This window comes from Podarcis melisellensis, assembly GCF_964234715.1.
Source record: "Podarcis melisellensis genome assembly, chromosome: 9".
Classification (NCBI taxonomy): Eukaryota; Metazoa; Chordata; class Lepidosauria; order Squamata; family Lacertidae; genus Podarcis; species Podarcis melisellensis.
In genome coordinates this window covers 52,654,437-52,726,198 of record NC_138541.1, presented here as the reverse complement: position 1 = coordinate 52,726,198, position 71,762 = coordinate 52,654,437, and the positions used below count along the sequence as shown (strand labels likewise).

Sequence of the window (71,762 nt, the reverse complement as noted above, 5' to 3'; positions counted from 1 at the left end):
AAAGAAATTGATAAAACAGTTTTCTTCTGCAGCAGAGTCTTCAAATAGTTTCTTTGGAGTATTTATATATTCCCTTGCTGGAAAAAAGACAGATGGGTTGAATTTTAAAGCCACTACGATTGTGTTGGAGGCTCAAACAGTGGCTGTTCTAGGGTTCCTGAAGTCTCAGTGCCACTCAATACCTTGATGTTCTGCCAGCCTTTCTGGGTATAGTACAGCACCTATCTCTGGGAAGGCCAGAGACCTCTTGAAGGCAAAGAGAAGGGCTACTCCACACTGTTTGAGGCAGGGGAATGCAAGAAAGCGCAATATCTTTGAATGTGAAGGTTCTTATCCTTATCTAAAGATGCCTTTACATAAATCAGAGCCATGTCCCGTAATGTATATCAAGTCATAATAAGCCCATAAACAGAGAAAATGTGCAGCTAACGGAAAACAAATGTCTGTTTTTGGCAAAGCCTCTAGCTAACGTCATTGAGAGAGAGAAATAAAGAAGTTGCTGTAATGAGAGAGACAGCTCAGTGGAACAAACTGCCTGTTGTGTTCTGCCTCGGTCTTAACCATTTGAGTACGCCTCTGATGTAACAGCCTGTTCTGCAAAAACACCTTTTCTTAATGTCTCGCCAAAAAGCCCAGGGGGAAAGCCCGCAACTGAAACAACTGTAGCTCTTTTTCATGAAGGTGTATTGTAAGTTCAGAGTTTTTAATAACAAACATACCTAACAGATTGGAAGTTCTCAATAAACTTTATTTTAATTAGGTTCTGAGATTTTGGAGCTGGGACAGACATCATGGTGGTATCCTGATGTTGCTGGACTACAACTCCCATCATTCCTAACCATTGGCCATGCTGGCTGGGACTGATGAGAGCTGGAATCCAACAGCATCTGGAGGGCTCCATGTTTGCTGCCCCTGTGTTGGAGGATAGAGCTATGTCTGCCATTCAATCTGCCTTAAACTATCATTAGCTATCGTATTTTTCGCTCCATAAGAGGCACTTTTTTCTTCCTAAAAAGTGAGGGGAAATGTCTGTGTGTCTTATGGAGTGAATGCATGGTCCCTGGAGCCGAATTGCCCAGGGGCAAAAAGCAGGTCATGCTTTTTTAAAAAAGAAGAAGAAGAAGAAGAGGGAAGTGGGTGTGGAAACAAAGCCGCTAATCAGCAAGCGATTGGGGAGGGAGATAAGGGATGCTAGCAATAAAGGAGGCTGCCTGGGAGAGGGGAGGTAAAGACAGCAAACTTGCAAAGGGGGGGAAACAGGAAGACTAAATCAATGAGGAGAGAAATTAGAAGAAAAGGAGGAGCAAAAAACTGCTCCAGCTAAGGAAAAGACACTAAGGCAAACAAGAGGGAAGGGAGTGTTGAAAGGAAGCAGCTGATTGGTGGGATCGGGAGAGAGATAAGGGACGCTAGCGGAGGCTGCCTGGGAGGGGGGAGGTAAAAGCCCATGGATCCTCAGGATTTTTACATTGGGTCACCCCAAATTCACCATCAGATCACACAGAATGTCCATGGCTACAGGACTGCACCAAAAAAATCACGCATCCACTGTTTCCTGGGGCTGCAATGGTGCAAAATTGTGACTACAAAGCACAGATCTCCATGGATCCTCAGGTCACCCCAAATTCACCATCAGATCACATAGCATGTCCATGGCTACAGCCTGCACCCAAAAATTCATACATCCACTCTTTCATTCAGAATATTTTTTCTTGTTTTCCTCCTCTAAAAACTAGGTGCGTCTTATGGTCAGGTGCGTTTTATGGAGCGAAAAATACGGTACCTTCTAGCCATGAGGTGTGTTCTGTTGCCAGTGTGGAAATAAGATTACACTTGCAGTTGAATCAGCTTCTATACCTGGAATAGGGAGGTGCTTCTTGTCCTTTCCATCAGGTAACAAAATAATGTATTTTTTGTGTGTCCATGTATAAGACGACCCTCAATTTGAAGCTTGAAAAAATAGGGGGGGGATATGGTCTTATACACTGAAAAATATGGTATATTGCCCTGGACTCTCTTGTGACAAAGAGCAGGATACCAGGAAAAAAAAAATAGATGCATGAATGTGTTCCACTTTGGCTGGTCCTGTCCAATATGTGGATAAAATACTATATTTATAAATTGCATTAAATACTCTACCCTGGAAGAGTTGCTGAAAAGGTGTTAAAATGTCACTTTGCAATACCAGTAAAAATTTAAAATCCATATTGAGTCATGGGGCGCCCCATCATTATGGACAGATGTTACCCTTTAAAAACTGCACTGGGCGGGCGATTTTAGAAAAACCCTTGCATTGCATGAGACTGCTGCAGTGTTCATCCATATCTGTATCTCAGATGCACTCTCCTTGAATGCCATGACAATTCTAATAAGTTTCAAATGGTTTGGCCCTTACTGGGTCTTGCAGCTGAAAAGCTTTGGCAAGAAATAAATGGAAAGACAGAGTATTTTAATTTTCTTCCTCACGTTTCCCTCCCCTCCTTCCCCCGTTAATTCAATTGGCAAAGATGACTTGGCTTTTGCAAGAGGCATGGTATAAATGAAACCTAAATCCACTATTTATGTTCTGGCAAGCAGCAGGAATTCCTTCCACTCTCTTCAAATTATGCTGCAATATAGCAGTATTTCATAATAAGAGATTGAAGGGAGGTATTTTCTTCTTCTTCTTAAAGACAGATATAAAGGGCATGACTCTATGTTTTATTGTTGTTCATCCCTAACCACTAATAGATTTAAATACCACCCCGTTCTCAAATTCTGACAACTTTTTTTTTTTAATGTCATGTTAGGAATGAAATAATTGTCAATAAGGTTATGTCTAGAGATTTTTTCAAGCAAAAGCCAGCACTTTACCCAAGCAGTTTGTCCTCTGAAACTAAAGAGAAATTGCACTAAAAATCACTACAGTACTGTTTTTCGTTTCTGAGAAAACACACTTTGTACCATATTTTGAAAGTGTAGTTTGTGAATGGGACAAAAGCAGCTTCTGTACTGCCCAGAATGCATTTACAACCGTTGCCTACTCAGCATTTATTCTGGGGAAACTGAACTTTGTGTGAGTGTGATTTCAGTTTATTTCATTTGTATCATCACTTCTTCAACCTCTCGTCTCTCCCCCCCCCCCCATTTCTTGGTTTTACTACAATTGTGCTTCTGGTGTGAATATGCTGTGTAAGCTAACAACCACTCAGTTTTGCTCAGCCTATCAAAGCTCACTTGACTTCCCCCAAAACCTCTCCAACATTTTGCTAAGGGAGGGCCCCTCAAATTCACAATATATTTAACTTTAGGTGAAACGCACTGGCAACCTATGGATCTGTAAAACCCACACAGAGCCTGCAATATCGTCAGGAAGAAGAAGGGTTCCCCCCAGGCAGGTGGTTGCGAGCGACATGAAAGGCCAGCCAGCAAATGTTATTTATTTTTTATTGCAATTTTATGCTTGTGAGATTTTCAAATGGCACAATATTTTGTCTTCCCTTGGCTGCTATATATGAGTTTGTTGGAGGGAAGCATTTGCTATTTTGCCTCAGGCAGAAAAATGTTTTCGACTGCCTGTCTCCCTTACACACATACATTTTCTAGTACTTTTATGTTCTAACAGCATAAATGGTTTGGATGTTCCCTCCCAAGAAAACACCCTTAATAACTTTGTTTTGTTTTAGGCCAAAATTTCAGTGGCAGTATACATGTAAGGCCATCTGAAAGCTCTGCTAAGCAGTGACCTCTATTTTTGCGTGTGGCTGCATGTAAAACATTCACATTTATGCCTAAGACATCCTCATTGAAGCCCTGAGCAAAACAGAACCAGGCAGTTGCATACAAATGTATACAGGCAGCTGTAAATAACTCCGACCACCTGGCCTTTTGACAACCAGGTGCCTAATCCAGTGAGTACCATGCTTCTTCCATCATGCTTGGGACATAACTTCTGAAAAGCAAACCTTCCCCCACTAATGGGCCAGCATGATGCAGTTTGTTCAGGTCCAGCTGGAAAACTGTTTCCCATTCAACATACAATGCATAAAGGATTCCCCCCCAGGTATTCATGAAACTAGAAATACAAAAGGGAGTCTGCATTCTGAAACATTGTCTGATCAATTAAGATTCATCAGACAAAGCCATTCAGATGCAAAGTGACTACTTGCATATCTAGTCATTAAGATGTTAATGATGTGCATTCATGGAAACTGGATTCAGTTTTAATTCCACTCTTGACAGGCTGGAGGTCTTTACCTACTTCTCAGCTCAAGAAGCCTTTCTTTTGGTTTAACGGAAAAGTAGAGAACAATCGTGATCTCTCACTTTTATTGCCCGCTGTGGAATGTAACACAGTTATTTATACATATATACGTTCTTACTCTTGCCCAGAATAGCACAATATGAGATGAAAAAGTCCTTTTCTAATTTCATACTTGGTTATGGAAACTGGATAGTCTCAAATCCCCAGTTATGTCAGTGAAAATGGACTGAGTTCAGGATGCAAATATATTAGTTTTTCTGTAATGGCTACAACTGTTTTGGCATATGTCAGTGGTAGGGAACTAGTGCTCCCTTGCCTAATATCATGTGGCCTTCTGGTGTTGTAGGTTTACTCTTGATCACTTCTGAGACGCGGGTGGCGCTGTGGTCTAAACCACTGAGCCTCTTGGACTTGCTGATTGGAAGGTCGGCACTTCAGATCCACCTGACGGGGTGAGCTCCCATTGCTCTGTCCCAGCTCCTGCCAACCTAGCAGTTCGAAAGCATGCCAGTGCAAGTAGATAAATAGGTATTGCTGAGGCGGGAAGGTAAACTGCATTTCTGTGCACTCTGGCACTCATCATGGTTCTCCGTGCACCAGTAGTGGTTTAGTCATGCTGGTCACATGACGCAGAAAGCCGTCTGTGGACAAACAGTGGCTCTCTCAGTCTGAAAGCGAGATAAGCGCCGCACCCCCATAGTCACCTTTGACTGGACTTAACCGTCCAGGGGTCCTTTATCTTACCTTTACCTTTAACCTCAGGGGTGCCCAAACTTTTTAAAAAGAGGGCCAGATTTGATGAAGTGAACATGCATGAGGGCTGACCAAAAAGTTGTTGACCTTTTTTTTAGGATTGAAGTTGTTGTGTTTTTTGGGATTTGACCCCAGGAAATAAACAGGGGCCAGATTAAACCGACCAGTGGGCCAAATTAGGCCCCCCAAAATAGACTTTAGACATGCCTGTTTTATAAGAAGTTGTCATGACTTCTGAACCCAGCCCTTCGTACTACCCTGAGGAAGATACAAGTGTCAAAGAAATACAGGGTGCTCTTCTGTGCAGGGGTTGGCCATGGAAGCTCAGCATAGCTTCCTCTGAGCCCTTCCAGCCTGAGGACATAGCTCTCCTACCTTCCTCTGACTTGGAGGTTGAGGCCCCAGTCAATGACATTCTCATCCCTTCCACAGTAAGGGTCAGAACCTGCAGAATCAAGCAAGGGTCCTTCAGTCAGCAAAGCCAGCTCTTCAGGGAGGTAGGCCCAGTGGTGGCTAGTGGTTCTAGGACTTGGTAGGGTGGATAGATAGGTCATAGAAGCATGGCCAAGGAAGTGGCTGAACAATCACTTCCATGAGCCCCATCCAGTATGGCCAATGACTGATAATTATGGGAATTGTACTTTATCGACATCTGGCCACAGGTTATCCAATTCTGCTTTGAAGTCATAGGTTTTAGTGGTGGAATTGTGTATACCATTCTTGACCACTGAAGCCTGTAGGTTTTCCAAGAGCTTACATTATGACTTTGTCATGACCTCACCTCCTCTCTTTCTGCTCTAACAGTTTGTAGGGCCAAAGGTCCACCTAGTCCAACATTCATTTCTCACAGTAGCCAACCAGATGCAAGGGGAAGCCCAGGAACTGAGTGCAACAGCACTCTTCCCACTTTTGATACCCAGAAACTGGTATTCAGAATCACACTATCTCCAACTCTGGACGCAACACATAGCTCTCTTATGGCTAGTAGCCACAGACAGCCTTATCCACCATGAATTTGTCTAATCCCCTTGTTTGCTTAAGTAACTCCACAAAATGCCATTCACACTGATGGACCCCCTCTAAATACAAATGTATACACACTTGCACACACACACACACAACCCAATCAGCATGATTATAAATGCCTCTACTTGGAAATATTTCATGGAAACCAGTAAGATGTTCTGGCATCACAGAGCATCTGTCATCATTGAACATCTGGGCCAGTTACTCTTTTTCAGTTTAGTCACCCATGGGGCTGCTGTGAGCATAAAATGGAAAATGGGCATTATAGCATTATAGCAATGCAAAATAAATGCCTGCCTGCCTTGGAGTGAACACAAAAGGCATGTATGGTAAGAGAGCAGAAACATCTAACAAACTTGATGGCGGGCCTAAAGCATCTTGCTACCTGAGGCAGAACAGTAAATGGCATCCCCTTCTCCCCAAATCAAGGCGATGGTTCCCAAGACCAGTTAATTAAGAACAGGAAGTCCCACAAGTGTCTCTCCCCTTCTCTGGCAGTGAAAAGACAACGGTGACGATGATAAATGAAGCAATCAGCAATTTACTGCTCTTTCACGACACCCCAAATCTGCAGCCTAAAGCAATCGCCCCAGTGTGCCTAATGGTAGGGCCAGAACTGGGAGGGGGGGAGAGGTAGGCCAGTTGGTATGGGGCATACAATTTTGAGGGGGGCCTACTCCAAGTCGCCCTGGTAGAGGCAAAGGGGAACTCTTTGGTAAAGATTATCAAAATGGGAGCTACATTTCCCATCTGGCCTGGGGCTTTGCATGGCCTTGGCAGCCAGCATCTTCCCATGACGCCTTGCACATGCTGAGAACTTTAAAGTATCTCAGGGGCAAATAGGTACTGTTACCTCAGCAACACAGGTCTAGAAAGGAGCTCAGCATTACAGTGGCACCTCAGGTTACATACGCTTCAGGTTACAGACTCCACTAACCCAGAAATAGTACCTCGGGTTAAGAACTTTGCTTCAGGATGAGAACAGAAATTGTGCTCTGGCAGCGCGGCAGCAGCAGGAGGCCCCATTAGTTAAAGTGGTGCTTCAGGTTAAGAACAGTTTCAGGTTAAGAACGGACCTCCGGAACGAATTAAGTACTTAACCTGAGGTACCACTGTATTTCTAACCCCAGCACAAAGGTCTGATAGTCGCTCTTGTGGACAGAACGCTCGTTTCCTAAGCAATGCTTTCTCAGACACAGCACTAGATTGTAGATTCTAGGTTCCTGGCTAAAGTCCAAGCAAGGTCAGAGAGTCCAGTACTAGCACACTGGCTTGGCTCCCAAACATTTAAACATTTTTTTTCTTCCAGCAAGAGGGAACAGCGGAGGCAAAACAAACTTGAGTTTGTTGTTGCAACGTCAATGTGCAATTACGACCCTAAAGAGGGTTGATGAGTGGTGTTTCCATGCTAGTGGCTCATTGTTTAGCCTGGTCATTTTGCAGCCTAATAAATGCTCATTAGTCTGCTCTACATTGGAACAAGTCTGGTTTTGATTAGGCTTGCAGTGAGCTGTCAGAAATGCAGACTATGCCAAATGAGCTCTTGTGGGTTAACTTGGGAGAGCCTATAAACTGTCTGCTGCTTGCTTCAATTAAGATCAGAAGGAAACATGACTCTCAGAGCTGCCAATGTTTATATACTTGATATGTTTGAGACCAATCAATCATACCGAAGGAGTGGGGGAGGGATAGATTTGGGGTCACATTCTTTTTTCTTTGCACAAGACTTGTGCAACATGGATGTGGGTGTCCAATGAAATCTATGCACAATCACAGTCCCAACTAAGGACTAAGATGCAAGGGTACTACACAAACATGGCCATCTCTATTGCACCTCCAGATTAACGATGAGTGGAAGCTACTGAGATACCTTCAGGTTCACCCAAAGCAAGTAAATGGGATGAGAACACTTACATTTGTAGAAACATACTCCTCCATTTGTAGAATCTTTGATTTAAGAATTGAAATAAATAATAATAATAATTGCAGTTGTTTCCATGGTCATCTTCCAATTCAGCAAATGAAGTGGAAAAGCAATAAATGACGTTAATACACACACACACACACACACACACACACACACACACACACAAATCAAAATCAGCTTGGCTGATCTCGCATTTCTTAATTGTAGAACAAAATCAATGAGCACAAAGAATTAGCTGTTGCTTATCTATGGCTGGCATTTTATTAATTATTCTCACAGGCTGAAGAGTTTTCAGTGTGCATTTTAATTAGAGGGGACAGATGCCAGCGGCTGTTTCTCTAAGGCAACTTTTGCCATTCACTGAACTCTTCATTTATTTGATCAAATTACAGGGCATGGGTTGCTGTTGTCTTTAAAGAAGAGGGTGAGAATGACGTATTCATTCTGCTTCTGAAAAGCCTATTTGGCAGCAGCTGAGGGAGGAAGCTTGCCTGTGAAAACGTCCTGTCCTCAGTTCATTCCTATGTCCCCAACGGGTTTAAATGCACTGTGTGTTCTAGTTGTGCCAAGAGGGCAGGCTAAGAATTAAGAATAAAGGCTGATGCTAGCCACTGTTTGATTAGATGCAAGGACTATTAACAGACTAGTAATTGACACATTGCAAATATTTTGAGGAAGCTTCATAGCTGAAGACTATTATATCCTTTATCCCTTCTGCTCTGTATGTCATTAACAGGGATGCATCTGTGCCCCATTCCCTGTCCCCATTACTTCTTATAGAATCATAGAATTGGAAGGGACCATGATTGGTAGGGTGATCTAGTCCAACCCTCTGCAATGCAGGAATCTCTTGCCCAAGGTGGGGCTTGAACCCATGACCCTGATATTAACAACAAGGTCGCGAGTTCTATCCCCATATAGGACAGCTGCATTCCTGCTGCACTGCAGGGGGCTGGACTGGATGAGCCTCAGGGTCCCTTCCAACTCTATGCTCTACTGACTGAACCATCCCTTGATGAGCACCATCTGGCCATAGTGCATATTTCCAAAAGAGTGGGGTGGGGCAGGGGGCTTACCTCTAAGAATACAGCCTAGGACCCCCTAACTACGGGACTGCCTCTCCTGGTATGCCCCGCAGAGGACCTTAAGGTCCATAAATAGCAAGGTCCCAGGCCCTAAGGAAGTCAGATTAGCCTCAACCAGAGCCTTTTCAACACTGGCTCCAGCCTGGTGGAACGCTCTGCCTCATGAGACCAGGGCCCTGCAGGATCTGATTTCTTTCCGCAGGGCCTGTAAGACAGAGTTGTTCTGCCTGGCCTTTGGCTTGGAATCAGCCTGATTCCCCTCCCCCTCTTTCCTTTTTCCTTTTTCCTTCTGTGATGGAACTCCTATTTGGGGACTTCCTTGGCTTTTTTTCTGGCCCATGTAGGACCAGTCTGGACAGTTGGCCTTGGTGAAGATTTGACGTTTTCATCCCCAATAAGTTTTTGATTTAAGTTTCTACTGAAATGAGGCTGCATTTTAATGTTGTGTTTTAATCTTGTTTTTAAGTTGTGTTTTAATCAATTGTTTTTATACCTGGTGTTAGCCGCCCTGAGCCCGGTCTTGGCTGGGGAGGGTGGGGTATAAATAAAATTTATTATTATTATTAATTATATTTCAACAGGAGATACAAGCAGTTGGATCCTGCCGAATAAGCAGAAGGTGCTTCTTCTCATGCAGGAATGAGGGGAAAGTATTATTATTATTATTATTATTATTATTATTATTATTATTATTATTATTATTCCCTATCTTTCCCCCCTGACAGAACTCAAGGCTGCTTCCAGGTAAAAATAAGAATTGCTACTGAATCTTATAGCATACCTGCTCACCGTAGATAATATGACTCAAAGCAGATCTGAAGATAATAGATTTGGCACCCTGGCACGAAAATTAATGGAACACTTGATTGCGACTTATCTGTAATTGTGACGCTCCTTAACAATGAAAAACAGCAATGTTTCCCATAACTTTGCATTTTTCGCAATTTATGAAATGACCTGCCTTTTAAAGGGCAGAGAGAGCATTCAACATGACGGTTCCAAAGCTGTGCCACTTTTTCAAATGTTCCACTTGTGGGAATAACCAGCCTCATGTAACCAATGTGCTTAAGTTTAATTAATGCATGAAGGGGTTAAAACCATAGAGTAAGCAGTCCTGCCAGCCTTAGTTAGGTCACTCCTGCTCACCTTGGGAGAAAGGTAATGGAAATCTATTGTTCACCTTCAGTGTACCTGAGAAGCTCAACATATAAAGAGGTCTGAGCTGGTTGCTCAAAGCTCAGACCCCATGGCTCTAACAAGCCTTTCTTATACTCCTGAACCAATAATCCCCAAACTTCCACCACTGTAACAAAGCCAAGTTTTACTGTTGCGTTTTCTGACTGATGTATGGAAAAGCACATAAATCTGAGATTTGGAGAGTTTGTAAATCCATTTTTAACTTACCAAACGTGGTCTTTTCCTACGCTGGGAGAAGAGGGGAGTTTTGTAACTCACAAGGTCATATTTTTAAATCTGTGCTGGGATTCTCACCAAAGAGCACTTGTCCCAAACCTGGACCTTGGCATCCAGGAATTCTCCCTTTATACCTATTTTTCCTTACCACCAACACTACTTCCATTTGAAAACACTGCAAAGCCTTACCTATTAGTGGCCAATCCTGAGCTAATTTTCCTTTATTTCACTGAGGTTAGAACAGTATCTGTGTGTGGCATGGGACTGCAGCCACTTAAACCTCTAACATTTATGACTTTTATCTAAAAACGTTTTACTAGCCTCTGACATTTTGGGAGCTGAACATGGATATATATTTGTTGGAAAGTTCATTTTAGTGATGTGTTGAAGGAGAGTGCCATCTAGTGGGGAATATTATTTCTTCCCCCCTTCCCCCCCAATTAATTTTTATTAGCTTTCCTAATTTTAAACAAATTAACAACAAATTAATACAGATGTAACACAAATTTAAAAATTGACTTTCTGCCCCTCTTCAAAATGCTTCTATTCCCTCCCTCCTTCACTGCTTACAGTAAAATACCTTTTCTTAATTTCTAATACTTCCCCATCAATTCCTATTTCCGTCAGCTGTGCATGTTCAATTCCTGTTTAAACATCCATTTGACTATTTCCGCAATTAATCAAACAGAATTAATTTTCTTTTATCAATCTGTATAACTCACAATTTCAAATCATATTTCCTCCAATACAACTTAATCTTCAACAAAGGATGCATTCTCAAAAGTCAAGTTCATCTCTAACTGTTCATAATTTATTTCAATATTGTCCCACTACATATTTGAAAACTTTTATTGTTTGATTATAAAACATTGTACAGGCACCTTATCCACAAGATAGTTCATAAAACATGGTACAATGTAAACATACAGCATCAGCACTGTATTCAAACAATGTATGGTAAGATATTTGCTACAAAATATTGCTACAAAATATTGGTTTTCCAGTGGGCTTCATATATGAACACAAATTAAGAAAATTAAGAAAAAAATTCTGCAGTTAAACAGCAATTCAAAATATATGACATATAAAAAGATCACAAAAAATGCAAATAGACAAACAAGATTATTTCTGACTTTACAGCAATGTGGTTCTGAAAGATATTTAAAAGTCTTCTAAAATATGACTGATGTGATGGCATCTTCAGATCAGTAGGTCCTATTATCTATTATTAAGTGTATGTATAATTTTCCCAACAGCTGGGAAACTACACTGCCAGACTGAGAACAGGTGACTTGCCCATGGTCACCCAAAGATCTTCATGGCTGTCCCAGGTTTTTAAAAATACAGGCATGATCACTGGGTTGACACTTAGCCATTTTACTACAGTGGTACCTTGGTTCTCAATTGCCTTGGTTCTCAAACTCTGAAAACCCAGAAGTGTTCCGGTTTTTGAACATTTTTTGGAAGCTGAACATCTGATGCGGCTGTTGGCTATTTTTTCCAGGGCACCTGCACCAATTAGAAGCTGTGCCTTGGTTTTTGAACATTTCAGAAGTCAAATGGACTTCCGGAACTGATTAAGTTTGGCGCTTTTGTTTTTGCTATTTATTTTGTGTTTTAGTTTTTGAGGTTTTTTCGATTAATTTGTGTTTGTTACTGTGTGGAACCCAGTTCAGCTAGAATACTGTCTTATTTATTTTATAGTACAGTACATTGATTATTGCTTTCATTTTATGGATCAATGGTCTCGTTAGATAGTAAAATTCATGTTAAATTGCTGTTTTCGGGGTTGCTTTTAAAAGTCTGGAACGGATTAATTCGTTTTGCATTACTTTCTATGGGAAAGTGTGCCTTGGTTTTGAAACACTTTGGTTTTGGAACGCACTTCCAGAAGGATTAAGTTTGAGAACCAAGGTACCACTGTACATGGTTATACATGACCCCATCATTCATTTCAAACCTAGATCTCTGACAAGGCCACTCCATACATTAGTACCACAGAGATCTGGGAGCCACTTTCCTATGGCTTCTTTCCATGCTTCTTTGGTAGCATCCTAATAAGGAGCTGTGCTCAGGGAGAGCAATATTCACATGCAAATGTTGCCTGTTTCAAACGGCTGGTGAAGTTTGCATGGGAAGGAAGCAAATTCACGACACATTGCCTACCAAAAAGTACAATGGAGTGAATAAGGGGACTTAACGTCATACTCCTTATTGTGGGAATGGTCACAAAACAGAGCATATTCAGATCAGCACTGAACATTCATTTTATGCATTGGTATGGAGAATCTCTACATAATTGGGGGGGGGGGTAACGGCCACCTGGAAGGTACCAGGAATGCAAAATCTGAATGGATCCTCATTTAATCCAGGAGAGGTGAAAAGTTGCTTCAGATACACACCCACACCCACACCAGTTTTGAAAGCTCTAGTGTACTGCATCTATTTAATCTTTCATTTTTTATATACCTTTCCATGACATATCACACACAAAATCATTGGTATGCATGAGGAGCAAATTTACGTCACTTGCATTCTCCATAAGCTTGTGCAGAGCATACATCTGCTCTGAGTGTAGCTCAATGTAACAGCATTATCACCGATCACAAATAGCACTGTATTGGAAAATCACATAGCATTAGCAATGATTATCATATTCATTTCCACTGCCTAATGATTATTTTAGTAAACATTATGAACCTGTGTCAGGTACAATGCCTTACCTGGAACAGAATTTTGATTGGATGTCTCGGTATAATGTTTGGAATACCATCCTTCATGTATAAGCTATTGAAATGTTTGTTAGATTTCCTTTAAACTAATCACCTGGATACGTGATGAAAGATGGTATATTTTCTTTACAGAGCTCAGATATAAACATAATAAAAATTCACACTGCTATGCATTGGTCTCAGTATGTAGATGAGCTTCACTTCATACCAGGGTCAAGTTCAGATAGAATGGGAAACAATGTTTCTTGCTACATGAAAAAACTGACAAATCTTGGGTCTGCATGCTTCCCCCTTCCTCCCCCTTTTATATGCTACAGGAGAAGGCAGGAAGTTTTCACTTCCAGTGTTAAACAAACCACAGTTCCCTGACACATTCAAATTCGGAAACTGTGGCTTGCTTAGCCATGATTAGTGAGAACAGGACACTATGAAATCACCATTTGAGATCCTGGCTTGTTCTTAAACCATACACTTCCCATCATCCCTGACCACTGGTCCTGTTAGCTAGGGATGATGGGAGTTGTAGTCAAAACAGCTGGAGGGCTGAGTTTGGGGATGCCTGCTTAAACTAAACCACAGTTTTCCACATTCAGGTGTAGAACAATGGTGAGCTTACAGCTAGGAGTGGGAGATTTTGATTCCCTCCTTATGGTAATGAAAGAGGTCTGAACCAATCCAGTATACTTTTTAAAGTGGGTTTTTTTGGGAGGGTTAGCCCCCCAGCTGTTCTAATTTAAGTGTCAAAAATATGTGAATAAGCAAACAAGTGCTTTGAAACACATCTCAGGCATAGGCAAACTAAGCCCTCCAGATGTTTGGGGACTACAACTCCCATCATCCCCAGCTAACAGGACCAGTGGCCAGGGATGATGGGAATTGTAGTCTCAAAACATCTGGAGGGCCGAGTTTGCCTATGCCTGACATATATCATACAACATGATTGCAACTCTCTATTAAAATTATCTTGGTGTAAAATGTCAATGTTTACATTGCCATAATCAAGGGCGAGTGTTTCTTATGCTTAAACTGGTTCAATTTCTTCAATGAGCTTTATTGGACGAAGAGCTTCAAAGGTCTGCCCAGGTCATGTAAACCAGTGGTGGAACAGCAATTTCAGTTAGTCTAAATGACTATCCCTTATTTGAAGGAGGCAATGGGGAATTTGCAACATTGCTGTAAGCTTTGCAGTATTCAGCAAAATTACAAAGTACATTAAATTGGGAAGAAGGTAAAGTTGACTACACTCCCTATGGAAACCAGAGGACTAATAAATGCGACTAGATTTTTCTTCCAGAGGGCAAAATAATTTCAGTCAAGAAAACCATGCAAAACTCATTCTGTTTTGTAGTAACAAAAGGAAATTCCACAATTTTGCTCAAGCACCATGTCTGGAATCAGAAATAAGAGACTGGCCTCATTAGAATAATGCTCTGATCCATGCAGACCTTAGCTACATGTAAAAGGACAAGGACTCAAACAGTAATTGTGTTCCACTTGGGGTACAGAAGAGAAACACCCAATCTCTTGGAAGAAAAACACTTATCAGCACCAAATGTTACAACTGGACAACAGACCAGCTGGAATATAATCTTCAAAATACAAATGTTATTTTTCTGTAATTTCAAAAGCAAACACTTTAATCACATTTTATGCTTTTATGACTGTGCTTTGTCCCAACAGCTTTTATTGGCATGACCCAGCAGGTCTACATCCCACTGATTTTTCTGGGACTTTAATGACCTTAACTTCACATCAGCTGAGCCCTAAATAAGCACCAAGTAAATCTCAAGTGGTAGCCTCAATGTATCATAGTGCTGAATACTTAACAGTCTTGTTAAGTGTATCATTGTGAGATAAAGATGATCTTGGCACTGCACTCCTTGTGACAGTAACTATTTTCCTGAAAGCGTTGCTAGAAGAGTGGTGCAAACAAGTTTTAAAAATCAAACAATTTTTTTAAAATGCCTATGCAAGTTTTAATCAGATTTGTTGCATTCATACCCTTGAAGAAAAACAAAACAAAACCACAAAACAAAACCACCCATACTAATAATCACCAATCCCCATTCACTCCCCTTTTGGAGTGATTCAAAGCTGCTGTTCACATTATTTTAAGTGAGGTTTGAGGTACTCTCGGAACTGGAAGCGGCACCACAGAAGCAGATTGATCCAGATGTACAGAATCAAAAAAGCATATCCTAAATTCCTATTGGAGAAAAATACATATTTCAGTATGTAACTTTTTTGGGGGTAAATGTCTGCAATCGAAGGGCTTCAAGATAGGACTGTATCGGCAATCCAGACATTCTTTGTGTAAGTTGTGTCCAATAACATCCTCTCTTTGAGGGTGGCAGCTCAGCCAACAGGGCAAGCATGTCCACCCCAGAAATCCTGATGCGCACACAAAAAGCCCTGCAGACCTAGAGTGATTAGCAGCAGTGTAGGGGCGCAAACAGAGGGACACGGGTGGCGCTGTGGGTTAAACCACAGAGCCTAGGACTTGCCGATCAGAAGGTCGGCTGTTTGAATCCCCACGACAGGGTGAGCTCCTGTTGCTCAGTCCCTGCTCCTGCCAACCTAGCAGTTCAAAAGCATGTCAAAGTGCAAGTAGATAAATAGGTACCACTCCGGCAGGAAGGTAAACGGCTTTCCGTGCGCTGCTCTGTTTCGCCAGAAGCAGCTTAGTCAAGCAGGCCACATGACCTGGAAGCTGTACGCCAACTCCCTCGGCCAATAAAGCGAGATGAGCGCCACAACCCCAGAGTCGGTCACGACTGGACCTAATGGTCAGGGGTCCCTTTACCTTTAGGGGCTCAAACAGATTGTGTTGGAAGAGCCTTGTATCTGCTGGATTAAAAGCTCCCTTGCTTCCCCAACACATCTATGGAGTGTGATTGGACCCCAAGCATACATATTTCCCTCTCCCTCCACCCCATTGGTGTCAATCTGGCAGAAAACAGTAAAGAAAAACTATTTCAGGGTGGAGAAAGTTACCCAACCTTAGCAGGCCTATGAATGTGGAGTTGGCTCTTCTCTACATCTAGGTACACATGTGTGTGCAAGAACACAAGCACTTTGGGTTAATCTGCGGTCAATCAAAGGGCTAGCAGCAGTAGTAATGGCAATGGAAGTGGCTTTTATCCTAGAGGTTGAGCCAATTATATTAATTATTATAGTAAGTGTTGTTCAGTTCTGTGTTTAGATCTGTGCTGGATTGCAGCTTTGAGAGATCATTAGTCTCCAGAAAGGCAGCTCTAAAAGATACCACCAAAGATTTTGTATAATTACAACAAATATGAAGAAGGCGTCATGGTTTGGGACAATTTGGATGAAATAATTCTATAAACAAAGACCAGAAGTCTCTACAACATAAAAAAAAATGAAATTCCCATAAATGAAGACCAATGTGTTCTGTTTTTTTTTATATATGTATATATGTAAAAGAACACCCTGCAGATTGTTACATTATCTCTTTACTTGATTGCTCAAGCATTTCAAAGCCATGATCGTCTAAGTTCTGCACAGGCCCACTTACTTGGGCTTCCGCTCCTTAATGGGGAAGAGCTGCGGCTTCGGGATCGCTAAAAGACACACAAAACAGGGAAAATTAACATAGTCTGATTCCTCCCAACTCATTCTAAAAAGGCATTATGTTGTAGAAGCTAAATACAGCTAATACCACTGGGGAACTTAGACTCTTTTCTTACACTGCAGTGAGGCTGCTTCCCACATTTGAAGGGTAATCTGGGACCTGTTTGGTCACATTGAAGGAGGAGAAAATCTCTTTACATACTGCAGTTCTTTCCCAGATCAACATTACTCCAGTTTGCAGGAGGAGCGGTGTCAACATGGGAAGGAGGAACAGCATATGATCTTCCCAAACAACCTAGGATCTCTCTACCCTTGTGCCACTAGAAAAGGCCCTGTCCTGACTGTCACATGGCCAACATTGCATGGAGGCCATTTTTGAATTGGGCAAGACTCAAAAATGGCCTCCACTTACTTAAAATCTTGTGCAATTCTCCTTCACTTTATGATACGTGTAACAGCCAATATTCCCTTTATATGGTACAAGCTTGCAGGCCAAAAACTAGAATGGTGATCGTGGGTCTCACGGGGGAAACCTGAACTGTAAGTAAACATGCTAGTTTTTCCTGTTTTCCTTGCCTCCTCACAAAAGGAGACAAAAGGGGTGGGGAAGAGAGGCTTAGCTGTGTTCACTTTCCTGCCAAGCCTGCCATGGAAAAAGTGGAGGGAGGAACACAGATTAAATAAATAACAACTCATATATATGTGCGAGAAATGGACCAGGTTAACATTACTTAAAATGAGAGGTATTCCAATTTACAAATTAAGGAGAACAACAAATCGGCTTAAACCATGTTTAACTGGTTTGCTTTTGGGTTCCATGCTAATGTGGCTTTATTACTTAAGAAGATGGGATATCTACAAGCTCCACAAACCTGTATATATATAACTCATTTGCTCCTCCCTTTACTGAAGCAGGAAAACAACCCAGGAAGATAAGCATAACTTCCTGTTATGTATAGATTAGGAACTATGGATAATGGCTTCCAAACAAACCAGGATATGAAGCCATGATTTAAAGAAGATGGTATGTGGATTCTGCATTGTTTGGAAGTCAATAACTGGCTTGAGAGCCAGTGTGGTGTAGTGGTTAAGAGCAGTAGTCTCGTAATCTGGGGAACTGGGTTCGATTCCCCACTCCTCCACATGCAGCTGCTGGGTGACCTTGGGCCAGTCACACTTCTCTGAAGTCTCTCAGCCCCACTCACCTCACAGAGTGTTTGTTGTGGGGGAGGAAGGGAAAGGAGAATGTTAGCCGCTTTGAGACTCCTTCGGGCAGTGATAAAGCGGGATATCAAATCCAAACTCCTCCACTCCTCCTCCTCCATAGATCCCAGTTCACGCATAAGAAAAAAATGATGGCTAATTGCAGCTTCCCAGTTAATTCCCCCGCTTGTGGGCTTGTGGGAACAGAGGGGTAAAGCGGTTGTGGGCATGTGCACAGAGATAATACATATTCTGGTTTATTAATCCAGGTTATAACTGGTTAAACCAGACCATAGATTAACATTTCTGAAGAATATCCATTTTTTATTCCCTCACATCGTGCCTTCATCGCCACAGACAAGAACATTCAGCCTGTTAATAGCGGTGCTTGAGTCACAAGGATTTAGCAGTGTGCTATTTATACACATACTGTTAAAATTAAATTCAGAGAGTGCTGAGAAGCTTTTGAAGGAGCAGAGGGCTCCCTATTTCATATGTGCGTATAGTATGCACAACATCAATGGTAAATTACAGAATGGCAAATCCATTAGCCTAAACAGCCGTGAGGTCTAAACACATGCAGTGAGCACACCCAGTGTTTTTATTCATGGATTAATTCACGAATGCTGATCTTTTACTTATTTTATTACTTTTCTTACCCACCCTTGACCATATAGTCCCGGAACAAGTTACAACACTATTACAACACAATATTAAAATCAGTTAAAACAATTTGCAACTAGAAGAATAGGGTGGGTCCTAAAAATATCTCTCTCATGGGCCAAAAACCACAGCATCTTCAGCATATGACAAAAGCTATACAATGATGGTTTCAGATACCCTTCTGTGGGGAGGGAATTCCACAGCATAGGGGCTGCCACAGAGAATGCCCTCACCCAGCCCACCACCACCTGAACCTTTGGGGTTAGAACTACCCCTCTTCCAAACTAACACCTGAGAGGATCTGTAGGAAAGGGGGCAGCCTTTCAGATATTTTAGTCTTAATGAGAGCAGCTTGAATTGGGCCTGGAAACAAACAGGTAACTATTGCAGCTCTGTACAGGTGGCGCTGTGGGTTAAAGCCTCAGCGCCTAGGACTTGCCGATCGAAAGGTCGGCGGTTCAAATCCCTGCGGCGGGGTGCGCTCCCGCTGCTCGGTCCCAGCGCCTGCCAACCTAGCAGTTCGAAAGCACCTCCGGGTGCAAGTAGATAAATAGGGACCGCTTACCAGCGGGAAGGTAAACGGCGTTTCCGTGTGCAGTTCAGGCTCGCCAGAGCAGCGATGTCACGCTGGCCATGTGACCCGGAAGTGTCTTCGGACAGCGCTGGCCCCTGGCCTCTTAAGTGAGATGGGCGCACAACCCCAGAGTCTGTCAAGACTGGCCCGTACGGGCAGGGGTACCTTTACCTTTACCTTTTAAAACATCCAGTCTGGAGGTTACCAGAGCATGGAGTACAGTGACCAATTAATCTGTATCCCAAAGGGCCATAGCTGGTGAACCAGCCATAGTTGGAAATAAGCACTCCTAACCACTGAGGACACCTGTGCAATGTTGAATCCAGTAGGAATCCCAAGCTATGTTATCTGCTTCTTCCAGAAGAGTGAAACGCTGCTTGGAACAAGAAATCTCCCCATCCCTTGGACCCAAGAACTCAGAACTTTCTTATCAGGATTCAGTTTCATTGGCCCACATCCAGCCCATGCAAGCCTCCAAGGACCAGTCTAGCAACTGAACCACATTTCCTGATTTCAGGTGGAATGGAGAGATAGAGATGGGCATCACTCACATATGAGGAAACCTCACTCGCGATGACAACCCCCATCTGTTTCAAACAGATGTTAAATGATGTGGAGATCAAGATGGAACTCCACAGGACTACTCCCATGGCAAAAAATGGGGCCCCATTTATGGAAACAGCCCCAAAAAGAAGGAGTGGGACCACTGTAATACAGTACCTCCCACATACCACACCTCCCAGAGGTGCTGCAGAAGGATACTGGGCCAATGATATCAAAAGCCACAGAAAGATAAAGGAGAACATGAAGGGCTGTACTCCCCTCTCTCTTTCCAGACACATGTCATCAGCCAGAATAAACAAGGCAGATTTGGTACTATGACCGTGCCTGAAATTGGATTGAAATTGGTCTAGTTTCTTCCAAATATACTCGAAACTGAGTCACCACTGAGTCCAAAAAGATATTCTTATGCATTCACAGACAGATGCTGAGGGATAGGCTTGTGCCCATCCTGTAAACACATCTGTCTATACTTCCCTCCTTCACAAGTAAATCCCCAATCTTTTACCCTGTTGATCCTGCCCTCATCATTCAATGCTCCAATTACAAAGGGGCATAAGCGCCCCCCCATCCCCTTTCCTTTCTGCAATACCTCTCATTTACCACTGGCTTTGTTTTTATCTTATTACGTTGATCAGGCTATTCTACTTTACCAAATGTCGGGAGTGGCCTGCACTAGGAGAGAGGGGCCTCAAGCTACAGCTGCGGCTGCGGCTTCGGCTGCGGCTTCTGCTTCTACCCCTTTGAGACCACTGAAACAAAATATAGAATATGAGAAAAGGTATATTGAACAAGCAGCAGTCACTATGGTTACATTATGTGAGAGGAAGGCTGCTCTCTAAAAGATTCGCATGACTCTAATGTGCTTCTCAGTTAAGGCCTCATGTGGAGGCAGAGGGCCTTCTCGGTAGTGGCACCCACCCTGTGGAATGTCCTCCCCTCAGATGTCAAGGAAATAAACAACTATCTGACTTTTAGAAGACATCTGAAGGCAACCCTGTTTAGGGAAGTTTTTAATGTTTGATGCTTTATTGTATTTTTAATATTTTGTTGGGAGCTGCCCAGAGAGGCTGGGGAAACCCAGCCAGATGGGTGTGGTATAAATAAATTATTATTATTATTATATTCTTGGGAGTTGTCCCATACACAAGCCCCTTTGCAATCTCAGCTCCTTCTGGAAACGCCACTGGAACTACAAGTTGTGCAAAGCAGTATAACAGCCTACATTGGTGGAAGGGACTACCGTACTTCTTGATAACTGCTCCAAGCATATTCTCAGCTCAGTCATGAAAGGGACTGACTAATAAGAAACATATCAATGTCAGTGTCCTAATCTAAACCACTGTTGGTGTAATCCACAACATGCTGGGTTGTTGGGTGCTGGGAGTTCAATTAACAGCTGGAGGGCGATAGGTTGCCCATATGTTACTGGGTAAGGTTCACGGTTCTTGTATTAACTTACAAGTTGCAGGATATCTTAGAGACTACCTTATATCCCAGCCCAATCACTCAGATCTTTGAGGGAAACTCTGCTGATGGTCCCCCACAGCTTGGATGCATGGCTTGTAACTACTAGAAACAATGTGTTTGGTGTAGAGGCTCCAAGCCTGTGGAACTCTATCCCAACTGACATCAATCAGGCCCTCTCCTTGCTTTCTGTAGATGTTTCTTATGTACACAACTAGAAATGCAAATGAAGGGCCGTGGGTGGTGTGGTGGGTTAAACCACAGAGCCTAGGACTTGCCGATCAGAAGGTTGGCAGTTCGAATCCCCGCGACGGGGTGAACTCCCGTTGCTCGGTCCCTGCTCCTGCCAACCTAGCAGTTCGAAAGCATGTCAAAGTGCAAGTAGATAAACAGGTACTGCTCCGGTGGGAAGGTAATCGGCGTTTCTGTGTGCTGCTCTGGTTCGCCAGAAGTGGCTTAGTCATGCTGGCCACATGACCTGGAAGCTGTACGGCGGCTCCCTTGGCCAATAAAGCGAGATGAGCACTGCAACCCCAGAGTCGGTCATGACTGGACCTAATGGTCAGGGGTCCCTTTACCCTTACCTTTTAGAAATGCAAATATAGTCATACCTTGGATCCCGAATGCCTTGGTACTCGGACATTTTGGCTCCCGAACACCACAAACCCGGAAGTGAGTGTTCCAGTTTGCAAACATTCTTTGGAACCCGAACGTCCAACGGAGCTTCCGATAGGCTGAAGGAGCTTCCTGCAGCCAATCAGAAGCCGTGCTTTGGTTTCCGAATGCTTTGAAAGTCAAATGGACTTCTGGAACGGATTCTGTTCGACTTCCAAGGTACGACTGTAACTAGGTGGTATATAAATGCCTCAAATGCCTTAAATAAATAAAGACATCTCCAACAAAAATCAGCCAAACTTGGTGGGACAGATCAGCAAACAGAAACAGATCTCTGCTCATGGATTTGCCTTCTGTCCACCACACAGAAGGGTGTTGCATAGGGGTAAGAATACTACTCATGGGAAGGAGCTGGTGCTCCAGAATACCAGCCAGTTTGTGAATTGCTTCATTCAGACATTTCTGGGATGGAATCTATGACCTGGACCCAAACTTTGCTTCTGTAAATGAAGCAAAGCTCATGTTCACAGAGGAGTTGGCAGTAATCACCACCCCATTACTGGGAAGCAACTTAGCATCCAAGTCTATCAATTTAAATCTTAACAAGAGTAATGAAGAATGCTTACCACAGCGCCTCTTCTTGTGACTGCCTCTCCTTTCACCAGGACAGTATCTTCTTCCATAAGAGCAGGCCATACATGATAGGCCACCAAGGGAGCTGTAAATTCAGAGTCGTAGCTGCGACGGTATCTGGTGGGGTGCAAAGAGGTTTAGCTTACAACAGAGTTAGCAGTCCACATGCTCTTCTTGCAGTTACTTTATTCCATCTTCTTTCAAGTAATTCAGAACAAGGGCACATGGAGCTATCCCAATTAACTCTTTAAAAAATCATGTGAATACACAATAAAACTAAAACAATAACACCCCCTCCCACAAACACATTTAAAAGGCCACAGAATGTTAAATCAGCCAAAGGCCTGGTTATAAAGAAACGGTTTTTTGCCTGGTACCTAAGAATATGTAATTTTATTATTACTATTTATTGAATTTATATACTGCCCTATACCCGGAGGTCTCAGGGCAGTTCACAGAAAAGAGCTGACATTCCACAAACAGGGAGCCACTGCAGAAAACGCCTGTCCCATTCTCATGTTGCCACCCTCCAGACCTCTTGCAGAGGAGACACATGAAAAAGGGCCTCAGATGATGATCACAGGGTCTGGGTCAGTTTGTATGGAGAGAGGTGGTCCTTGGGGCACTGTGGTCCTGAGCGGCAATGTACGTACACAATGTGGCACAGGCCACTTCTGATCATATGTGTACAAAGTGACTAACAATAGAATGCACCTTGCCAAGTTTCTAATTACTTATTATAACTACAGCCGTACCTTGGAAGTCAAACAGAATCCATTCTGGAAGCCCGTTTGACTTCCAAAGCGTTTGGAAACCAAAGAACGGCTTCTGATTGGCTGCAGGAAGCTCCTGCAGCCAATTGGAAGCTCCGTTGGACATTTGACTTCCAAAAATAGTTCATAAACAGGAACACTCACTTCTGGGTTTGCAACGTTCAGGAGCCAAAATGTTCAGGAACTAAGCTGTTTGACTTCCAAGGTATGACTGTATTAAATAACATTCACAATAACCAGGGAAATGGCCTTCTTAGTAGTGGTGCCCTCCCTGTGGACCGCCTTCCCTTCAGATCTCAAGGAGATAAAGAGCTGCACAACTTTTAGAAGACACCTGAAGACAGGCCTGTCGTGGGAAGTTTTTAATGTCTGATGTTTTACTATGTTTTTATATATGCTGTAAGCCGCCCAGAGTAGTTAGAGAAACCCAACTGGATGGGTAGAGTATAAATAATAAAATATATTATTATTATTATTACTATTATTATTATTATTATTATTAAAATTAGCTCTAATTCAGCATGTGCAAACAGAACTGACATACGATTGGAGGCAGTAATGCTTTTGAATATGCTTTTGGAAACCACAAGAGGGGAAAGGTTGTTCCTATGCTCAAATCATGTTTGGGGGTTTTCCATAGGCAATCTTGCTGGCCACTGTGAGAACAGGATGTGCAAGTAGATCCAGCAGGCTCTTCTTCTATCCTTATGCGCTGCCATGACTTTGGCCCACTTTATTTCCCCCACTGGAAACACAAGACCGCATACTTTCATTCCACTCACTTGTACTCGCTGAAAAGTTCTCCATCCGTACCAAAAGAAATGTCAAGTGGAGGATCCAAAGTCTGCATTGAAAAGGCGACGCGACACAACTCGCGTATTAAGCCGCTAATCATGATAAAATCGGTTTCCGGTGGGAAGGAAATCTTAGGGTTGATATTCATTGCACGAATGACCTCCTGAAAGGAAAGGGACAGAAACGGTTCATTTTCTAGATAATGCACAAAACTGAACTTATGGAATTTTTTGTAAGCGAGAGAGAATACAATTAATATATCCAAAGTGTCAATTGCCCTACTCATGCAAGTTGTCATATGTACATGGTGTTTACTGGTGGTTTCTTGGGAGTAGGGTGGCAGGAAGGTATCATCTACACATTTCTCAAGTTTCATTAACCTAAGCAGAGCGTTGGGAGGATACAATGTTTTGAATGAATGAATGAATGAATCTTTATTTGCACCAGCCATTGGCCATAGCAATAAAACAACAATACGATATACAAAGTCAATTATATAAAATACATTTTAGGGTTTTGAATCAATAGTCAAATAGTGGATCTTATACTGATTGCCCCAGCTAAAAACCTTGCACCCTTTGCTGACATCTGCTCATCTTGATCTGCCAGGAGAAAGGACACTGTGGCAGTGGCTGGGTGACCCAGAATGGAAAATAAAAGAGGTGATAACCTCATTCCTCAAGTCTTTGTAAAGAGTGCAAGCCAGAAGGACATGCGCCACCGATTCGGTACTGCCATCTCCACAGGGACATAAGCGTTTTTTGTGTGGAATCTGTTGGAATAGTCCCTCAAGTACAGCCGAGGCCAATACATTCAATCTTGCGAGAGTAAAAGTGTGTCTATATTTTAGAATTGCTAGGTTATGCAGATAGGGTGCCAGAGAGTCGAAATGGGAAGGTGGCTAATAGTCATACCATGGGGAAAGGGATAGAATGTTCTCACAGACTTACGCAGACGCTGGCTTGAACATCATACAGATCTTCCTGGCGAACAATGTAGTCCATGACCATGTCCTCAAGCGATTCAGGCCCTGAGTAACTTAGGGACAGGGTCTTCCGAACACGCATTTTGAACTGTCTGAAGGCCATCTTTGCGGCACGGAAAGACTCCTGCAAATGATAAAACAGTTACATCTAAAAGCCCAAGAAAACAGAGGCCATTTGCCGTATTGGCCCGAATATAAGCTGCACCCGCAAATAAGCCGCACCTTTAAAATTGAAGGGGGTTCAAAGAGGGAAAAAAGACAAAACCTGGGCTGCTTCCTGGGGGCGGGGGGGGAGCAGCGCTGCTTTGCTGGTGGCGTAAGGTTGCGAATATAAGCCACATTTTACCTTTTCACGGTTGGAATTTGAAAAAAAAAGTGAGGCTTATATTCGGGCCAATACGGTAAATTTTCTGAATCCTAACTTCACAGGTAGAGTAAGTGCTCTTCAATGCGATAATTCTTATGTAGTAACCCTGCTCCAGCTCCAGCTCCAGATTGAATCTGGACATCCAATAATAGCCTTTGAGACCTTGCAACACAAAAAGTTATACCACCATATCTTTCTGTGATGATGACTTATCATCACCTCTGCTCCAGGGGTCTTTAAAAAAATTAAATCTATAGCAAAACTAAAAAAGTATTCTACCACTTCGAAGAAAGAAAGAAAGAAAGAAAGAAAGAAAGAAAGAAAGAAAGAAAGAAAGAAAGAAAGAAAGAAAGACTGAACATGGTCAGGTAAGGAGATGAAATATATAAAAAAGATGAAAGAAACTAGTACAAAAGAGGCAATTCAGCAATATTCCAAGGCAAGGCATAAACAGCAGATCAAAAACACCTATAATCAAAACCAGCACTAGACAGAATCATATTTGGATAGAATTTGCCATCCATGTGACTGTTGGGTTCTTAAATAAATAACAAAAAAAACCAGACAGTCACAAAGTGAGTTGGGTCTGCTTCCCCTCTGAGAACCCAGAGTTGGTTGATCAATCTCTCTGATATGGCTATAAAGAAAGCTCTTTAAAACCAGTTTGTAAGAGTATATGAGGAAGCATTCTACTAGCCTTGAGCCACAATTCCACTCTGTTTTATCTTCAAATGTGATCCCATTCAGTCCTAAGCTCCTCTACACCAGTACAAGTTTTTAAAATGAGACTGCTTGCCATATCAGAGGTTTACAATAACTTTCCATTTCAGCAGTGAGACCAGGCGCCAGAAACTCCAGCAATGAAAGAAAAGCTAATGAACTGACAGTGCAACCCTGTATATGTCTGCTTAGACCGCAGCGAGTTAAACAGAGCTCACTCCCAGGTAAGTGTGTTTAGGACTGCCAACTGATTGTTGTCGACTCCATGTAAGAATAAGGTTTGTCTACCGCTAGGTTATGTGAGTGAGTGATTCTGAAAAGAAATATTGTTACACTTCCTACCACAACTGCAGTATAGATTATTCTCTGAACCATCTCCAGATCGTCGACATAACTTCTCAGGAGGCTTTGAGCATCCAAACGTTCCTGAGCATAAATGTCACTGAAGCGTTCCACAAGGCGAGCATGTCGGGAGGCGCTTGTAAGTCTCGCTCGTCCGGGTGAGGAACTTCTCTTGGGAAGAGGACTAGGTGATCTGCTTCGGATAGATCTCGGGGAAGGAGATCGGCTTAGTGCAAGTCTGTAACAAAATTGAAAAATCGTATCAATGGAAGATCTTTATCCTTACAAATGTATGTTCTAGACCAGCGGTTCTCAACCTGTGGGTCCCCAGATGTTGTTGGACTACAACTCCCACCATCCCTGAGCTCTGGCCTTGCTAGCTAGGGGTGATGGGAGTTGTAGTTCAACAACATTTGGGGACTCACAGGTTGAGATAGGCTTATTCTAGACCAAGGGTAAGGTACCTGTGGGCCTCTCCCATCAGCCCCAGAAAGCATGGCCTATGGTCAGGGATAATGGAAGCTGTAGCCCAGCAATAACTAGAGGGCCATAGGTTCTCCATCTCTGGTTTAGACTATTCTCTCAAGAAGCAGAATTTAAAGAAGGAGAACATTCAAAACCAGTTTATTCATTAAAGATGATTGTTGTTATGCCTGGAGAGAGACCTGTATTTTTCTTTGCTTACATTACTCTATAACGCATTGTGTAAACTGATGCCATCATCATGAAGTAATCCACTGCTCTGAGCTACAATTTCTTTCAGTTTCATCAACAGAGTTGAGATATCGAAAGTTCCCCTTAGATAATCTGAAGTGTAGCATCTCTGGAGCCAAACAATAATAGAACGATAGACAACAAAGCAGTTCTTTTCACAGAATGGAACTTGTCCCCTTCCTTCTCTCCCCAAATCTGGGGAGAATTGGGCCCATGTCCTCCCCAAATCTGCTCTGGAGGGCTGGGGAAAACCCCCAAAACAGATTTAGAAGGCGCACAGGAGGTGCATGAGGAGAGGGAGGGAAGTTCATCTCCTTGTGCAAATGGTACTACTCTGTTGGCTTGCACCCACAGGTTTTAGTGGCTACTTAAATCAGATGAAAACCCTTACCTGTTTTGGAGAAGAGATTTTTGAGCACCAAGGATGGCAATCTCATCCTTCAGTGTTTGAAGCTGCTGCTCATAATCACTCATCCGGTCCAGATTTTTCAAAGCACACTCTTCTTTTACCCGAGAAGCCTTTAGCCTTTAGCACACACACAAAAAATAATTCGGATCAAAAGAGGTGTTTCTACAGCAATCAATATCCGGCTTTTAAACTATACTAAGTAATCTATTTGAAAGAGCTTATAAAACCAGGAAGAATTTCAGAGTGATCACTATGCAGCAAGGGGAATGCAAAATGATGTCCGTCGTATGTACATTTTAGATATAAACCAACCATTTTTGCCCACCAAAAGCAATGAGAAATTTCTCAAATCTCTTTTCAAGTTGTAATGCCACAAAAATAGGTTTAGGTATGTAATTATGCAGTAGAGTTGCTTAGGGTATATATGTTACAAGCCAAGAACCTCCTCATCTTGCCTCCTTCTGCTTCTCAATCTCTCTTTGGGGTTTGATACCAGAGACCATGGCATCCTTCTGGACCAGCTCTGGGTGATGGGTATTTAGGGCACTGTTTTACAACTGTTCCATTCTTACCTAGAAAGTCATACTCAGATAGTAGCACTGGAAGACTGTGTTTCAGCTCCATGATCTTTGTGCTGTGGTGTCTCACAAGGAACGACCTTGCCCCCAATGCTGTTTAACACCTATGTGAAGCCACTGTGTGCACTACTTCTAAGACAAAGTGTCATCAACATGCTGATGACACACAGCTCTACTTCTCCATAACATCTGACTCATGGGAGGCTGTACACAAGTGGGACTGTTGTCTGGGTGCAGTGGGGGGGACTGGGTGATCACCAATAATCTGAGCTTGTGTGATATTATTTTATGATATTGTATTTTTAACTCTTTATGGCAATATATTTATGAAGGGCAGGCTTTTAAAAAAATTAAGTAAATAAATAATTCTTTAGCAAGAGACAGCTTTCAAACACACACACACAAACATCAAAACACAAAGTTATACATTTTGTGTACTCAAAGTAGTCAGTGTATGGCAAAAACATGTGCTGCATATGTACAAATGTAATACATTTATATCACATGATCTATCTTCATTCAATTATTCTACACTTGATGTCTTCCTTGTAAAGGGGCAAACCAACTCTGAAGACTGATATTAGAGAACAAGCAGCATTTTCAACAAGTTATAATTATAGAAAAACAGGCACACCTAAGTCAGGAAGAACCTAGTGACATAGCTTAGATAAGCTAATTTAAGATCATCAATGAAAGTAACTTGAACAGACTTTCATTTGGATTTGAGGAGTAACAAGACCCGAACCATTCAGTACACAAGGCATGGCTAATTGATTTTCTACGCACATTGGCACCACAACCAAAGAGTCATTCATCTGACCTCAATCAGCCTCTGATTTCATAGATGGGCACATTCATGCTTCAGGAAGAACAGAAACAAAAAGCATCATAGACTTGAGTTTCTCTACACACTCAGATTACTGCAAATATAAAAAATGTGCCTAAACTGCAATTTGCCAGGCAACCAAACCAAAGGAAACTATGTATAAATGCTTGATGTGCTTAAAGACCGTGGGGGCACATCTACACCACCCATGAAATAGTTTAAGAAGAATTCAGAGAAATGCAGATTTGCACTGAGAAGTTATGGCCGATATTCAATGGGAAAAACTATGGCAGCTCAACAAATTGAAAGTTGCAGTGTCAAGATATATTGTTAACCACACGTGGCTAACTGGTGGCCCTCCAAATTTTGTACTATAAGTCCCATAAACCCTGGCAACTGGCCAAGCAGGCTAGGGCTGATAGAAGCTGGGGTTCAATGATTTCCAGAGGGCAACAAGTAAGCCCCATTACCGTAAACTAACTAAAAATAGCCAGCCACACATGATTATATTTTTTCCACATTATAACCAAAGCTCTTTTCAGAGATTGATACTGGGAGGAAGATTCATTAGTAACTGCCTAGAGCAGGGTTTCCCATACTTGGGTCTTCTGTTGTTTTTGGACTACAATTCCCATCACCCTTGACCACTGGTCCTGCTAGCTAGGGATGATGGGAGTTGTAGTCAAAAGCAGCTGGAGACCCCAGTTTGGGAAACCCTGGCCGAGAGCAACAGAAACTGGGGCAGAGGGAATCAACATTACACAATGGCTGTGTTTGTACATCCCGCTAAACCATGATTGAGCACAACATGCACAAGTCGCAACAAGCCTGAGTGAGCCCTGGGCTCAGATGGTCTCTCTCCTGCACAGCCAGGAGGAAGAATTTGGAAGCCTCCCCTCCCCCACTCTTCAATTTCCTTTGAATTTGGCTTATCCAAACACAGGGTTGCTGTTTATTGCTAACTACAGTAAGTTTCAAAACAAGCCAGCTTCAAATCTTGGGTTATGAAGTTGGCTTGTTTAAATAAACTGTGGCTTATCCCTTGTTCAGATGCAACAACAAGCCATGTTCATTTCACAGCACTGTGATGTTACAAATGTAACCTATATGACCAACCACACAAAGATAATCCAAAACCAACTTTGCCAGCCACTGTGTTTTCCTTACTCTGCTTTTAGCTGAACAATTTCATCCTCTGCTGCCAAAAGAGTGGTGGCGGATTTGGCCTTTGTGTCTTCAAGAGCCACCTGGGCTTCTGCTAAACTGCAAGAGAAATCAACACCCAGAGATACGCCTTTAATACAAATGGCACAAATTCTGCTAACACATTCAACGAAACAGGAAATAAAATCTTAGAAGAGTATTTGCATTTGGTAAAACAAGTACACTGCAGAGCCAGTCCGTCAACACATAAGCACATCAGCTATAACAACCACAGCAGTAAACATCAACAAACACCAATTCCAAACTCAGGGCAATTTTTTATGTCTAGTACCCTATTTCAAAGTTCAAAATATATACAAGCATTTATGAATGGCATAGACAGATGGGGTAGCCAAACATAAACTGCGAAAGCCAAATCCTTTATAGGCCTACTTACACGAATTTTGCTTACAAAAGCAAAATTTGTACACCTGCTGCAAGCATGTATTTCAGGTCACGTCTCTCAAAAACCAGCATTTGAACCTGTCTTACGCCATTGGCCCATTGACTCCAGGAGCGATCTTCCCCAGGTTTGATCCCTGAGATCCTTTAACTGGACATGGCTGGAAAGTGAACATTTGACCATCTATACAGAACAAAGCATAGGCTCTGGATTCATCCTAGGATATGAATTGATCGTTAAATCTTCTCCCAGATTGGCAAACACCATCTAACAACACTGCTTATTCATTGTGCTGTCCACACACACACAAAAACAATCATATGCACACTCCCTCCTCAAATCCCAATTCAATAGATTATCTCTGTATCAATTCCTCATGTCTTCTTTCATACACAGGCTGTACAGAGAAAGGGAACCAATTCTTTCACACAGCCATGATAAACCATTGTTGTTGTTTTGTGTGTGATCAGTGCTTTTTCCCAGGGGGATGCATATCCCTAAACATTTTCTGAATCTAAGTTTGACCTCATGGAGGGGCAGTATTTCAATATGAGTAGGAAAACGAGGGTACCCCTAAACATTTTTTTAAGAAAAAAAGCACCGTGCATGATTATTAGAACAAAGGTGAAAGGACAGAGATACAACAAAGGTTGTTGAAGTAATTGATCTGAACACGTCACACTATCAAGAAACAGATTACACATCTAAAAGCAACTGCAATTTCACTCCCTATATTGAAGTTCATTCTGAATGTGTGTCAATAGATTACACTGAAAAGCTGTCTATATAGATGAACTTTCAGAAACTGACGGGCTGCAACAGTGAAAATAAGCTTTAGGGGACTCATTTCCAGTGTTGTGAAAGAAGCGAATTCCATTCAGCTTTTAAAAAAGAATGCTATAAACGTATATATATTGTGTTATTCACCTGAGATTAGCTAAAATGTCACCGAAGAGCACATTACTGGTATATTATGAAGTAAAAGACTTGGTCGTATGTCTTTTGATCTAAGGCATGCTCACACAATCCTATTCAAGCTCTTGAGTCAACATTATAGCTTGTAACTGGAAGTACAAAAAATAAAGAAGTACCGGTACCCTTTCCTCTGGGAAACTTCTGCGCCAAAAACAGGAACCTGTCCACCAACTGATCCTGGACCCAGAAACAACCTTCTGAGCTGCATTGACAGAAGGGGACTGGAGCAGTTGATTTATTCTATAAATGTGAACTGTTGGGGGGGTCCAGTATGCTTTATAAGTTCATGTGGCCCACCCACATAAGCAGTTTACAGGCATGCTTCTATTCTACATCTGTGGAATCATCACAGCCATTACAGTGGTACCTCAGAAGTCGAACAGAATCTGTTCTGGAAGTCCATTCAACTTCCAAAATGTTTGGAAACCAAGGCGCGACTTCTGATGGCTGCAGGAAGCTCCTGCAGCCAATCGGAAGCCACAGAAGCTCCATCAGATGTTCAGGTTTCAAAGAACGTTTGCAAACCAGAATGCTCACTTCCAGGTTTGCGGCGTTTGGGAGCCAAAATGTTCAAGTCGCAAGGCGTTCATGAACCAAGGTACTACTGTACTTAGATAAAGATGCAATTATCAAAGTCCAGTTAGGAAAAGGTGGGTTGGAAATGTCATTGTGGAATTATTATTATTCTTATTATTCTTATTCTTATTAGCAGCAGCAGCAGCAGCAGCAGCTTTTCACCACCATGTGGTGGCTTAAAAGGCTTTCACTACAGCCACAAAACTGCAATTCTACTTATCCTTATAGTTCGACACCTTAGTGCACGAAAAATGTATGAATGGAAAATAGTTAATTGTCCTACTCTTGTTGTACAAAACTGAGCTGTAAACGAGTGCTGTTCAGCTCTTTCTCCAGCTGATGTATTTCCTGGTCCCGGTTGCAGGCCAATTCCCTCATCCATCTGTCTTTTTCACGTGATTCCTACAGTGAAGTAGAAATACAGTGTGTAAAAGCTAGAAATGAATGCATGTCCGGGGGCAGGGGGCAGGGAGTTCTGTTAATGTTTCAGAAATATTGTGATATATCTTCCATATATCTTAAACTGATTTTAAATAAAGTGCTTGCATTTTATTCAGTAAAAGGAAACGCAAGCCTTGGGAGAAATTAGCTTCTACCAACAACGTTTGTTATACAGCAAAGTCTACTTGAATGTGGAGATAAGCCCCTCACCAATAAGAAATTTCGTTCAGCCCGGACACTGAGGTCCAGCTCCGAGGGCCTTCTGGTGGTTCCCTCACTGCAAGAAGTGAAGTTGCAGGGAACCAGGCAGAGGGCCTTCTCGGTAGTGGCGCCCGCCTGTGGAACGCCCTCCCTTCAGATGTCAAGGAAATCAACAATTACCTGGGCTTTTAGAAGACATCTGAAGGCAGCCCTGTTTAGGGGAGTTTTTAATGTTTGATATTTTATCACTTTTTTATTCTGTTGGGAGCTGACCAGAGTGGCTAGGGAAACCCAGCCAGATGAGTGGGGTATAAATATTTCCATTATACAAAAATATAAAACAGCCACAGTTCTCAACTATGGAAGATTTCCACAGAGCAGCTATAGATTAGAAAAGTAACAATAAGACATTACAGGAAAGTCACCTTCCACCTTCCTATGGGTGCATCTCTGCATCCAACCTATTGTAACACAACATCATATCTGCCTTGAATGTGGCGTTTATCACAATAAATCTGGATATACAGTATATCTCTAAAACATAATCCTCCATTTGAAACATGAACATCAACTCAGCCCCTGTCTGCATCTCTTCTCAAGGAAAGAAAGAGATAAGCGCAAGACTGGAATCAAAGCCTTTCTATCTTATGGTTTACCCATTCTAGAAAAAAAGGGGGAAATTACAAGTTTATTGTACCTGCAAGTGAGAAGAGCTTCCGCAAGTGTGGCTAGAAAAACAAGTGCCCAGCCACGGCAACAGACGAGACTTTATTGTATCCACACCAGCATAATGTCCACCTGGGTCAATGAGCGAAAGAGAAAGGAAGGGCAATAAATATTGATAAAATGTTTTAAATATCTGGGCACAAGCTAACCATCACCTGTAGTAAATATATGCACATAAATCAGACATGCAGAGCTTGGAACAACCTCACCTTCTTGGCTTGTTTTGTTCAGGATTGTGAAGAGCTGCCCCTGAATCATGGAGTTCAGTTCCATGATTTCACAGCATCGGGTCAGATTCTGATCACATGAGTTAATCTGAAAATTAGAATTACTTTGGTTACTCCAATTCTGCCAATATATTGCACCTTCAGTATTCCTTCCACCAACGGAACTAAGTTCAATAAAAGCTATAATGCATCGCATTCCCTATAACCAACAAGATAATAATATTGCATACTAACCAATGGATCAGAGGCCAAAATGTCATGGAATATTAAATCCCACAGCAGAAAGTAAAGAGCTTACATAGGCATATCAATTAGAACAAAGAAGTAACCTCCAGAATGTATCATATCTGTGGCCACAGTCTATCACTGGAATCCAATAAAGTGAGATGAGCGCTGCAACCCCAGAGTCGGTCGCGACTGGACCTAATGGTCAGGGGTCCCTTTACCTTTACCTATTGCTTTACAAAGGAAATTATATGGGGCATATCTATAATACCAGCTGAGCAGCATTACCCTGGGAACTGTAGTTCCATGATCTAGAGATCTCTAACCATAGAATCAAGAAAGAAACTAGTGACACACGGCTTGTACTTATAAAATGGAATTCAAAGTCATCTTTGACTCTGCACACAGATGGGTTGTCGCTCCCCACCATAGCTGTCAACTTTCCCCTTTTCTTGTGAGGAATCCTATTCGGGATAAGGGAATTTCCCTTAAGAAAGGGAAAAGTTGACAGCTATGCTCCCCACCACATCCCCAGTATTTCCACGCACTATTCCTGTTTGATTGTCAATCACAGTGAAGATCACATTTGGTTTAGATCTGGATGTGGCACTCAGGACAGCACAGAAACCTTTTTCTGTAACAGAGAATTCTTAGCACCTTTGCTATGTGCCTACAGATCTATACCAACATGCTTTACCTCTGCAAATGTCCATGCCTAACAATGTCATGCTCACTTTACTTCTCGTGTGACTTCTCTCAAGAATAAAAATCAAGTTCAGAGCTGTCTGTTGCAGCCAATTTTTTTTTTTAAAAAAAAACTCTGAACACACTTCTGTCCAGACAAATCATGGGAAGGTTTTTTACTCCTTTACTGAACTACCATGTCTTGCATGAGAACTCAAGGAATAATAGCATTAGCCACCACAGCTCAGGGGTTACAGTTTGAAGAGACCACAGTGGAAGGGGAAAAAACTGGTCTGAATGTACACTTATTTAATATGCCACACAGATCCTTAGCAGAGGAAGCTGTTCATAGTTCAAATTTTATTTTTCCGTTATTATATGCTTACATTTAATTTTTCTAACTACTGTGCAGTACAATATAAAAAGTCCTACTGCCAGGCATGCTTGTGTTTTGGTTGAAGATCTTACCAGGTGCCACATTTTGCATTTATAGATAGCTTTTGGAAAGCATACGATCTTATGCCAGGCATTATTCGAACACGCATGCTAGTTCCTTCATGACTTACAGCATCAGGTGATAATTTGCATGTGTAAACAGACTGCCATGGGTACATCACCAGAAACAGAATTGAAATATATCATATAGCACCATGCTTTTTCACTTGAACCAGTTCACACATTCTGCTGTCTGCCAGCCATGGTAATCAGGTGGCATACACGCATTGGCAAACCATCCCCGAAACTCCTGTCAGATCCAACTCATATAAAGTCAAACACTGTGCTGGACACATCATGCGTCCAAAAGCCACCACTCTGGAACACAAAATGTGGACACAGAAGTTGGAGGAGAGAGAGCCAGTAGAGGAATGTAGGCTGGAAGGTGTTATTAATTGGTTTCCACTGGTGAGAAAGTACAGAAATGCACCATGGTGACGTCAGGTTAAGTTGAAGTTATAGGGAGAACCAGTACTGGGCTGCTGTTTTTGGCAACAGCTGCATGTGTACCATTATCATTTAGTTCCAGTCTTCACCTGGGAAGATCAGGGTTCAAATCTCAGCTATTAAATCCACTGGGTGACCATGGGAAGTTGCAGTTCCTCAGTTTGACCTATCTCACAGGGCTGTTGTGAGGATAAAATGGGAATCGCCATTTACGCTGGCCTGAGCTGCTTGGAGGTAATAGGAGGATTAAAAATTAAATGTAGAGAAGTATCGTAGTTCCAATCTTAAAACAAACAGTTAAGGGTGTTAAATGTATAAAGGGAAAATAACATGTTCGGGTGAGGGGGAGCTGTGGTTAAGTGTAACCGAATCAAAAAACTCAATCACAGCTCAGTAGAAGGGGAGGAGGAGGAGGGAAAGAGACTTGAGCAATCCCTCGCTGCAAATCATTGCTGTTCTTACTACGTTTCCCGGGCAGAGTATCGTGGCGTTCTATAACCATGGCAACCACAACAGTGTCTGCTTGGCGCTGAAAACCGGCGTCCTTAGTTACTACTTTCCCGGGAAATGGCTGGAGGTTTCCAACACACCGCCAGCTCAGCCCTAATCTCCCGCCATAAAGCGACCTCTCCGCGCAACAAGCTCAAACTCACAAAGCTGCGCTTGGTTGCAATGTTAAGCGTCTCCATCTTCCCTAAAGATGTCCATATCATTGTAGTTAAGGTTAGTTTCTGAAACGATCTCGCCGTTTCCTGCAGTTTCCACCTCGCCAGCTCCGGTTTTAGCAAGGGTCGGGTGGGTGGGTGGAAAGATGAGTTAATATTTTGCCAGGTACAGATTCAAAGGGGACAACATCGCAAATGCATCTAGCTGCCTCCCCATCGTTATTAGTCAGCGCGCCGATTTCCAAAACACGCGTTCGCGCACACTCACGTGATAATCTTTATACCAGTTCTCCAGCTTCTCCTGTAAAATCCTGCAGGTCTCGTTGTTGATCAGTCTTCTCAGGCTATCAGCCATGGCTCCCTTTCAAAGGTGAGAGAGATCAGGGGTGAATGGAGGATGGATCTAGAAGTTTTGGGGAAAGAGGCTTCCCTTCCTACAAAACAGCTAGCATCGATGTGCCTGCTTCCCGGGTATTTTCTTTTTAGCTGCCCTAGAGTATCAAAGGTGGGAAGATCGGCGAAGGGAGATCCGCTGCTGCTTGTTGGCTTTGCGCTGACCTCAGCCTTATTTCCCCCCTCCGCGAGTCTCCTCTATGATTGGAGCATTTTATACTCGGCGATTGTTAAACAAACTGACGTTTGCTTTGCTCGGGTGCCAGGGACGCGGCGGCTGCGCGAAGGGAGCCTTTTGGTTGTAGCAACGCCGAGAACCCCACCTCCCTCCTCGGCCCTGCCCTCTCGGTCCTCCGGGTCTGAACTCGAGGAGCCGAGGGAAACGATCCCGCTGGGTCTCTGCTGGAAGCCAAGGGGGGAAATCCTAGCAGAAGGAGCGCGCGTGTTTGTGCCTGTCTCCCTCCGCTAAATCAAATGGCCCAAGTTCGAGGGGGGGGGTTTCCCTTACGAATCAGGAGATCCCCCACATGGTCTTCGTCTCTGCGGCCGCCTCTTCTCTCCCTAGCTTGCCGGCCACCTCTCGCCAAGCTTGCAACTCGCGTGTGAGGCACAGCGAGGCCACAAAACGGCCTTTATTACGCTCACCGGAGATGCAATTTAAAATAATAATGATGGGGGAAGAAATCAATCCCGCGAGGGCTTTGCGCATAGCTGTCAACTCTTCCCTTTTCTTGCGAGGAATCCTATTCGGAATAAGGGAATTTCCCTTAAAATAAGGGAAACGTTGACAGCTATGGCTTTGCGTAATGGGCATTTAAAAGACCAATATAACTCCGCCCCTGGGAAAGAGACCACGCCCACGCCCCTCCCCTCCAGGGACTATCCCCGCTCTTGGGAATCTCCATGCAGGCAAGGAAGCAGGTCGTCAGTCCAGAGCTGGTAGCCGATTTGCCCTTCCTCCCGCAATGGGTCGCACATGGAGTAGTTCAAAAATAATGCTAGATCACATTTAGGCACTAAATGAACCAAACCCTGTTGCTCATGCACTCCTTCATCATCTCCACTCTTAATTCCACCTCCCACATCAGATTTAGCAGCAAAATATATCTTGCGGTTACTTTCAGATGAGGCAAAGCATGGTTTTGCTGCTGAACCTCAACTGAGACGGGAAAGTAGAGCACAGTGTTAGTTTGCATGGTATACTCGTGAAATAATCCAATGTCAACCGTATCAATATGCTAACTTTTAAACACAAAAGCCAGTCACTTCACTAGCAAAATGCAACTCTGGGTAGGTCTACACTCACGCCCCAATTTTGAGGGGTGGGGTGGGGTTTAAGCCTTTTCCCAACCCAAATCCTTACCCCCTTGCTCCCTGTGAAATGGAATAATAAGTCTTTCCATGTGGCTGACTTGGAAGATTGGATTTCCTTGACACCACAAATACTTTGCCATGTGCCACAATGCGCTACTGTTCAAGAAACACATCTTGGTTTTAAATGTTCATTTGAAACTGGTTTGGCAGAATAAAGAGACTTTTGCACAACTTGTGGAGGGGTGGTGGAGCTTCGTGTTTGTGTAGCCAGTTACACGACACTGCTAAGTTTCAGTCTCGAAGGGGACTTCTAGCCAAAGAGAGAACTTTTAAGTGGCAGGGAGGACTGCCCCACGTTAGATTTTGTGCTTGTGTTATGTGTGTAACCTCTTATGAATGCCGATTTTAAAACCCTCTCCACAAACAGAAAGCTTCCTCCAACAAGCAGAAGTTTCTTAACTCTGCTATGATCGTTTTCCATTTTCAGGGAGTTTCAAAAACATGGAGCTTTTTTAAAAAAATGATGCAACTTTCAGCAGTGTATTATGTACCAGCTTTCCCCACCTTTCCCCCTATGTTGACTGACCAGGACTGACTCAGTCTAAATAGTATGGGGCCCTCTGGTGGCACAATGCAGTATGTGCCCACTTGATCTTCAGATAAATACTGTATTTATTTTAAATATATTGAGCCAACAGATGCAGTAGGCATAAGGCAATTCGAGATATATTGATTTCTGAGTAAAACCTGGTATAGACAAGTATTCCCCCAAGCTGCCATAAATTTCCCTTCACGTTGCTGACAAATGTCTTTTTTGAAAACACCCCTCCCCGATATTTCCTTAAAGGGTTTTAGAACATATTTTTTTGGGGAAGTTTGAATGCCAGGCTCCCTTTCATATTGAGGCAAAAACATGTCTTTTACTTGTTTACTTCACATGTTCCACCCAATGTAATTTTTTGTTGATTGTAGGTTACTTGCACAGGTCCAAAATGTGTGACGTCACTCCCAACTTCTAAGTAAAGATTTGCATGTAATAGTAATAGTAATAATAATAATAATAATAATAATAATAATAATTTATTTATATCCCGCCCATCTGGCTGAGTCTCCCCAGCCACTCTGGGCAGCTCCCAATCAAGTGTTAAAAACAATATAGCATTAAATATTTAAAACTTCCCTAAACAGGGCTGCCTTCATATGTCTTTTAAAAATAGGATAGCTGTTTATTTCCTTCACATCTGATGGGAGGGCGTTCCACAGGGTGGGCGCCACTACCAAGAATGCCCCCTGTCTGGTTCCCTGTAACCTCACTTCTTGCAATGAGGGAACTGCCAGAAGGCCCTTGGTGCTGGATCTCAGTGTCCGGGCTGAACGATGGGGGTGGAGATGCTCCTTCAGGTATGCAGGACTGAGGCCGTTTAGGGCTTTAAAGGTCAGCACCAACACTTTGAACTGTTCCAAAATGTACTGGGAGCCAATGCAGATCTCTCAGGACCGGTGTTATGTGGCCCTGGCAGCCACTCCCAGTCAAGCTGCCACATTCTGGATTAATTGCAGTTTCTGGATCACCTTCAAAGGTAGCCCCATGTAGAGCGCATTGCAGTAGTCCAAGCGGGAGATAATCAGAGCATGCACCACTCTGATGAGACAGTTCGCGGGCAGGTAAGGTCTCAGCCTGCGTACCAGATGGAGCTGGTAGACAGCTGCCCTGGACACAGAATTAACCTGCGCCTCCATGGACAGCTGTGAGTCCAAAATGACTCCCAGACTGCACACCTGGTCCTTCAGGGGCACAGTTACCCCATTCAGGACCAGGGAGCCCCCCACACCCGCCTGCCCTGTCCCCCCAAAACAGTACTTCTGTCTTGTCAGGATTCAACCTCAATCTGTTAGCCGCTATCCTTCCTCCAATTGCCTCCAGGCACTCACACAGGACATTCACCGCCTTCACTGGTTCTGCTTTAAAACAGAGGTAGAGCTGGGTGTCATCTGCATATTGCTGAACACCCAGCCCAAACCCCCTGATAATCTCTCCCAGTGACTTCATATAGATATTAAAAAACATGGGGGAGAGGACAGAACCCTGAGGCACCCCACAAGTGAGGGCCCATGGGTCTGAACACTCATCCCCCAACACCAGTTTCTGGACACGGCCCAGGAGGAAGGAGAGGAACCACTGCATGACAGTGCCCCCAGCTCCTCTAGACAGTCCAGAAAGATGTTATGGTCAATGGTGTCAAATGCCGCTGAGAGATCCAGCAGAACTAGGAAACAGCTCTCACCTTTGTCCCTAGCCTGCTGACAATATGACACCATATAAAAGCATGATCTATTCTCCATTTTAATATGAACACTTTACTTCCAAAAGAAGAGACAAAGTCAGGGTAATTAAAATCTACTTTAACAACAACAGCAAAGGTTTTATTAAAAAGAAAAGAATTAACACACCGAATAAAGGAAGTGAAAATATACGGAAGGCCAGCTTCTGTTCTGACTATTTGCAGTATCTGTCAGCTTTCAATTTTGATCTCCTGAAAGACAAAGTGGGGTAGGGGGAAGGCAAGGTAAAATGATTGGTACATCTAAGTAATACAACTGTCAATAAAGTAGAATTAGTACTGGCACACTTTTAAAAGCCAGAGGTTGTTCATTATTAATTTCTATTTAGGGCTGGAGTGGCAAATTTATTTTGGCTCAAGGGCCATATTCCCCCTTGGCCAACTCTCCAGGGGCTGCATGCCATCAGTACGTGATGCCAAAAGTGGATGTGGACAACTCACACCTTCGCACAGAATTTATAAGAAGCTATAGTCCTGTTAGCTTATCATCTCTTTGCCCTGTAAACTGTTGGAAAGCATGATTAAAGTTAATCAAAGACTGAAGCACATTCTACAGTGCTAAACAGCTCAGTTAACAGTTAAGTCTGAAAACGCCGTTATCGAGATCACACCGGATATGGACAAAGAATAAAAACAGCGATGAGAATGTACGTTTCAGTATTGAAGTTCATCACACACAGGCACTACTCATTATAAGAGTTTACTTTTAAGAAGGCAATCAGCCACCGTGGGTTATAATGCTCAATGGCACCTAACAAAATGTTTTTTAAAATCCCTTGTCTTGGAAGAGCTTTGAATAAGTGACAATTGCAGTAGCAGCTGCATGTAAGTATTAGCTGCATGAAATCTGCCAGTATACATTAGTACATTTTGTAGAATACGGCAGACTAAGGACAAGTTCATATCCACACGCTCACCATCTGACAACTGCAACATCAAGGGATGGATGTGCACATGTGAAGCAGCCAGAGCTCAAAACAATCCAGAGCTTTTCCATCACTGGTGGCCACCATCCAATATCAATGCTTTACATTCAGCTGAGCCCTTGTCTACACAAGCATCCAGTTAAATGGTTGAACTGCTGCATTGCTTCACAGTGGAAGTAGCAGCAGCTGCACACACGAACACTTCCCTATAGGAAATTAGGAACACCTCATGTAGAAAAGTCACACAGCACAGAGAGAGCAAGCCATACTTCCTGATAAGCTCATTTTTGGCGTACAGGGCATTTTTGCAAAACAGCTCTTATAATACTGTGTTTGCATGTTTGTTGTGTTTGCTAGCATAGCTGCTCAGCACGTCTGACAACTGCCATCCCATTGCAACAGAAAGAGTACCTGTCCAACAGTGCCTCGTGAAAGGTGCCTTCTTTTCTTGCTTTTTTCAGAGCTTTGCTGTCTTCTTGGCTTACTTTTAGTTTACGGTCTTGAAAACTCTGAAACTTCTTCCTGGAAAGAAAAATGCAGAAGGTAAATATCTTCAGCCTGTACGAAATACAGTGGCTGAGTGTCGATAGGACTACAGCCAAAACAAGCCCAATGAGAAATAAAAAATGCAGGGTATCAGTGAACTCCAAGGGATCTAGGAGGTATACAAAGTAAAGGAGAGTGCCTTGGGGACAGAGCATGCCCAGTTGCCTCCAAGAACCACATAATGTGGAATGCCAGCTGGAAAACTATTGGGTGTGGTGGGGTAGGGCAGTGAATTGGTCTGCTTTGAGATCCTTCCAATTTGTGCTATCTTGGAGAAGGACACATTCCTGTTAGGGCTGAGGGTAACCTTCAGCAAGCTGTTGCAAATCACACTTGCAAACATTAATAAGCCTATACCATGCATTTAAAAGCCCCACTAAGGAATTAAAGAGGTATTGTGGGTGGGGAAAGAAAGGGTGTTGCATTTGTTATAAAACAAATATCCAAAAAAATCATAAAAATAATAAAGTACCATTTATGGATTATACTAGGGATAAACAGAAAGAGAAGTGGTGCAATGTATCAGGCCTGCATCTGAAAACAAAAGCACATCTCCTTGTCCTGTGAAATAAAGTTGGTCCTTAGAACAAAACCCACCAGATCCTCATGATGATAAACTTTCTTCAGCTTTTAACATGTTTACACAAGGATCGGGATCGAAGGTTTTTGATCAAGGAAACTAGGGGTTATTTGCACTCTAATACAACTTGCTTTTGTTTTATTTTTAATGATAGCCAAGAAACCCTTGTTACATACACGTAATTGATTTCACATTGCTTAACATTTCCTTGGTCTTCTTCCGGAATGTCATCCTTTTGCTTGGCTTCCCTTTCAGCACACGTCCTGATCTAAAAGGAAGTATGGGGAGAGACAGTGCTGTTTTACAGTTGGTTTAACTGAAAAAGTTCAAAGGCCAAAAGATCCTATTCTCTCTCTTGATATTATTCTCCCCTGATTTGCTTTCCAGTTTCACTGGACGCTGAATGCAACAGTCACACACCAGTATGCAAAGGAGCTGCTCTGACAAAATCTTCTTGTAATGCCTCTGCAAATGCATTTACACATATATACAAACTGAAGAAATATCATATTGACATATCACATTATAAACAGTGGTCAATATGGGGAGACAGGGCATGCATACTCCAAGGACTACTGGGGAAGCAGGAAGAAATGGAGTATACTGTGTAAGAATGCAGCTAGGTTAGAGCACATGTCTAGTTTCCCCTGGGCAGGGTAGAGCACTCTGCTATGCAAATTGAAGCCCTATCTACCTTCTGAAGCAATGTAGTCTAAAACCCAGTTTGACTCCCCACCAACTCTTTCAGCTAAAATCAGTGAGACTCCTTCCTTCCAGTAAAAAAAAAAGAGAGAAAGTTCAGAACAGAGATGCATTCCAGTTAAAATGGATGCTCCAAGTCATCTGACCAGGCAACATACGCTTGGGTTAAACAATTATTTTGCCTGTGACAGCCACTGAAGAAGTTCCACATTGAAATGTTTCGCCTGTTTCTGTATTTTTCCCTTAAACAGTCACACAGACAAATATAAGAACTGCACATACAGGCCATTTGAATTACCTTAATCATTTCCTCGTTATCTGCAGTTTTACTTTTGGCTACAATATCGCCTTCTTCATTACAGCTGATAAAGCAGCTGTTTGCTGCTAACAGTGCCATTTTCCCCTGAAGGGAAAAAATAAAATCAAGACAAATTAGGAGGACTATTATTATGTTCCTACAAGAACGTCTCACAATTTTATCCGATATTACTTCAATAGCGCTGAAACAATCCACTTAGACTCATTCTGCATGTTGATTTTAAAACTCATAATTAGCCCTCTTGTCATTTTATGACAATTACAACATTGGCATTTGAGAATGCAATTCAGAATTCAAACTTGGTATTTGTGGATCAGTTTCAATGCTGCATTTGCCAAGCTAAACATTATTTTCAAGGATATAAAACTATTTCAGTATGATAGAACGAAACAGCCACTTCTGAAATTTTGATATGGCCTCTTAGTTAATGTTGCATCACTGCCATCTGATATCAATAAAAGCAGCTATAATCTAAAACCATTGCATTGTGTATTAAGATATTATGTATTAAGAATGACTGCTGACACTTGCCTCTTGAAACACTGGCTCCCACTGCTCCCTTGAACCTATTGCATCAGAACGTCCAATAACCAGCCCATCTGAGTTAATGCCAAGGTATTTACCATAGCCAGATTTCAATGCAATTCTTAGAAAAAGAAAAAAATAAGCAAGTTATGACATTGGAAATTGATTAGTTCATTATCAAGAGCTATGGTTTTCAAATTATGTTCCAGGATCTTTTGAAAGTTTGTTTGTTTTAATAACTTTTATTTTCCAAATTTCAGTTTTATAACAATCATGCAAATTACACACACTTTCCAATAAATACACCATTTGACTCTCTCCCTTCTGTGGTTTCTTCTGTTATATTTTCTTGCTGCATCTTCAAATTAAGTCCAATTATTATTTGATCCCTAATATTTCTTTGACAAATATGCTTAACTGCTTGTTGAGTTAATCCTGCTAATGAATTCAATTGTTTACAATAGTTTTTCAGAAAGTCCACGTATTTTGCCCATTTTTATTAAAAGTTTCTTCTTCTTGGTTTCTTATTCTTCCATTAAGTTTTGCCATTTCAGCATAGTCCATTAATTTTGTTTGATACTCCTCCTTGGATGGTGAAAGTTTGTAATCATAAGAGCAGCGCTTACTGAAATCTCAGAAGCCAGGAGTATTGAATAAGATTTCAGGTAGCTATATAGGTATATTGTCCCCACCCTCAACTCTACCAGAAACAGAACAAATTACCCAAAATAAGAACAAACAACACAAATAAGCTTACTTTAGGCAAGTTACAGAACCTTGGAACAACTTTATTTTCCTCTGTAGAGAACAATTCTGCCTAGTAATCTATAGATCACAAATGCATGCTTTAGCAACTGCAGGAGTGTCACGACCCAACTCTGAGTCAGAAATTTTTAATCCATGTGTCCATGGACATGCACAAGATGTACTCTACCACATTCCTTTATTTAGGTCTCACATCTAGTTTATCAAAGGGGCAAAACACTGTTTCTAAGCTAGGATTAGAAAGTAAATCTAAGGAAAGGCAGTTTCAAACACTCTTGTGTCCAGTAACCTAAGAAAGCCTGGTTAATTTAATGGTTAATATAAAGCCAAGGTGAGTAACTACCTTGAATCTGAAAGCTTGACAGCAGTAAATTGTTCAGGAGGGTATGGCCCTTCATCTGGAAGTATTAAAAAGAAATTAGACAATTAGACACACACAGGCCAGAGAATCCTGTTATGAACTGCTGATGCAAGAGAAGATACCAAAGGCGCTGGGGACGTTGAGTTGTATCCAATTTTAGCCATACTCAGAACAGACCCATTTAAATGAATGCATGTGACTAATTTAAGGGCAAAAATATTAATGGTTCTACTGCAAGTTGTTTTGTTTTCCCATTCTCAATGCACACACTTCTCTGTTTTCCATACTGAAATAAATAACAATCTACTTATATAGCAGTAGGTTGGCTTTTTGATAAACATTTTGCACTCAGCTACTAGAGCACAAGAGGCAAATTTGTACAGGATAAAGGCTACACTGGTCTATTTTCAAAACTGACAGCTAAATAATATGGCCAGCCTAATTTACCAAAAATTCATTACTACAAATAAATAACATAGATATGTGTGGGAAGGTTAAATATGTGCAGAGTCTGGAAACTCTTTTGGACTTATTTGGAAAGCTGGGTCATAGTACAGTTGGTGCCACAGGGCAACACGGAATCATCAAAATAAGTGAGGCTTACTTACCCATGCCAAAAATTTGATAGGAAGGGAGAAAATTTCCCTCCACTTTTGCCCATACCAACCTTTATGTGGTGCTCCAAGGGTAAAAAGGCCATTGTCAAGAGCACTGATATAGGTTCCAAGACCCATTTCTATCGCTACGGTTCCTGTGATTTCACCAAAATTTGATACAGTCCACCACCCTTCTAATAAGAGAGGAAACAAAAAAGAAACAAGAACACATTTGTTGTTTTCTTCACGATTGCTTGCTGGAAATGTCTTGAAGAGACCAAGCAACAAAGCAGCTTTTCCATCTTAACCAAGCATAATGCATAATGACAGTTTACTTAATAAACTTAAAAACTGTTAGTGACAAGAAACCATTAAATAGCTGAAAAGATCTTTTTATAATCTTTGGTTTGGGAAGAAACAAGTTCTGCAGTCTTGAAAGCTACTAAGAACAAATGCTTCTGGCCAGGCATACAAGAAAGCTGCAGGACTCCTTATTTGATCATAATGCAAGCCCTCATGGTTTGGACACCAAAATCACACTAGGAATGTTGAATACAATACAGATATGGCAATTCAAATAAGTACAAATATGACATTCTGGATGCTTCCATCTACTTCCTTCATGCTTCTCTGAAGATCAGAGGCTGCTTAGAGCATATCTTGTAATGAATAGTCCATGTCTTTCGATTTTTATAAGGGAACAACTGAGAGTCAGCATGAAAGCATGATGCAGTGGCTAGAGACTTTGACCAGGATTGGAGAGACCCAGGTTCAAATCCCCACTCAGCCATGAAGCCTACTATGAACTTTGGGCCAGTCACTGTCTCTCAGCCAACCTTCCTTACAATGTTGCTGTGAGAATAAAAGAACTATGTATGACACCATGGACCTATTGGTGGAAGGGGGGCACACAAAAATAATGAATACACAATAAAGTATGCTGCTTTTTAAAAGCAAAATTCTCAGTCTGATAGCCAACTAAGGCTCAGCTTACATGTAAAGCTAAGCTAACCCATGGCTTACTGCAAATGTTTGGGCTTTGAAGAGGAGGTCACAGCTGCTTTGCTCCTCCTCCAGTTATTTTACTGCTATGCTGAGCTAAACTGTGGTTTGGCTTAGTGTGTCATCTGAACCAGGGCTTGCAGTTTACCTCTTTCCAAGCAAACCACAAGCTGTAGCAAAGGTTTGTCTCATTCTTTACAGCTCATAGGTTGTTTGGAAGGGTTAAGCCACAAGACTGGGTTCAGACAACACACTAAACCAGAAGTTTTCAACCATTCTGAGTACACAGCTCCCTTGACATTATTTCTGCGGCACCCCTGTGGGACTCAGGAGCCCAGTTACGTCACCCCTTGCCTGCAGAGCTGGCAGCCTTTCACTCTTTTTCAAACACCCTCGCTTGTGGAATGTTCCCTCAGCCTCCTCTCCTCTCCAATCCCTTGGGAGTATTCTGGGCAGCTGCCACAGCCATTCCTGGTCTCTGAGCTGCCTCAGCTCCCAGCAACCAGCACTCCCTGGCCAGCCCCAGAGGCACCATTTGTATGGGGAGCTTGTAGCCAGGGCTGCTGCAACAAACAGCTGTGTAAGCCACTGGGAGGCAGAGGCATGAGAGGGCATCAGAGGAGGGAGGGAAGGAAAGAGGAACAGAGACCAGTGTTGCCCGCAGCATCCCTGATCTTTTAAGGCACCCCGGGGTGCCACAGCACCCTGGTTGAAAACCACTGCACTAAGCCGAGCCATGGCTCAGCTCAGGACAGGGCAGCAGGAAAACAACTAGGGAGCAGCAAAGGACTATCAGTGTTCTCCCTCATGCCCCTTTGTGGAAAAATGAGCTTACCAACAATATCAAGTTTATCCTCAGCATCTTCATCTCTTTTCCGTTTTTTATCTTTGTTTTTCTTCTTACTGCAAAATGACACAGTAGGGGGAAAAAATCAACTGCATGCTTTGTGTATGATACGCAATCCCCAAACAGGTACTACCAAGAGAAACAAACATTTTTCGTTTAGGGAAAGATGTGCATACCAGAGAAGCCCCATTTATCACAAAGGCTGCAAGTGAACGTGAACCACTATTTTGATTCAGACAAGGCACATGTTTTACTCCAGGGCTGAAGATGGCATCAGTGCTAGGACCTCCTCAGCCCATCAGAGAAAAGATTCTGGGAGAAGTGTGTGTGTGTGTGTGTGTGTGTGTATACAGGGTTGTTGTTTTTATTTCTATTATATATTTTTCTTGATTTTACTCTGTGAACAGTCCTGAGACACCTAGGTATAGGGCAGTATATAAATTCAATAAATTAATAATAGTAATAATAATAATAATAATAGTAATAATACAGTAATAATACTGTAATGTGCAACCGCGAGCTTTCGCCTTAATCAGGAGACAGGCTACTTACATAAAACCCCGAACTTCTGAGTCGCGAAGCGGAATTTCTGCATATAGAGAGCGGCAGCACAGAAGAGGGGAAGCGCACAACCCCCCTTAGCCTCGACCGGTCGCTTCCACAGCAGGGCTCCCCTTTCGCCCTTAAAAAGCACGACACGGTTTTTCCGCAAGGAAGAGACGCCGGAGTTCAAAGCTCCCTCGGGGAAATCGTTATTTCCTGACGCCGAAACTGCGCCCGCCCGAAATCACCCCCGTCGTGGTGAAATGCCTCTGAGCGTGTGCAGAGCGCCTTCCCCTCTCCACTACGAGCAAAGAATAGAGAATCCGCTCTGCACACGCTCAGAGGCATTTCACCACGACTATGGTGATTTTCGGACCCGGCAACCGAGGCCCGGACTCGAAGAAAGGAGGCAGGATCCCACCTCCTCTTCCCAGTACCTGGGGAAACCCGACCCGCAGGAAGAGCCTCACCTTTTCGATTTCGTCCCCTTCAGAACCAGCTTGGTTCTTCTGACAGCAGAATACTCCGCCATGTTTGGCCGCTTCTACGGAAGCCGCGGAGGGACAAGCTCCGCCCCTCCTCTTTCTTCCTACTGCAGTACGGCGGCCCTTGAGGGACACGCCGCGCTTTTCTCCTCCGGAGGCACTTGGGACGCGACGCCTTTGAGAGCTGCTGGCACGTTTGGCAGCGAAGGAGGCAGGCAGAGGGCGAGAGGGCAACCCCAGGCTCGGGCTTCTTTTCCTGTCGCCGCCTCGCTCGCCCTCCTGGGCCAGAGGCAGAAGAGGAAGCCGGCAAGAGCCGGCGTTGAGTCAAAGCCACAGTGGGGCACGGTGGGGCTCTTGGGGTTTTGATCATGTGTATCTTAGGAACCACAAAGCGGCTTACAAACGACATACCCGCCAACATCTCGCTGATGAAAATAGGGACGTCCCATTCCATAATGATTATTTTACTATTTATATCCCACACATCTTACTAGGTTGTCCCAGCCACTCTGGGCAGCTTCCAACGTATATTGAAAATAATAATAAAACATTAAACATTAAAAAAACCCTTTCCTATACAGGATTGCCTTCAGGTAGGGGGTCGGATAATTTCATACCCTCCAACATTTCTCCAATGAAAATAGAGACATCCTGCCCCACACTCCAATATTTCTCCAGTGAAATTAGGGACGTCCTAAGGAAAAGCAGGACATTCTGGGATCAAATCAGAAATCAGGATGGCTTCTCTAATTCAGGGACGTACCTGGAAAATAGGGACACTTGGAGGGTCTGAAATGATGAGTAACAGTAAGATAATGAAACATAACGGAACCTCACAAAAACATACCCCATAACATTTCTCCAGTGAAAATAGGGACATCCTATTCAACAAGAACAACAGTATTATTTATACCCTGCCCCTAAGACTGGGTTGCCCTAGACACTCTGGGCGGTTTTCAACATATATAAAAACATAATCAGACAGTAAACATTTAAACGCTTCCCTATACAGGGCTGCCTTCAGTCAGATGGCTTGGTGGTTGGGTAACTCCATACCCTCCAACATTTTTCCGTTTCTTTCTCTCTCTGTCTTGAGAGGCAACGGAGTATGCCTCTGGGGCTGAAGTCAAAGTGCTGGAGAATCACAGGGGCTGCTGTGGCTGCAATGACTGGTAACTCATCACTGCTGCCTCCAACTTTGCCGAGTTAGCAGCACTGAAGTGACCTCTCTGGGCACAAGCCTGGGTGGTGTGTATGTATGGAGCTATTGGGCTCCCCAGACAACAAGACCCCTCTAAGCCTCGCTGGTGTGGTGCAAAGGAAAGCAGAGCAACATGTTTAGCACCAGGGGGGCTGCAGGAGTTGCTGGGAGGAGGCATACAAGGTGCCATCCAACTGTCTTAGGGACTCCGCTCTGGATTTGTGTAGGATTTACTCCTTAGCCTTTTCTTCTCCATAAGATGTCCTGCAAGGCATTGAGCATAAAAGTCAATAAAAGCTGGTTATTAGCAATCTCCTTTCTACACACTGGAAGAAATCTACTTTGGATATTTCCCACTATTTCCACCAGGTGTTGCTGGCACTACAAAAATAACTCTAGATCCAGAAAAGGAACAAGTCTTGTCAGAAATTCACAGTACAGTATAGTGGACTCTGCCGGCATTCTGCCTTTGAAAGGAAGAAAGTGGGGGTTATATGTTGGCCTTCCAAGTCAGGGTTAACACTTCACTATTATACTCAGTATGAGCAACCCCAAATCACAAAGCTTTTCAGAGAGCTTTGCCGTATAACAAATTCTATAATTTAGTGCAGTGGTCTTCAGACTGTGTTTCATGGCCCTCTGAGGTTTCTTGGGAAATTAGTTAAGGTTGCCTGATCTGTAATGGTGGATAATCACTCCTGAAAGAGAGTTTGCCCGCCATTGCATGGGTGTTCGGTGTGGGTACAGTCTTCCTCACTGCATAATGGCTGTGCCCTAGAGACTGGACCAGCACTCAGTGTGAACCGACTTGCACCCTAGAACTGATGTCAGAAGTATTTTGCAGCCCACAGGAGCTCCTCCTGAGACACATCATGAAAAGTGTTCCCTTACGCATAACTGTTGAAAGTCACTCGGTATACGATGGCTATTCTGACAAATCTCACAAGAATGAAAAACAGATTGTAGTGTTTATATGCCTCTCTTTGAGAGCCAGGAGATATATTCTCTTTCAAGCCCAAGAATCCTTTCCGAATTTTCTTTGAACTAAACCCTGTGGATATGCTGTATTATGAGTAATCCCTATATCTTTCTGAAAATATACACTCTGTGTTAGCTTGTGCGTAACCAAATTATTCTGAAAAGGCTTCTATATATAAGCTTATTTGCATTTATGCAAAATTCTGATGGCTGTTTGGCTAAATGAAGGTAAGATAAAAGGAAAATACTAGGAACAGCCAATTAACAATCTTAACACTCAAGTTCCATTTTTTAAAAAGTAAGCGTGCCTGTTGAAAGCCAACCATGCAATGATTTTAATAGTGTCATTTGTTACAGTCTTATATCCAATTTAGCAAGTGAGATCTGCGCTTGAAAACAGCTTCTACAAGTGCAGCCCATATGAATTTACATTTGGATGAACATATGCATAGCAATGCCCACCAGCTCCTTGTTGAACTGCTGGATGTGTTTTGAGGTGCATATAATTAGAGCTAGATTGGGACTTTAATTCTTTCCATGACATTTGAGAACTCAGCAAAAAGCATGATTGTGAAAAGCAGAGAAATAAAATGGAACCCTTACACGGTCTGGATGTCAATATTCTATTTATTATTTCTAATTTTTAAATCAGTACTTATTTCAACATTATTTCCCCCTCTTTTTAGATGGATTTTCCCCTAGGCAAAATCCATCATTATAGTATCAACCTGTGTTAGCAAGGTTGGTCTCAGTAATGTTTTCTTATCAGCTAGCAAGCAGTGACTAAAATGGGCCTTTTTAAAGACAGCCATTTAGGTGCAATTTGCCAGCTAGCATTTTTAAGAAAAATAAAAACATTGTATCCAATGTACTAGTTATGATTATTTAAACAATGAAAAGGATTCAGTTTCCTGGTGGTGAAGGAAAGAAATGGAGCTTCATGTTTGTAGATGTAGAAAATGAGTAAACCTTTTTAACAACAACAAAACTAGATGAGTTTTCCTGCAGGTTTCAATGCTGGTATATGTGATTTCTTTTAGGTGGGTGGATCTGCATTTCCTCACATTACAAATGCCTATCTTAGAACTTCTCTCCTCAAACTTTTTTCTTCCCAATCTAGACCTTGAATGGAAGGAGGAGATAGGGGTGAAAGGATACTTGAGCAAAGCTCTGTAACACTAGGAGTTTTTCCTCCTTGGCTTTTAAAGTGTTCCATTCTCTCATTGTCCATGTAGAATTATGTTTCGAAATTTGGTAGTCTACATATTACTATTGAAGGACGACAAATCACGTCCTCCCCCTTTTGCCTCGTTGGCACTGGACTGTTGATTCTCTGTAATTTATTCCCCAACCTCAAATCTTAGGAGACAATGCCTGATGTCCTTTATAGTCTCCCTTGGTGCCTGCCCTGGCAGAGCTTAAAAGAAAATGAATCCTTGGCAGCATGTCCGTGTGCACTGCTGCTGCACTTCTTGGTGATAAAACTGTAAGCTTTTTTCCTTTGAAAATTGTATTTACTGCCCCAGAGGAGCACTGTATCATTTGGTTATACAAATGCTTCTTTAACTGGCTTGAGGTGGTTGGTCTCCATCTTTGCTTTGCCCACATGGATTTGGGCCTAAGTGACTTTGCTGTGTTTTCTCTCTTGTAGCGCTGGATTATACTGGGTCACGTGTCCTGAATCCAGGCATTATTTTCACAAGAGACTGAAGTTTTTTAATTAAAGCATTAAACATGTTCTATTATGTTTTTATATATGTTGGAAGCTGTCCAGAGTGCTGGGGCAACCCAATAGGATGTGTGGGATATAAATAGTAAAATAATCATTATCGAATAGGATGTCCCTATTTTCATTGGAGAAATGTTGGAGGGTATGTACTCCACAAGAGGTCTGGAGGATGGCAACATGTGAACAGGCCTTTTCTGTAGTGGCTCCCTGCTTGTGAAATGCTCTCCACAGGGAAATTCGGCTGGCACCTGTGGCACTGTGGTCTAAACCACTGAGCCTCTTGGGCTTGCTGATTGGAAGGTCGTGGTTCGAATCACCAGGACGGGGTGAGCTCCCATTGCTCTGTCCCAGCCGCTGCCAACCTAGCAGTTCGAAAGGATGTCAGTGCAAGTAGATAAATAGGTACCGCTTCGGTGGGAAGGTAAATGGCATTTCTGTGTACTCTGGCTTCTGTCACAGTGTCCTGTTGTGTCAGTAGTGGTTTAGTCATGCTGGCCACATGACCCGGAAAGCTGTCTGTGGACAAATGCCGGCTCCCTCGGCTTGAAGCGAAATGAGCGCTGCAACCCCATAGTCACCTTTGACTGCACTTAACACTCCAGGGGTCCTTTACTTTTACTTTTTTATATACACCTTTTGCACCAGGCAAAGACGTTGCTTTTTAACCAGGCCTTTGGCTGATTGACACCCAATGCCCTTTTAAAATGTGTTGGGGTGGAGTTCATTGAGTTGTTTTTGTTTTTATTATGTATTTTGTGTTTTTATATTGTGATTTTATGTTGTAACTGTCCTGAGACCTGTGGGTATATGGTGATTAATAATAATAATAATAATAATAATAATAATAATAATAATAATAATGAGATGGATCTTTGGTCAGATTCAGCAGGGCTCTCCTTTTGTTTTTTAAAAGGGCTCAGTCTCATCCCTGTGTTTCAGACCACATGCAATTATTCTATAAGGGCAATTTGCAAATGGAACCAGTTACCTAGAGCGATGGTGGTGAGCCCTCCCTCACTGCAGGTCTTCAGGGTAGGCCAGACAGCCACCTGCTGAATATTTGTTTATTTAATAAAGTTTATACAGTACTCAATTGTAAACAAAAAAACAAACAAACCTCAAAGCAGTTTACAAAAGATAAAGCAGTAAAATTAAGAAAACAAATTTGCAACCCTACTTTAAAATATACAAAAGTTAAAATACTAAAACAAATTAAGACGACCTTAGCTTTCTAGGCATCTGGGTAGGCTTGTCTAAACAGGAATGTTCTGCCTCTGGATTTCCTGCATCCACTAGATACAGATTTTTAGCTGTATTACTGAATTTTATGAAGTAGCCACGACAAATCCTCTTGCATTATGCTACTTTGTTGTTCCATTTTATCCATGGCTGTATCATAAACCGAGCATTTCAGCCTCGCCGTGGATCTTACTTCTGCCTCTAAAAAGAAGAAATAACACTCTTTGGATCTAAACTGGTTTAAATCAAAGTATGCCATCTTATCCAGTTAATGGTTCTGGGTCTCTGCAGCAGTATACTCAAGATCACTTAATATCCACAGTCAATGCTCTACAAATATTTCTGACTCAGTGTGCCAGCTTCTTCTGTTCCTAGCTTCCAAGCATCTTGAAAAGTTTAGACCCTCTTGACTCTTCCCTTTCTTTACAAATCCCTTCAGTTTTGAGAGATTTCCTTTTCTGTAGTGAAATGCTATCTCTTGGTTCTAGGTTCATATATGTTGACTTTGATTGTGGTGACAGTTTTCAAGTGGTTTAATGGCAGCTCTTGTAATCATTTGGGGACCTCTCAGGTTGTATTCCATAGTCACCTTCGCTACTGTTCCAAGGCATTGTTGTATCATTTATAGAAATTCTGTCTCTTTGTGACTGAATGTACATTGTACCCAGTCAGTGTGAAGGATACTAGAAGTTCCCCATCATTACATTTTCTTTTGGTTGCTTCTAATTTTCCTCTGCTTCAAGATCATCCTCTGAGCTTTGGTACTATAGTATTGTTATAGAATTGGGGGGAGATCCCCCTAAACACTAGGAATACTAGGATTTTCATTGGGATACGGGTTAAAAAAAAAACTAACTGCAGAGCTGTGCCATACAAGGAATTCCTGGACTGCCTTACGCAAACCAGAAGAGCAGATAACATTACAGTAGAGAGCCATGGAGGGTCGTCAACAAGGTAAGTGAACTTCTTGCCCCAGGTGTGCCCAGAGACTGGAGATTTGGAAGGTTGCCAGGATAACTGCTCTGTGGGGAGAACAAGGTGCTTCTGGGAAGAAGGAGGAGGAAGTAGGGCTGAGAACCATCTTGGAGAGGGAGACAAAAGGGTTTTCTGCACTGCTGTAAGATCCGAACTCCCTCCATGCAGACTGAAGGTGTAAATAGGCGAATAAACCCTATTTCTTAAAGCATGACAGTCTCCACTGTCTTCTGTTCTCCAAAGGGACACAGACCCTGTGTATGTGCCTTTGACCCCTTGTGCTCTTGCCACTGCTTGGCAGAGAGCGGGGCAGGCACCGGGCTTTTGTATCTGATTTTTTCAGGCACAGTGCTTCTGCACTGTTTGTTCCCGTTCAGGTCACTGTATTCTGTTGTTAATCAATACATTTTATGAGTTGTTCCCTAGATCTTCTCTAGAAGGTTGGGGGACCTCCCAGAGCAGATTTAAGGGGAACCTGGGTAGACTACAGGGGGAGTCACTGAAGATTAAATCCTTCCCTATTCTGCTGATGCCTTATGTTGCATAAAGGTACAGGTAAAAGGACCCCTGATTGTTAGGTCCAGTCGCTGACGACTCTGGGGTTGCGGTGCTCATCTTGCTTTACTGGGCGAGGGAGCCACTGTACAGCTTCCGGGTCATGTAGCCAGCATGACTAAGCTGCTTCTGGCGAACCAGAGCAGCGCACAGAAACTTTTACCTTCCCGTGGGAGCAGTACCTATTTATCTACTTGCACTGGCGTGCTTTCGAATTGCTAGGTTGGTAGGAGCAGGGACTGAGCAACAGGAGCTCAGCCCATCGCGGGAATTCAAACCACTGACCTTCTGATTGGCAAGCCCTAGGCTCTGTTTAGACCACAGCGCCACAATCCACTAAATATAAAGAGTCCTCAATCCAGCCAAATCTGTTTAACTTCAGTGATTAGCCCAGACCCTAGCCCCTAGCTGCTCAGGTTTACCAATCTAAGACCACTTGGTCAAGCAACTGTTTTAAAATTTTCACAGAAGAAGCATTCAGCATTGTAGCTGTTGATACCTGGACTCTTCATAATATATTTTCTGTAACTTTTGCTTCTTTCTTTTCTGTGCATAAGGCAAAATGGTATTCTCCTGATTAGAGCACTCAGTCCTTGTGATACAACAACAGAGCTTTGATATACACATTTTAAATTGCAGACAAAGATCAAAGCCTCATTACAGTAACAGGTTGATCTGGCCATGATCGTCATGTGTTGATTGATTCAGGTGGGTCTGGGTGTTATAGAGCAGTTTGGGAATGTCTTGAATTTCAGAGTGACAGACATGGAGGTGCCAAATTTGGCTTTAGAGTTGAAAGGGCTTTAATAGTTTCCTCTCAGGACAGGCCACACTCAGAACAAATGTTTAATAGCTTCCAAGTGGGTTAGTGAATCATAGCTGCTGATTTTAAAAACCAAACAGGAGTTGGTCTCTCAAATGGACCTTAATGCCCAACTACATGGAAGATGGTCACAGCTACACCATATATTTCAAGCACTAGGATTCCTCCAATAGAGTCCTGGAAACTGTAGTTTCTTCAGGGTGCTGGTAATTGTAGCTCTGTGAGGAGTGAACTACCGTTTCCAGGATTTTTGAGGGGAAGCTATGTGCTATAAATAAATGGTGTGGATGTGGAATATATTTGTTCTCTCAACACAACACATGTGTGAATTTGAAAACAGCCTGGTGCTGGAGGAAGAGGTTCTTAAGTCTTTTGCAGGCTATTTTGTGAGCAGGATTCCCTGCCCAAGCAATTGCAGCTAGGATTCTTTATGCAAAAAAATGAAAGGAACCAGAAGTTCCCTCCATAGAAGAATGGATAAATAAGGTGATGGAGTATGCAGAACTGGCAAACTTAACAACCAAAATATGAGAACCTAATGATGAAGGTTTTGTGGAATACCAAAAGCCTTTTTTGGACTATTTAAACAAATATTATTAATTGATGAATATGTGAGCAGGATTTGAACTATGAGCAACAAAAGAACTTAAAGATTATAGTAGTGTTGTTAAGATATAAGCTAGGATGCAGCAGAGGGAGAGAAATAAAAATACCATGGAAAAGGTGGTAGGAAGCTGACAAAAAGAAGAAAAAAAAAGTTTTATGATGTATTGAAATGCATGTCTTACATTTTTGGAAAATTTGATTAAAAAACCAAAATTCCCTGCCAAAGCTACTTTTCTATTGACAGGGAAATACAGCTGAGTTCCCATGTGTTCCCACCCCATGGGCTGGCAGTTGGGAGGAGGATTTTGCTTACAAAAAAAGACCTGTGGGGAAAGGGTTAAGTACTCCTTCCTCCACCACCGCTGCTGTTTTCATACCCTTTGCAGATCTCCCATGTAATTTGGTCTTGTGAGCTAGTGGGCCTAATGCCTACAGGTGCAGAACTGTTATCTAAATTGAAAACTTGCACTTCAAGCATGTTGAACATCATATCTCTCTCTCTCTCTCTCTCTCTCTCTCTCTCTCTCTCTCTCTCTCTCTCTCTCTCTGTCTATATATATTTGGTAGCATTTTATGTTTTCCCATCAATGACTTAACAAGGTGATACGTATCTGAGGACCACAGCCAGCTGCCTTTTGTCACCGTTTCCTCCATCGATTGCAAAGTGATGGGTTGTGTTGTGGAGACCGTAGTTTGAAAGCCTCTTCTGAAGCCTGGTGGAATCCAGCTTTGCCATTTGTCAATAGCCCAGCAATTCCCCTCAGATCCTATAGACGGATGATATGGGAGGCTGATTGGTTTGTGGCTCCCCCAGCCCATCTAGCTTTATCTCTCTCAGAAGACTAATAACATTATTCCAGTCTGCTAGCATTTTGCAAAGGAGAGGAATGTGTGTTGAATCAATAAAGCAATCCCCTGTTTTAGAGCCAAAGGCACACGAAAACGCTGTGATTTAAATCTTTTAAGTTATTTATCCCTCTTAAAACACCTCCAAAGTGCCATCCTTTTGATCTATGTGTTGCTTGATTTATTTGGATTCCTCTGACGTGAAGCACGCTCCATTTGAAGCTTTTCCAGGGTTGTTAAATTAATAGATTAGTTTTAGTTGCAAACCAGTAGGAGTTAATCAATGGAGTACAACGGGAGAGATGCTGTCTGAGCTAGGCTGGATTTTGAAGGGTTTAATGCTAATCACAGCTGGAGAGCTACAGCTGCTTTTTGCTTGTTTAGTAATAAGAGTTGATGAGGAGCTAATTTAAAAAGAAAGCCCAGGCACAGGTGTAGAGTTCTTCCGGATTGTCAGATTATTCTAAGCTTCGCTGCATTAATGGAAAGGATTTTCTATTGTCAACATGTACAGGAATTGGACTTATTCTTTCCTTTATTCAGGATTTCTACAATAAAAGCAAGACGCCCCCCCCCCGGTGGCCAGGTGAAAAAGGGAGCAGGGCTCCTGCAGCTTTTTAGAGTTGTGTAGATGAGGGGAGTTCAACAGGTGTAGCTTACATGACATGTACGCCTACTAAAAGTCCCTCTTCTACATGACTATTAAAGGTGCAGGTGCCCTCTTGGACTCTGTCTGGTGCTCATGTGAATGCCTGGATTGCCAGGCTGCCTGTTTAACCACCCAGCAACGGCTAAAGGAACATGAGGGACGCAGTTGGCATTGTGGTCTAAACCACTGAGCCTCTTGGGTTTGCCGATCAGAAGGTCGCCGGTTCGAATCCACGTGATGGGGTGAGCTCCCGTTGCTCTGTCCCAGCTCCTGCCAACCTAGCAGTTCGAAAGCACACCAGTGCAAGTAGATCAATAGGTACCGCTGTGGCAGGAAGGTAAATGGCATTTCCATGCACTCTGGTTTCCATCATGGTGTCCTGTTGTGCCAGAAGCGGTTTAGTCATGCTGGCCGCATGATCCAGGAAGCTGTCTGCAGACAAACTCTGGCTCCCTTGGCCTGAAAGGAGGATGAGTGCTGCAACCCCATTGTCACCTTTGACTGGACTTAACTGTCCAGTGGTCCTTTACCTTTACCTTTTTAGAAAGGAACATGCTGGTACAGATTATCCAACTCATCTCCTCCCATTATAGGCTTGCTGTCTTGCCACTTGGACTCCTTTTGCTTTCCTTTAAACCCCCCAGCATGGCTAGAAACAAGGCAGTTTCAGTTTCTCCAATGGCTCTCTCCCCGGAGTCTGTTTTATGGCCTGCTTGCCACAGCAGGCAGAGGAAGGACACAGAAAATAGGGGGAGTGGGTAAGGAAAGCCAAGGCTCTCTTGGGGACTGTGCCAGGGGATTGAAAGGCATGGAAGTGGTTTCCAGGTGGCGATGGTGCTGGTTCCTTTCCCGTCTGCTTCTTGAAGAAGAAGAATGTCATTCACTATAGAAGATGGATGGGTGATGGATGTGGAGGAGGGAAAACTTTGATGCATCCTCATTTGCAGCTGTAAGGTTGTTAAAGACTCAGGAACTGTCTGGTTTCTGGCTTGGTAATCCTAAATGTTATAGATGGAATGCTGAATGTTGAAAAGAGTAATTTTTTTCAGAATCAAATTTGCAGTTAAAATCAAACGCTCGCCTCTCGGAATTTCACAAACACACTCTCTTGTAAGTAAATGCTGCATCCCTTGCTTCGTGGACAATTAATGGGGGAGAGGTACAGAGTGCAAGAGGACAAGCTGGTTTAGTCCATATGCAGTATCCATTGTGGTACAGTCAAAGTTATTTGAGATTCTGTACTTGCATACTTGTTATTTGCTTAAAAGTCATAGGGAAATTTTGCCCATGAAAGGGGATTAGTTAGGACCATATTGGTGCATGTTGCTCCTGCCTGTACATACTTTGCTGGGAAAAGGTAATGGATAGGAGCTGGAATTCTCTGTTATAGTGAAGAACCAACATAACTTCAAGAATAAACAAGTGTGCCTTTCCATAATCATATGCCCTACAGATTAGAATTTGCTCTTCACTGATTTAAGTTAACATCGTATGCATTCTGGAGAAGGAACAGTTTCAGTTCAGTTGTTTGCATTTTTTTTTAAAAAAACCAAAGGTACTCTTCCAGCTTTTTGTGGGCATCTATTCAAACTGAAATAATGCATTTTCATATCAACAAAAAGAGTACAGCGTGGTGTGAAAGCACCTGTTCTCTTACAATTTCTCTTTGTGTAGGCTGGGGTTTTTGAGTGATAGGTTCCTCTGGGACTTTGTGCTCTCCAGCGTTTGGAAGAAAAGAAGAGGACTACTTTTGTGGCAGCCTCTTGGCATTTCTGGCTGTTCTGGCTATTTTGTTTTGAGACAGCCAATTTCATTTAATGCCCAGGAGCGGAAAAAAATGGTGTGTTCTGACCCATCCGTGTCAGATACCCATTGGATCAAGGCAGGTGGGTAGTTGCAGCACCATGGATAGCTCTGAGCGAGCAACTTGCTTCAACAAAAGCTGGTGGTAGCCTTATGTTTCTCTTCCTCCTGTCCACCTTTCCCAGTCTCCACCTCATTGACATGAGGGAGACTGGGCTTCTTCAAGGGCCAACCTCTTGTCCTGAAGGCAAGTACTTCTTTGCATTTTTGTGATCTCGTACCTGGCACATTCTCTACATGATTCAGCAGGTGTGGAGGTGCAGGCAGCACTTTCCTCCTCTGGTGACTCAGGCTTGGAGAAGGGCATCCATGAGAATCACAGCTCAAGCCCTGCAGCTTCCATGCCACCACCTGTAGGTTAATTGATCTGTGAAGCATCAACAGGAGCCTGGACTAATCCCCAGGTGGTTGTGTCACAACCCTGCATTACGGCTGTTCTTCCTCTTCTAACTCTGAGCTTAAGACTGGGAGCTTGGCCTCATGTTGGTCACATGGGTTTTAATTGGTTGTGGAAAACCACTGTCCAAAGAAGTGATTTAGCCTAGTGGGTGAAAATATGAAATGTGAAGTTCGTTGTTCAAATCCTCCCCCTGCCGAGTAAATAATTATTTTGCTTATCATGGATATACAGGCTTACGGGACTGTTGTAAGCATGGCTAATAAGAACATAAGAAGGGGCTGCTGCACCAGGCCAATGACCTATGGGAAGCCCAAAAGCAGGACATAAGGACAACAATGTTCTACCCAGGGCTTTTTTTTAGCCGGAACTCACCAGAACTCACCGGGGTTCTCAGGTGGGCAGCACTGCCATTCTAAGAGTTCATGGTGAGTTCTGGCACCTCTTTTTCTAGAAAAAAAGCACTTGTTCTATTTACTTGTGATTCTCAACAATTGGCATTCTGAGGCAGATTGCCTCCAACAGTGGAAATAAAAGTATGAATTTAACTATGGATACAAATGGAAAGCATTGTTATAGCGTTCTTTCTGTAAATGTCAATTGGTCTTTCTGGCATCAGGAACCACCTACGATTGATTGAAGAGCCTTATCTCACCCAAGGAAACAATCAAATGAAGCCTGTTTATCTAAAGCAGGTTGGACATGGAACATAATGCTTGGCTGTTCCTTGGTGATGGCAACAGCCCTTTCTCACCATCCCTTAGCTCTCTGCTAAACTTGTAAGGTGCAATTTGGTTTTGCACTCCTCTCTTATTTCCTCTGAATCCAATATCTTCTGAAGAGGGAGAGGACATACTGTGTAAACCTCCAGCTATAATGTAGAGGGTAGTGTGAGAAGCACTTACTATGATGATGTTACCATCGGAAGGAGGCATAAATGATAAGAGCACATGTTTTGCATGTACAAAATCCCCAGATCAATTCTAGGCATCTTCAGTTAGAAGATTAGTCGCCGTTGGCAATCTGTACTCTGAAAACACAATTTCTGCAAGAGAGATGCATTCTTCAGGCCAAAGTGCTAGGTCTGAGTTAGCGCAGCTTTATATTGCCAGATGCCACCCTTTTGTGACCATGCCTTGTAGAAATCCGATGTTACCTGCTGAATCAGATCTCATCAGGTGCACAGAAAATCTGAAAAGAGGGTTTTGCTTAACCAAGCTTCAATCCAGCAGGTAAGATAGGATTTTCACAAGGCACAGCCATGGAAGAACAGGAAAAGCTCTTGGACCTGGGGGAATTAATTGGTACACAATACAATCAAAATATGGGTCAAGCAAAAGGGTAGATCAGCCCTTTGTTAGAGGTACATCTTGATATTGTCTTGAGCATCTTGAGCTGAATGATTCAGGTGTGAATGGTTGTGGCAGAACAGTTTGAGAAGGTATTGATTTTCAAAAATTATAGATAGGGAGGTGGCTTATTAATGTTCAGGAGCTGAGATGGCTTTGATAGTTTGCCCAGAGCTCCTCCTGGAAGCAAAGGCTGCTTCTGGGTTATTAAAGCAGTTTGGGGGAAAAGAATCATAGCTGCAGGTGTCAAAGTGCCTAGATCTGAGGTTGCCAAACTGTAACCCACAGAGCTTTGCAAGTGGTCTGTGAGCTTCACTCAGGTAGTCTGCAGCATGTCTGAGGATTTGCGGTTGAAGACAGGAAGTGACACATCCATCACATTCACCTTTCTAATATTTTATTGTATTACAGTTTGAATTCTATGGAATTCAAATTGTGATACAATTGAGTGCAAGATAGAAGCAATAAAGGAAGCAATAAAAACACCATTAAAAATGATGCAGTATCTAGCACAGCACATTCCAATTGCTACAACGTGCAGGAAGAAATTTGCTAAGTTGTCCTCCAAGGCCCTCATAAATTCTCAAGTGCTCTGCAGGAGGAAAAGGTTTGGGAATCACTGGTCTAGAGGCTCGGTGGCACCTTTCTTCAATAGGTATGGTATGAGGGGACACAATGAAACTGTCTTGCTGAAGCTAAGCAGGTCTGGCTTTGGTCAATGTCTGGATGGGAGATCAGCTGGGAACCCCATGTGCATTATTGTAAGTTCTGCGATGGAAGAAAAGTGTGATGTAGATGTTCTGAGTCAGGAATTGCCAACCCTGGCCACATGGGTGCTATTGTACTTGTGAAGGCTTTCACTGGTGCCTATGGGCATCAGTTTGGCAGCCCCGGTGTGCTATCCTTGAAATTCATTTTTAAATGGCAGGGACTTCCTTCCCCTCACAGACCTACAGTTCTCAGAGTTTCCTGGGAAGAAGGATCAATTGTTAATTGTTACTTGTTACATCACTCTGGAAATTGTACATCTGTAAGGGGAACAGGAGTCTCCTAACAACTATCAGACCCTTATAAATTACTGCTCCCAAGATTCTTTGAGGGAAACTATGACTGTTGAGGGGCTTTAAATGTAGGGTGTGGAAGTGGACCTGGTTTAAGGCAGCTCTTTATAAATAAAATCATTTAGGAGTTCGTTAAGCATCCAAAACGTATAGTCAGCGCTCAGGTCGGCGGAAGAAGATTGGAAGAAATTTAAAGACTATTTTCAGAAATATTGCAAAATTAATGAATGTTAGAATGATGGCGGATAGAAATTAAGTGGTTTCCAGCTGTAATGCTTTAAGAGAATATGGAAAAAAAGGTTTAGAAATAGGTTAAAATTTATTGATAAGGATTTGCTGAACTAACAATTTGAACTGGAATACAATAAAGGGAGGTATGAGGAGGTCTGGGAAATAAGTTAATGAAAAATAAGCAATGGAAACCTTATGTGTTTTTAAAATATTTTTATTTTTGTGTTTTTCTATTTTTCTTCTTCTTTTCTTTTCTCTTTTTTCTTTTTATTGTACTATTATTGAAAACTTTAATAAATATTCTTTAAAAAAAACAAAACATATAGTCAGCGCTCAGGTTCAAATCATGCTTTGATGCCATGTTACATTGCCAGTTGGGATATATTTTTAAAATATATGAGTTACTAAGACATTCTCCTCTACCCTACAGTGTTATCTGAGGATAGCTACAGATAATCAGGTTCTGATAGCAAAGAGTTCATGCCCCTAGTGTTATACTTCAGTCTTTTTCTTCTGGCAGGTCTTAAAAATCATAAATGACTCTTTCAGCTTCCTCTTATCTCCAGAGGCTCCGAGGCCACCCACATGCTCAGGAAGGTGAGACGAGATTTAAAGGGTTTTGAGACTCCTCAACAGGTCACTAGGTCCATTATGTGCTTCACTATAGAAGACTGAATGCCCCTGCAGTGATGGTGACCCAATTTGTTCCTAATGCTTACAAATACAAAATGACTCCCTTGCTCAGGTGGCTCCAAAGGATGGTAAAGGGATTTGACTTTATTTTAGTCTATCATTCCTGGGTTAATATTACTAAAAGATGAACATTTATGTAACAGTTTGGTTAACCAGGAAGATCTCACTAGTAAAAAAATCCTGCTTTCGTTAGACCAATTAATTTACTATCATTATAGTATGCAGAGCTCTGTGCATTCTTTCTCTCTTTTTTATTGGTTTTCACATATTGCATTACAATACAGATGTACCAATGCCAACGCCATTTCCTCCCCACCCCCCATACATTTACATTTCTATTTCCTCAATCCATCATATTGTTCTTTTCTCCTTCCTCCCACTTCCCTCCGCCCCCATTTGATTTCCTCCACATTATACGATTTACAATCATCTTTGCATTCTACAATCTTCTCAAATCATCTACAGTATATATTATTATGATCTTTCCTTACTAATTTTTCTTCCATCCAGTACTTCACATTTTAATCTAGGCATCTTAGTGTATCTTTTTTTGAGCAATATTTTGCCATATATTCAGCAAAGTATTTCCATGGAAATGTGTTGTGTTGTGTTCTGTGCACTCTCTTGCATCCCCACCGTTCAGATTTCATGCTAAGGAAACTCAATTGCCACACCCAGGGGAATGGTGTAAAGTGAGGGTGAATTTAGTCTTTTCGTTGGTTTGCTTCTTTTTCTAGAATCTTCATGCTCCGTCAGCATGTTTTCCCTTTTCAAATCAAGAATACATCCAAAGCAAGCTCTTATAGCAGCTAAGGAACAAGTAATCTGTGTTAAATCATCCTGAGTTTGTAAGGTAAAGAAGGTAAAGGAACCCTGGACCAGTCAAAGGTGACTATGGGATTGCGGCACTCATCTCGCTTTCAGGCCGAGGGAGCCAGAGTTTGTCTGCAGACAGCTTTCTGGGTCATGTGGCCAGCATGACTAAACTGCTTCTGGCACAATGGGATACCGTGATGGAAACTAGATCACACGGAAATGCCATTTACCTTCCTGCCACAGCAGCAACTATTTATCTACTTGCACTGGTGTGCTTTCAAACTGCTAGGCTCACCCCGTCACGGGAATTTGAACCACCGACCTTCTGATCCACAAGCCAAAGAGGCTCAGTGGTTTAGACCACTTGTTTAAGAACATATAAAGCACCATCCTGGGTCCGATCAATGTCTGCCTAGTCCATCTTATTATTTTATTTGCAAGAATTCCACCAACCAGCACATATGTTGTTCATGGATGTCCTGCCTTGCAGGTGATTGGACTAGATGATTCTTGGGTCCCTTCCAATGCTATGATTCTATGATGCAATGTTGGTTTGCACAAACCAGAAGCAAATACACAGCTATTGAGTTTATTATGTCACCCCAGGGATTTTCATTGGGAGGTATTTTCTCCTGTCCCAACGTTTTGTAAGTAGAACTTTTGTCAGTCCTGTAGACCTTCTTCTTTTTAGCTGTATGCAACTCTTGGGCTCAGAAATAAACTGGCAGCCAATGCAAGACTGAACAACACCCAAGTAATGTGCTCCAGAATGTGAATAGTATGTAAGGCAATATTCTGGCAGTTTTCAGCTTGTGCCAGTTGAAGTTTCTGGGTACTTTTCAAAGGCAACCCCACACAGAGCATGTTCCCATATCTAATCGGGATGTGATCAAGGCATGAGCATGAATAATACTGCACATATAGATACCGTAAATGGATTTTATATTTGCTGGGAATGGGCAAGGTTATTTAAGAGAGGGGCTGTAATGGAACGAATATCATTCCTGCTTATTTTGCTTGTAAAAAAAGCAGTGAAAGGCTTAATAGAAAAAGAAACTGCTTTCTAAACAGCTATAATATTGGAATGATTGACACCCATAGACTTGACCCCCTGTACTTCTATGAAAGCTGTGATTATAACTTATTTTTTATTAGCTGTGGCACCACAGCAGTACATATGGAACTCTTAGCCATAAATTTTACGGTGAAAAATGCCTCCGTGTTCACCATTTTAAAGATCTGTGCAACCATTCTGCATTGCCAGATTTGACATTATTGTGTAGTGAACTCCATATTGCTTCATACAAGATGGTAGCACATTTGTTTAAAAACTCTTTGTCACATTCATTCGACAGTATTCTTGCCTGGCTAAAAATATATTTATTTTCCTGACCATCTTTTTTTTTGTGTGTGTGTGTGTGTATTTAAAGCTACAGCCTAAGCATATATAGACAAAATGTCCACCTCTGTGAAAATCATATTGGCAGGATTTGTTGTATCAAAAAAACTTGACTGTGTTAGGTCAACAGACTATGGTCTCAGCTGCACATACAGCTGCAGTTTTAAATGACCATTCCAGCTTTAGCAACAGATAATGGGAACCCTTGGCTGGAAAGCATTCATCGCGTATGGATTTGGTCATGGCTGCTTACTGTGCTATCTTGGGAATGATGAAGGAAGCTGAACAGTTTCTCTCTTCTTCTTTTTCTCCCTACCACCAAAGGATGTTCCAACCTTGCCTAGTTGTCAACATGTCTTTCTTTGCAAATGTGAATTTTAGAAACATACTTTAAAAAAACCCTAGTGGTTAATACACATGCCCATTCCCCCTCACAACAACAGAGACTTTTTTTTTTAATCACAAAGTGGAGCTGGGCTGCTGTCAAGCCTGGGTGTAGCTTGTTGAGTCATTTCCATGGAGTCTTAATCCGACACAAGTAAGACTGTGGCCATATGGGCCAGAGGTTGGAGGCTTAGTCATAAATGGTTAGAAATAACCAGCTTAGACACTCAGAAGCAGAGGGCCAGGGTCAAGGTCATGAACAGTACAGGAAGTACAGTACAGGAACAGTACAGGGCAGCTATGAGGAGACTGCAGGTGAATATCTACATTGTTACTTGATGGGACAAGTTACTCAAGACCACCAGACCAGCCTAGAAGAAAGATCTTTACAAGACCTCGTGCCTCTTTGTTGGCTTGGGAGGTCAACTGGCCTTTGGGAGGCTGTAGGGTTAGCTATCAGCATTCAGATCAGAACTTCAGATTAGGGGACGTCCTTGCCCTATGGAGCCTGGACTGGCTGGCAGTTAAATGGTCCAGAGCACTGATGGTGCATTAAGATGCAGGAGGCCCCAGTTTGAGACCACCCTTGTCGCCTTACCGTGCAAGAGGCAAGACTGGGCAATGATTCCAGTATGTATTGGACCCTTCCTACAGCCCAATTTCTCATTGTTTTCCAGCACATGATGGTTTTGAAAGAACGTCCCATTGTGGGGGGAAATGGCTTGGCATGAATCCACGCTGAGACTGTCAAAAAGCCAAATTGTACATCTGATTCTAGAGTACTCCCTTGTTTGGTGGCCATACATATTCATGGGGTATAAAGCCCTGCCTTGCTATTGTGTGCAATGCCATAATTAAAATGGTAAGGCATCATGAAAGCTACCGTAAACACAATCCTGATGTAGAAATCTTATTTGTACACATTGACTATACTTATTGTAGTTTTCTTATCCTAGATTCGTGTTTTCGTTAAGCCATTTCCAAAGGTGTTGTGTGAAATCATAAGCAAATGTATTTTATTGTTATAATGCTGTTGTTTGCCTCAATTTTAGTTATCTAGGCACAGTTCAGATTTTGTTGTTCTATTGATTTATAGAGCACTCATCTGCAGAAAGCAGCAGCACACACATGAATAAGAGAACTCGGACAGGATAAAATGCTCATTATCTGCTGAGATAAAACTTATCTGTTGCTTACCTGGAAAAGTGATAGTGATATTAATGGTGGCTGAGCTCTTATCCGTGAAGACTTCTTACTGGGACTCCGAAGTGCATTTTCTGCACTAACCTTATCCTGATTCTGAAAACATTGAGAAGAACTTAGAGCTAAAACGAATGAGCAGAAGAAACCCTGTGTTACGGATCTGCTCCTAAGCCCACCTTGCAGAAAGGCTGATCTGCAGAAGCCTGGGCAATATTGTGTTATACCAGCCACCTGGGGTTTGAGCCTAGTGGGTAGCAGACTACATTGCAAATGCGCTGTCTAATGCAGTCTTGACTACAGCTCAAAACACAGGGAGTAACCAAGCAGATTTGTGACACAGGCTAAGCCCCAGGTAGGTCAAATCATACATGACTCCTCATGAAACAGACAGGCACCCAGTCTGATACATACAGTACAGTGCAGACAAGAAATACACTGTTTTGGGGCTTTAGATCAGAGTTATCATTCAGAGTAAGTGCTACACATGTGCTGTGCTTTGTATAAGCTGGTTACAACAACAACAACAACTAATAATGATGATGATGATAATAATGTTATTATTTATACCCCACCCATCTGGCTGGGTTTCCCTAGCCATTCTGGGCGGCTTCCAACACACATAAAAACATAATAAAACATAGAACATAAAAAAGCCTTCCAATACAGGGCTGCCTTCAGATGTCTTTTAAAAGTTGTCTCTCTTATAAGGGGTTAGTTTAACCTCCAGTTTGCTAGGAAAACTGTAGTACTGTGTCACAAAATGATGCATGCCTAAAAAGTGTGTCATGAACATGAAAAGTTTGGAAAGCTCTTTTCTAACCACTACTCCACATTGGCTCTGCCAGTTGGCCAAATGTCCTCATCTGCAACAGAGTGCTTCCCCAATAATAATAATAATAATAATAATAATAATAATAATAATAATAATAATAATAATAATAATAATAATAAATATTTCTAACACATACAAGGCTAAAAATGTATAACTTTTAAAAGAGACACTTTTTTGCCTTTTAGTTCTTGGTCACAACAACCCAAGGCAAGATTAAATATGTAAACTCATTGATTGTTAAGTGTTTATTATGTTGTGTTGGGACACATGGTTTGTATATAGCTTTATATATCCCTTTATGTTATTAGGAAATTTGAATTCTACACATTGCTCCTTATGAGGAAGCTATGAAGCTATGGATTTCATTTAATTTTTTCTTCTACAGCCACCATTTCAGAGGGAGCTCTGGTTCTGTGCCACATTTTTCAGTGTATTCATTGTATAAACTCTGCACAGAGAAATCTTGGGCTGTATCAATAGGCTCATGATATTACATTCTACACTAGTAACTTGCCCAGAGCAGTTAACCAGGGAGGAATAATAGACCTATGAAGAAGAGCAAAAGTACTCAACCAAATTAATGTAGTCTAATTTATTCCTTTTTCTTTCTTCATTAATTCTGAGCCTTGTTTTCAGTCACTGGAAAGCAGAAGAAACCAGGTCTAACAGATTTGCTTCACTTAAACAAATTTCAACTTAATTGTATGGTCTGCAGATCACAGCGAAATGCAGATAGGATATGCTAGGGCCCATGCAGTAATGAAATCACAAATTTTGAGGCCACACCGATGATCTGAGGCTGTGCATGCCTGTAGATAAGAGTTCAGGGAAGTAAGGAGGAAACATTACTGGAGGCAACTGTGATCCCATGGGACACTTTCCGTCATGTTTTCTTGTACCATAAACTGAACACGCATAAATATTATGTTGTACCATAAGTTGCTGTAGGCACTGTATAGGTGTGTTCCTTGAATAGGACATGTCTAATAGCTCTATGTACTACAGAGTTAGGGACAAGGGTGGCACTGTGGGTTAAACCACAGAGCCTAGGACTTGCTGATCAGAAGGTCGCGGTTCGAATCCCTGTGACGGGGTGAGTTCCCGTTGCTCAGTCCCTGCTCCTGTCAACCTAGCAGTTTGAAAGCACGTCAAAGTGCAAGTAGATAAATAGGTACCGCTCCAGCGGGAAGGTAAACGGTGTTTCCGTGCGCTGCTCTGGTTTGCCAGAAGCGGCTTAGTCATGCTGGCCACATGACCCGGAAGCTGTACACCGGCTCCCTCGGCCAATAAAGCGAGATGAGCGCCGCAACCCCAGAGTCAGCCATGACTGGACCTAATGGTCAGGGGTCCCTTTACCTTACTACAGAGTTAGGCATGCCTAAGCCCATTGGTTTCAAAAGGTTCTGGTGAGCCTGACTCTGCAGAAAAGCATAAGGCTATAAAAACTCTTGCAATCCTTTCCTTTTTCTACAAGTGAGCCCATCAAATAAAATGTGTGATGCTTGCTTGTGGATGAAGATAGACTATGAGAGCTTCTGGACTAAGCAAATGTGGTCTGTACAAGCCTACCATTTTAATGCTGCATTTTAATGTTGTCTTTTAATGTTGTCTTTTAAGTTGTATTTCAATCAATTGTTTTATATCTGATGTTAGCTGCCCTGAGCCTGGTCTTGGCTGGGGAGGGTGGGGTATAAATAAAATTTATTATTATTATTATTATTACCACACACTCAATAGGTATTTGCTTGCCCTGAGTAACAAATGACACGTGGATGTGTGTTTCACTGCTGGAGAGCCTTTGAGCATGAACAGAGTGCTCTTAGGAAAGGGGCTACCATTTCAGTGGTTCAAAGGTAGGTAGGGCCAGAGTAGACTGGACTCCCTGCGTCCCACTCTTTTCATAACCTCCTTTCCCCTTTCTGCCACTCCCTACCCTCTCCCCCTTTTCACCTGCTCATTTCAGACCCTCCAAGTGTCCCTATTTTTTACAGAAGCTGTCCCGGTTTCTGATTTGATCCCAGAATGTCTCACATTTCCTTAGGATGCCCCTATTTTCACTGGAGAAATGTTGGAGGGTAAGGAGTTATCCGATCCCCGAGCCATCTGAAGGCAATAGGTAAGGTTTGTTTTGTTTTGTTTTTTTAAATGTTGAATGTTTTGTTATGTTTCCATATATGTTGGAAGTTGCCCAGAGTGGCTGGGGCAACCCAGTAAGATGTGTGGGGTATAAATAGTAAAATTATCATTATGGAATAGGACGTCCCTACTTTCATTGGAGAAATGTTGGAGGTTATGTCATTGCTACCTACATGATATTAGGGTGGGGCCTTCCTGCAGTTTCATGCTACAGGTTCCACAAGTCTGGGCATGATAGACCAATGATCTGACTAGATATATGCCAGCTGTCAGCTGCAGATTTCCTTAGACTGTTTTTTCATCACAGCATATGGGACGCAGGTGGCATTGTGGTCTAAACCACTGAGCCTCTTGTGCTTGTTGATTGGAAAGTCGGTGGTTAGAATCCCCGCGACGGAGTGAGCTCCCGTTGCTCTGTCCCAGCTCCTGACAACCTAGCAGTTCGAAAGCATACCAGTGCAAGTAGATGAATAGGTACCGCTGCGGCGGGAAGGTAAACGACGTTTCTGTGCGCTCTGACACTCATCACGGTCCTCTGTTCACCATTAGCTGTTTAGTCATGCTGGCCACATGACCTGGAAAGCTGTCAGTGGATAAACACAGGTTCCCTCGGCCTGAAAGTGATATGAGTGCCACAACCCCATAGTTGCCTTTGACTTGACTTAACTCTCCTTGACTTAACCTTTACCTTGACCATTATATTCAGGTCTCTGAGATGGAAGGTCAATTGTTTTGACTGAGGGGGCCAACTTTTAAGAAGGTAGTCTTTTATATGAGATACAGTGGTACCTCAGGTTAAGAACTTAATTTGTTCTGGAGGTCCGTTCTTAACCTGAAACTGTTCTTAACCACTTTAGCTAATGGGGCCTCCCGCTGCCGCTACATGATTTCTGTTCTCATCCTGAAGCAAAGTTCTTAATCCGAGGTACTATTTCTGGGTTAGTGGAGTCTGTAACCTGAAGCGTCTGTAACTTGAAGTGTCTGTAACCCAAGGTACCACTGTAAACTTTGTTCATACTAAGCAAGTGTGATATTAGTTGTATAATACCTCAAGCACCACCTCTCCTCATATGTACCAGCCTAGGCCTTGCGATCACCATTTGAGTCTCTTCTTCGTGTGCCTCCTCCATGAGAGGTCTAGAGCAGAGCTTTCCAAAGGGTTGAGAGGTTAAGGGTTGCAATTAGAGATGGAATCTACACACATATAAAATGCTTTTTTAAAAATGTTTTGAAAAATAGATTGAATTTGCCATAGGTCAGCATTGCCACCTAGTGTCTCATTTGTATA

At 42.5% G+C, this 71,762-nt stretch overlaps 2 protein-coding genes and 1 long non-coding RNA gene across 5 annotated transcripts; 1 reads left to right on the top strand and 2 right to left on the bottom strand.

The window, feature by feature from the left end:
• Window positions 1-16,636: 16,636 nt before the first annotated feature.
• Window positions 16,637-37,282, bottom strand: SPATA18 (spermatogenesis associated 18). 2 transcript variants are annotated; one of them, XM_081926546.1, is made up of 13 exons: window positions 37,165-37,282; window positions 36,532-36,624; window positions 33,730-33,835; window positions 33,492-33,592; window positions 32,436-32,554; window positions 30,163-30,258; window positions 27,574-27,708; window positions 26,469-26,706; window positions 25,005-25,163; window positions 24,042-24,217; window positions 22,480-22,603; window positions 20,425-20,523; window positions 16,637-16,760 (listed from the first exon to the last, which is right to left on the bottom strand). In XM_081926546.1, exons 2-13 carry the CDS (start codon window positions 36,616-36,618, stop codon window positions 16,674-16,676), a joined length of 1,527 nt encoding a protein of 508 aa, XP_081782672.1. In that variant the 5' UTR covers window positions 36,619-36,624; window positions 37,165-37,282; the 3' UTR covers window positions 16,637-16,673. The 2 variants fall into 2 exon arrangements, with proteins under 2 accessions (XP_081782672.1, XP_081782673.1); XM_081926547.1 differs by lacking the exon at window positions 30,163-30,258.
• Window positions 36,168-40,850, top strand: LOC309378441. The gene is made up of 2 exons (XR_014172076.1): window positions 36,168-36,321; window positions 40,642-40,850. It is a non-coding gene; the product is annotated as an uncharacterized lncRNA (long non-coding RNA).
• On the bottom strand, window positions 40,362-48,629 carry FRG1 (FSHD region gene 1). 2 transcript variants are annotated; one of them, XM_081926555.1, is made up of 9 exons: window positions 48,495-48,628; window positions 47,470-47,537; window positions 45,704-45,826; window positions 45,019-45,073; window positions 43,917-44,031; window positions 43,365-43,469; window positions 42,541-42,632; window positions 41,650-41,760; window positions 40,362-40,504 (listed from the first exon to the last, which is right to left on the bottom strand). In XM_081926555.1, exons 1-9 carry the CDS (start codon window positions 48,554-48,556, stop codon window positions 40,468-40,470), a joined length of 768 nt encoding a protein of 255 aa, XP_081782681.1. In that variant the 5' UTR covers window positions 48,557-48,628; the 3' UTR covers window positions 40,362-40,467. The 2 variants fall into 2 exon arrangements, with proteins under 2 accessions (XP_081782681.1, XP_081782680.1); XM_081926554.1 differs by lacking the exon at window positions 40,362-40,504 and having other exon boundaries at window positions 41,577-41,760; window positions 48,495-48,629.
• Between the last annotated feature and the right edge of the window lie 23,133 nt (window positions 48,630-71,762).

Bases quoted from the DNA above. Each gene is read 5' to 3' on its own strand.
- SPATA18 (XM_081926546.1), bottom strand. From the start codon at position 36,618: ATGGCTGATAGCCTGAGAAGACTGATCAACAACGAGACCTGCAGGATT. The intron at 30,259-32,435 runs GTAGGACAATTA...TTTCTCTTGCAG, and splicing joins CTCAGTTTTGTACAACAAGA to TTTAGCAGAAGCCCAGGTGG. The intron at 25,164-26,468 runs GTAGGAAGTGTA...TATCATTTGCAG, and splicing joins TAATCTATACTGCAGTTGTG to GAGTCTTTCCGTGCCGCAAA.
- FRG1 (XM_081926554.1), bottom strand. From the start codon at position 48,556: ATGGCGGAGTATTCTGCTGTCAGAAGAACCAAGCTGGTTCTGAAGGGG. The intron at 45,074-45,703 runs GTTGGTATGGGC...TAATACTTCCAG, and splicing joins CCTTGGAGCACCACATAAAG to ATGAAGGGCCATACCCTCCT. The intron at 43,470-43,916 runs GCAAGTGTCAGC...TTTTCCCTTCAG, and splicing joins GGGAGCCAGTGTTTCAAGAG to GGGAAAATGGCACTGTTAGC.